Here is a 72,089-nt window from a genome sequence, read left to right on the forward strand (position 1 = left end):
AAAGCCTTTCTCAGTGCTTATAACTTTCAATTTTTTCTGTTTTTATTGCAAGTATTATTTTATAACTATTCTAAAACTGTTTCTAAAGTATAGTTCTGGAAAAATGGACTTCTTGTACCAATGTTTTGTTTATTTATTTATAAATCAAAGGAATATGCTTTGAATACTTGTAGAGCAAACATTATCTTCTTCTGTTATTGGAAATGATAGGAGTTCATGTATTTCAAAAGTAAATTTGCAACTTTTGAGATCCCTGTAATCTATGAACAGCAGAAGCTAGTTTAAATAATCTCTTCTTTTTTTTTTTTATAAGATTGGCACCTGAGATAACAACTGTTGCCAGTCTTCTTCTTTTCTGTTTTTCCTGCTTTTTTTCCTCCCCAAATCCCCCCAGTACATAGTTGTATATTTCAGTTGTGGGTCCTTCTAGTTGTGGCCTGTGGGACACCGCCTCAACATGGTCTAATGAGCAGTGCCATGTCCGCGCCCAGGATCCGAACCCTGGGCCGCCAAAGTGGAGAGTGAGAACTTAACCACTTGGCCACGGGGCCAGCCCGCATAGGTAATCTCTTTTTAACTACCTTGTTAACTGATAATTTAGCGACTCTGTAAAAAATGCTGACTCATGCTCATAGAATGCTCAGCACTTGTGACAAATGGCTAATTTCTAATCCCATGAATCAGTTGTTTATTTCCAAAAGACCTTATGCCAAAATTACTTATTGTTATAATAAAAAAAATTTAAATAGAGATTATGTAAAATGATGCAATATAAAAAGAGAATATATAACTTGCATTTTATGAAAAATAAAGTATTTGTAAAGATTTATTAAAAATAAGTCACTAAAAAATTGTTCTCTAAGTTTAAAGACTAAAATTTCAAAAACTGATAATATCTATGAGAATTTGACAAAAAGATCGTTTCTCTACTGCCTATATTTAAGTTCTCTCACTTTATTTTCAGGAAACCATAATTGGAAAACATGTAATCTGTGATTTTTGCCATAAATAAAGAGAACTCCATGCTTTAGATATTTATTTAAAGAAAAGATCTTAAATTATAACACCTGGATAGCTATTTGATAAAAGACAAATTGGATTCTTTTTTCATTCCAACTGCAAGATAAATTCCAAATTGATTAGAAAATAAAATGTAAAAAATCCTGATGGCCTAGCGGTTAATGTTTGGTGTTCTCACTGCTTCGGGGGCCCAGGTCCATTTCCTGGTGGTGGAACCACACCACCTATCTGTCAGTTGCCATGCTGTGGCAGTGACTCACATAGTGGAACTACAAGGACTTACAATTGAGATACACAGCCATGCACTGGGGCTCTGGGTGGGAAGGCAGAGAGAAAGATTGGCAACAGATGTTAACTTAGGGAGACTCTTTCCCTGCCAAAAAAAAATGAAACTATGTATGAACTAGAAGAAAATTGGTGTAAAGTTTTCAGTGGGTGAAAATTGGAGAGAAAAATACGGTAAGCTAAATCAAAACCCAATAGCAAACTGGGAAATAATATTTCAAATTTACATGACAAAGTGTTTATATCCCTATATACCAAAAGTTCTTAAATATCAAGGAATGAAGATCCACAACCTGTGGCATAATGGGTAAATGATGCAAACTAGGCATTCTCAGAAAAAAAAGTCCTTAAACACACAAATAGTGGCTCACCCTCACTTATAAAAGAAAGACAAGTGAATATTTTTCTCTCATCAGATTGGCAAAATTTCCAAAGCAGGGTGAACTATTGTGTTAATGAGGATGTGGAGAAACAGGTGGTCTCATATATTATTGGTGAGGTTGGAAAAAAATCGCATTACAGGTATGGAGAAGTAGTTGGCAATATCAGCAAAATCACACAGTGAATTAACCCTCTGATTCCACTTCTAAGAATCTATCACTGAGATAGAATGAAAAAAATATGACACGACATACTCATTTTGGTATTCTTTTTAATAGCAAATGATTGAAAACAACTTACTCCCCTTCAATAAGGAGCTGAAAGATTAAATCCTGTCTATAATGCAATGCAATATACTGTAGTCATAAGAAAGAATGAATATGATTTTTATACAGTGATATAATGTGATTTCTGACATACCTATATGTGAAAAAGGCACAGTATAGACTATTGCATATAATTTTTTCCAATTATGTATATGAGGAGAATCAAAATGGAGGAAACAGGAATGGATATAAGCCTCTATCTAAATATCTTGTTATATACTTTCTACTTTGCAACTCTTTGATAGTCTTACATAATCAACAAAATAAAATGAGTCAGAAAGTAAAAAGCTCTTAAAAGTCAAAACCAATGAAACTAACTATATATCAAGGTTGATTTAAAATATGTTATATTTTTCTGTCCAGGTTAATTTAGAACACAGTATATTTCCTGTCCAAACTTAGAGAAATGTGTTTGAAAAAAAAATTGAACTGTGAACAATTCTCGACATTCATTCAGCCTTCTTATTTTATTAGCAGTGCTGGTGTTATTACACTGAGACTAATTTATTTATAATTGGATAAAAGAAAGGAGTAATAAAATTGACTTCATTTTGGAACGAAAATTTTCAGAGTAAGACAAAACTAACATAGGTTTGAAATAGAACAGAATAGACGAAAATCCTGTGGTAGGAAATTTTAATTGGAAAGATAATATGAACACATGTACTTGTTTTCTTTCTAAAACACATTTTTACGACCTCTTGAAAAGGCCATGAAGCAATGGTAATCGAGTGGCATCCAGATTGTGACTTCCCTAAATATCTCTCGCCAATAAAAAGAGCAGCAATAGCTGCAGGTGGAAATATGCAAGATTAGCTGAAACATCATATTGTGCCAAGAACAAGGAGGCTATCAAAGAAAAAGTTTACATCAAAAGAAAACAGAAGCAATAAATGAGATCACTATGGCAAGAAAATATTTTCATGAAAAATGTTAACTATCTAAGCAATATTTTTTATAGAAACTTAAGTTCAACTTACCAAAACCAAGGAACTCAAGGCACTAGTCAGCTGGCCTTCAAGCCAGGCCTAACCATCACCACCACCACCAGCTCATTAGAGCCAGGCTGTGTCCTGATGACAGGGCCCCTTAGCAAAACAAAGGTCATATCCAAAACAAAGATTGTCTGGGAAACAGAGCTGGAGAAAGAAGCAATGATCTCTTTTCTTCCTGAAGTATTATTCTTTTTTTATTTCTTCTGATGGGTCTTCCTACATTTCTAGTACACGGTTTCCTTCCTCAATGTATTTGATTATTACGTCACTCATTTGTTACTTTCCATTACTTCTCTGTAGAAACTGAACAACAGTTATATGCATGGCTGGTAATTTAATATCAAGGAAGTAACTGCCAAGAATAATGGCTAAATGTATATAGCACTTATTGTGAGCACTGGTTTACAGCCTATAACTTTAATTCTCATAGAAATTCTATGAGGTAGATGCTATTATGACTCTCATTTTACACGTGAGAAAAATTAGTCAGAGGTTGGAAGACTTGACAAGTCAGAGTAAGTGGCTGAGCAGGAGATAAACCCAGATGGCGGGGAGCTGGAGTCCACGCTCAGGACCAGCCCTGAGAGCGTATTTATGTAGTTACCTGATTCCCCTCAGCTCTCTTCAGAAGATAACTATTTTAGTCATTCCCATATATGCTTCTATACAACTTAATGAATATTGAAAAAACTCCATTTCATATAATTATCTCATAAAAATAAAAAGTGTTCATAAAAAGCATCAATGCATGCTTTGTAATCTTAAATTGTAAGGATTTGTCACTTAAAATCCAGTGTTCTTTGTTAAGGGACCCTTCGATGTGCTTACACGTTCTTTCAAGTCAATTTAAGAATACATGCACTTAAAATGATGGTACTCTCCACATAAAGAAAAGTTTTCAGGTGATACTAATTGTGATGAATTCTTATTTTTTCCCCCAGTTCTCTATTTTAAAACAAATTAAAGCATTCTTTTAATAGATGCAGCTGGTAGATATTGTCTCCTTTTATGGAACAATTTAGCAAAATGTAACATTCACAAAATGTACAGAGCATAAAAATTGCCTTCTCTTGTTATCATTTGAAAGTTTTCTAATTTGTTCTTTTTATTAAATCTTCAAAAAAAGCTAAAACTTAAAAATATGAAATTTGCAAGTTAACTTGTACTAAAGACAACTTTAAATTCGTTGCATAGGAGTGTAGTGTATTGGCACGTACTTTGAAGAGTATTAAACAGTCTTAAGAAAAACCATTACACAAATATTTATAGAACCCTCGTAACAATTAGGTGAAGTTAAGAGCACACCGTAGACAATGCTGAATACGTTTTCCTCGTTGTAGTCCTATATGTTACTTTAAACAGACTATCAGTGCTAAAAAAGCTTTTGGAGAAATGGTCTTTCCTTTTTAAGCTCCAGTGGGAGAATGCACTTTTAAGTAATTTCTACTTTAAATGGCATCTTTGTGATAATTTATTTAAATAAAAATATATGTGGTAATAAATTTTAGAATGTGTCTTAAGGCAACATATTTCCTTTAAAAGATATTTCACAAGAGGCTTTATGTATATAATTTGATTTTCTAGTGGGAAGGAGGTGATACATTATTTCTCTTTATATTTCGGAATCTGTGTAATAATAATGAAATACACCTTAAATTTATATTATATTTTTATTGTATTTGGACAAATATAATTTATGTTAATAAATACTATTTTAATGTTTACAAATTGCAAGCAGGAAATAATATTACCTTGAAATGCTTATTTTCTGTATTCATGTGCGCACACTTACGTACACACACTCAGATGAAATTGGGCCACTTGAACACATAAATTTAATTATCCATCATTATTACTACAATCATCTAACACTAAATTCCCATATGCCATGCATACTTACCCCAGAAGGAAAATGTTGCTCTCTATAATTTGTGGCATTTTTAATTTGTCTGATTAACATTTGCCTCCTTTGAATTATAAACAAGTTTTAACAGTAACCTCATGATTAGTGAATGACTTTTCCCAACTCTTAATGGGGATGAAAAAGAATGTAGATGTCAAGTACATTAGAATATGACCTCTGGCTAATTAAATTAAATTAAATTAGCTAACATTTTTGAACAAATTTACAAAGAACTTTCATGTACTCTGTCTCCTAGGATAGTTGCAGAAACCCAGTGAGGCTGCTGTTACTATGCTCACCTCCGTTTTACAGATGGGAAAAGTGAATTTCAGAGAGTATGTGAGGTGTCCAAGGTCATACAGTAATAACTTGGATTCAGACTAAGTTCAGATTCACTGTCTAGTTTTTTTCTGTCGTCCTAATATGGCTATTCACTATAAGTAAATATTTTATTATTGGAAAAATATCAGCTTGATCATTTGTAAATAGCACCCTCAGCTTGACACCTCTCCTTCAAATACAGACATGGTCCTTGTTGATAAGAAATTTCACTATATAAAATGTATTATTGAATTTGAAACAGACCATCCAATCAGTTTTCCCTTACCATGGACATCACTTAGACTGTTTCTTCCAGTGTAATTCTGAATCTCTATAGCTGCTAATGTGTATGTTATGATATATAAAAATAAATTTATTTATTATATATAATTATATATGTAATTGTATATAACTTATTTTTGAAAACTTTAAATTAGGATTTAGGGGCTGGCCTAGTGGTGTAGTGGTTAAGTTTGCAGGCTCCGCTTCAGTGGCCTGGGGTTCGCAGGTTTGGATCCCAGGCACGGACCTACACACCATTCATCCAGCTATGCTGTGGCAGTGTCCCACATATAAAATGGAGGAAGATTGGCACAGATGTTAGCTCAGGGCCAATCTTCCTCACCAAAATAAATACATAAATAAATTAGGATTTATTTTATATAAGCAAGATGTTTCAGAGGACAAGTGATATCTGAGATTTAGTGCTTCCCACATTACTGTTTTTGAATTCTATCACAACTCAGAAGACCTTGCCATTCCTGTGAATAGATAAAGCAAAAGAGCTACCTAGAGTTAGTTATTAACTAATGCAGCTAAACTGGGGAACAACTAATATGTGAGTGCCAGGAGATACTTTCACTAGTAGTATCTCTCACACATCCAAATCCCACGTGAGCAACATGAAAAATACACTGCTGGAGTCACAATCCACAACTGCCATGCCCTATGCCCAGGAGAAGCTCGATACAGATTGAAACGACTGGGAACTGTAATAACTACATGCAAGCATCCTCTGGTACATCAGCACTTCTGTCATTTATACTTGTAATAAGATCTGGAGTAGCAAGCTTACATAAACAAGTTGCATTTTATACAGGCAAATCATAAAATAAATCAGAGTACCTTAAGTCCCTGGGTAAATTTGAAATCCAATATGAAAAAAATATACAGTCAAAACAAGGTTTTTTGTTATTTGAGATGATTTTCTGATAATATATTATTTGCTTTATAGAGCTATAGGGAACATTCTTGAGCAAAGTGGCAATGGTAAGTGATAACAATGGACCATACTCTGTGGAAGGCTGCACCTAACTTGTAAATTATTTCACTTCATATGAGTTTTAGAGATAGATGTCCTTGAAGTATATATTGTCACCTACCAAAAAATTCAAAACAAATCATAGCAAGAGAGTCGCTTTATATATTTCATGAAAATTATTAGAATAAAAAGAAAGGCATAGTATGTAGTGATAGTCAACACTGATTCTTTTTATTTATTCAATTCTACTTCATTATTTGTATCACTGATGTAACAATTAGAGATTGTGAAGGTCAAATAATTTAGAAAAATGAGAAGAAAGCATCATCCCATATATCCTTTTCTGTGTCACAGTTCCACTACCCCTCCTTGGAAACAGTGATCTTTAAATGTCTATATTTTGGGTTCTCTTGCTTTTCTCCACGATGCTAAGTAGTTGCTTGTACTAACATTTCTTGAAATATGAACATTAAGAATTTTTTTTACTTGTTTTTATGGTAGATGAAATCGAGAACATGTAGAATTTGCTTCATGTCACCTCTTTCTCTTTAATTTCAGGTAAATGTATGATAATTCTAGTTGCTTTTCTAAGCAAAATATTCTGAAAAATAAATTCCTATTTCATTAATTCATGCTTTTGTTTACTGTTTTTATAAAAATTTGAACCTTCCAAAAACCAAAGACCAGAGCATAATGACCATGCATATCAATACTTGTCATATAGGATTAACTAATGTATTTTTCTGTATATACTGTATCTATTTAAATATTTGGGGCTGAATTATTTTAAATTGTAGATATTATTATATATCACCTTGGTGTATTTCTGTGTGCCTTTCTTTCTGCTTTTTGTTTTTTAAAGATTTTATTTTTCCTTTTTTTCCCCAAAGCCCCCTGGTACATAGTTGTATATTTTTAGTTGTGGGTCCTTCTAGTTGTGGCATGTGGGACACTGCCTCAGCATAGCCTGATGAATGATGCCACGTCTGCGCCCAAGATCTGAACTGGCGGAAGCCCAGCCGCCAAAGTGGAACATGTGAACTTAACCACTGGGCCACGGGGCCGGCCCCTATGTGTGCCTTTCTTAAAACTAAGATATTTTCCTATATAACTGTAACACTATTTTCACATTTAAAAAAATAGTTTCCTCTATAATATCTAGTCCATATGTAAATATGTTCAATTGCCATCAATTTTAGATATCGTTTTATGCCCATTATCCAAGATAAGAATGTTAACACTCCTTCCTTCTTCTCCTTCATTCCCAACTTCCTCTCTCCCAACATCCATCCTTATACTTATGCTCACCACAATTAGGTTTTTTTCTGCTTTGTCTATAGCTTTCCCATAAAACTTAAAGCAGAATTATGGCAAAAGAACAGCAAACTTGGGCAAGTTGAAGGCCTGTAGCCAACTCTTAGGTCTGGTGGGAAACAGACTGCAAAGTGCCCTTTGAGTGCATGTCATCTATGAGGAAGTGTCCTGGGGTCACCTACGGAGGAGCGAAAGTTTAGGATTGGGCAGAGGGGGTAATTAACCAACCAAACACATAACATAGAATCAAAGGCCTCAGCTGGTCCCACAAGGAACTCGGGAGCTGGGCTGACTCTTCAGAGGTGCCCTTCAGTGTGGTAGAGGGCCGGATCCTTTTATTCCCACTCGTACAAGTTATTGTACACTTGCTACATATTGGATAGCATGTAGATTTGGGTCTTGGCAGGTTCCCTAGGCTTTGGGAAATTTCTGGGAAGCAACCCAACTGAGAACTCTTAAAAGCCAAGATTGTTGGAACCTCTCAGGGGATTGCCAAGGTCCTGAATGGGTGTCTGTGAGGCACATCACAGCACTCACTATGTCGAGAGCTGAGCTGAACTGCAGTGAGCTCAGCTGCTAGGTGCTGCCAGGTGTCAGAGTGGTCAGGCCAAGCTTTTAATTCCTTACTGCAATACCATAAACAAAAGGCTAAACAGGAGAAAGCATCAGTTCCCCCAATACTACGTTTTTTCCATTGGAGCAATAATGGATGAGAGTCAGGTGGATCAGTGTAGACATGGGGATTGTCTCGCTGCTGAAGGAAGCTGGAAAAAAGGCTCCTGTGGTTTTGGTGAGGGGAAGGATGAACGGAAAGGGCTAGGAGTGGAAAAGTGTTGAGTACCGAGTCTGAATGGAGAAATGTGTCTTCAAGTCCCCCGTCCCCCAGCCCATAAGGTGGTGTTGGCAGAGACACCTGGGGAAGGCCTCAGCTGAGCTCCTTCCTACTCCCTCCCCATAAGGAGGCCTCCAAATGGAGGAACCAGGGCTAAGAATGCAGAGAGGATCAAGAGCACGGGCGGCCAGGTGGTTCTGGGTCCTTGAGTGTAACTCGCTTCAGACACTGCAATGACCTGGCTGTGCTCCCGGTCAGGTGTCGGGAGGGAGGCTTTCCCCACGAGGCCTGCCAGGTAAGCCTTGGTAATTGCCTGTGGCTGGGGCTGAAAAATCACACATAGGTTTGTGTGCAAGAGCCAGACTCCTCATATTACAGCTCTTTCCCTGCTATTACCAACATTAATCTATCTGCCTCTCTAAACTTGAAATGTGTTGGAAAATGGAGGTGGCTGGGTCCAAGTTAATCCGTCAGCCTCTATGGGAGTTGGCCCAAGAAAACTGTTGAAGGTTTCTCTGCTACAGATGAGGCAAACCGTCTAGACCCTATTGATAGAGAATCTTCTGAAGATCACAAATGTGCAGCACCTGAGAGAAATGAGACCCTCAGAGCTCTATGGACTGTTGTGGGAAAGTTTAAAGTCAGCCCCATGGATGTGTCTGACCTTCTAAATATCTTAGCTAGGAGCTGGGATGGCTGACCTGCCAGATTCTGTATTACTGGTCCATTGCTGGAGAGAAGCTTTTCCTTTTCTCTTGAGGGGTTGTGCCCAGTATTCTCTAAGAGAGTAACTCAATGAGCCAACATAGCTGAGGAAGCCAGAGGGTGAATGGGGCTCAGCACTAATAGAAGGCATGGCCATCACAGTAAAGATGCTGAAGGACACTGCTAACTTGAACAGAAAAATTTAATTACAACAATTAAGGAAATTCTGATGTTTCAGCACCCATTCGTGAACTCACATATAGTTAACAAGAAAAAAAATTCTGAATGACAAAAAAATATTTCCCTAATTTAGTTAGAGGATGGTATTGTCTTTTGGAGCCTAAATTAGTGGCCTGGCAAATGAGTTAGGAGAAGTATCTTAAAGTGTATGCTAAAAGTATAAAAAGAGGGAAAAACATATAGCATGATACAGATTAATTTTAAACAAGAAATGAACATAGAACACAAGCAATGAATAAATAAATAAAAATAGGCCCGAATATTCAGACTGAAAGAGGAAAAATCCAGGAAGAAATGAGAGAGAGGCAACACAGCTGGTTCCAGGCATTTATTTGTATTTGTATATTGAAACACATGTCTTAATGTGCTGGCATATGTTTATAAGAGCATGGGGGAAAATGTATGATTATATACCGGGTTATGAACAGGGTACTAAGTTACTAATGTGGCAAGAGGTGGCGGTGGATGATATGGATGAGGATGAGAGGGGGAGGCAAAAGAGAAAGCCAACCACATAAGAGAGGAGAAATGGAGCCACCTCGAAATAATCATGATTAACATGCTTCATATATTAAAATTAGCATTAATCTTAACTGTTCATCTCAATTGTTGAAGTTAGCATTGGTTCATTTAAAAACAAGAATGCTTATGGAATTATACTTTTGCAGATGACATAGAAACATATTAATTAAAGGCTCAAGTTTTAGAGCCAATCTATCTATATTAAAATCTCAGATCCAGCCCTTACTAAGGACAAATTACGTAAACTCTCTGTTCTTTAATTTCTTTATTTGTAAAATATGAAATAGGACCTGCTTCACAAGACTGTATTGAGAATGAAATGACTCATTACAAGAAAAGGTAATAGAATAGTACCTGGTAAGTATTAGGATTTGGATGAATAAGGGCTGCTATTATTATTATCGCTGTTGTTGTTTTCACGCGTCCAGTGTCCTGACTCTCATGCCACTCACAGGAGAATGTCCACAGTATATTAGTCTTTTTGTTTTACTCATTTCAGTTTGCTTCAAAATAGTGTCTTGGCTTTATAACATAGTGTGTAAGTTATGTATTGTTTTGGGGTTTATAATTTCCTTACTTTTATATTTTTGAAAAAAGAAGAAAATGCTTTCTTTCTGTATCATGACAAATGCTATCTTCCTTATTCTGTTTATATATGAGATGAAAATTGTTTTGTTTTTTCTCTGAGCATGTTCTCAGATTCCACTGATAAAGGATTCTAGTCTGGAGTCTTTTATTACAAGGACTTCTGCAGACTCTCACAATTCCTCCCTCTCTTCTTTCCTGCCTGCCTTCATTCTCTCCCTCTCCCTTCCCCCACATTCTCCTTTCCTCTCTCTTTCTCTCTTTTCTCCTTCTTTCCTCTTTTCTTTTAATTTTGAGAGAAAAGTTCTTGAATTTCGTGTATTTATCTCTCATATTTTTCATCATTGTTTTTCTGAAATGTGTCTTGTTTTCAAGATTGATCTCTGAGTGATGGAATTTGATTTCTTCATGTCTGTATACCACATAATGTTTTTATTTTCAAACTAGCTGGGTGCTTGCCTGAATATTGAATTTAGATTGAGTATCATTTTTTCTGAAAACATTAAAATTATTGCTTCTCATTTCATAACATCAAGAAACATCAGTGAAAAGTCCTAGGCCAGTCTGAGTCTTTGCTTTTTAGGTGTCCTGTTATCAGAAATTTCCAAAAAATGGTACAGGTCCATTTATGCATCCTGCTTGACCCCTCACGAGCATTCTCAAAATGCTCTGTGAAATACTCCTTAGCTATGTCATAGCTGAGTAGCTCTGTCATCTGCTTATGATCTACTCCTGAGCTGGGACATTTACTAATTCTCTTCTTACTTGTTCTCTCTTCCCCTCAATACTGTTAGTCACATATTGGACTTGCACAACTAACATTTTTGTCACATATTTTATTACAATTTGTCTCCTTTTATTTTTATTATAACTTTAAATAAATTGAAATATAACACCTAACCCAAAGTGTACAGACATAAGTGTACAGTGAAGCGATTATCACACAGCAAACACACACATGTCAGTATGACACAGGGAAAGAAATAGGACAAACTCTCCTTGTACTTCTTCCCAATAACTATGATTCATACTCTCCAAAGGTAACCACTGTTACAACTTTAGATAATACAATTTATCTATGCCTGTGTTTGAAATATATGTCAGTTAAAATCAAACAGTATGTATCCTTTTGCCTGACTTATTTTCCTAAATATTATATTTGTGACATCGTTGTAGATTGTTGAGAGTAGATGCAGTTTTTTAAAATTTTCATTTCAGTATTATGTCCATCAAATGAATAAACCACAATTTATTTATCCATTCTACCATCAAGATGTTTTTTTCAGTTTTTGTGTGAATATTGTGAACGATAACGCTGCATTTTTTCTGGTGCCAATTTGCACATAGTTTATTGAAGGGTCTATACCAAGGAGTTGAATTGCTTTTTCATAGATTATGTATATTTTCAAATTTGGTATATAAGTGCCAAACAGTTTGTAAACAATGCCACACATTATTTCCAGACTTTTTGTACGAATGTTTGTTCCCTCCAGTAGTGCATTAGAATACCTGTTGCTCCATGTGTTATCAGCACTTGAAATTGCGATCTGTGTAGGCACTATTTCATTTTTACTTTAATTTTCATTTCTCTGTTTGCTAATGATATTGAGCAGTTTTCTGTACTTTTATTGGTCATTTGATGACGAACTCATTTGCACTTCAAAAAAATTGTGTTGCACAGTTTTCTTCTTTCAATTTTTCAGAGTTCTTTATGTATTGTGGATTCAACCCTTTGCTAGTTGTGTAAGTTGAAAACATCATCTCCTGTGCCACGGCTTCCCTATTCACACTCTTGATGGTATGTTCTGATGAAAAGGAATTATTAAGTTTAATGTAGTCAAATTTATCAAGCTTTTCCTTCCACGATTAATGCTTTTTTGTGCTGCAGAAACTTTTTTTCCCTTAATATCATGAAAATATTCCATATTATTTTTAGAAGAATTATTTATTTACCTTTTCACACGTAAATCTACAATTGTCTAAGTTATTGTGTATGACATAGAGTGTGTATTACTTTTATTTTACTCCTATATGGATATCCAATCGACACAACACATTCTGGAAGAGCTCTTACTTTCCATGCTGCATTATGGTGCCAGTTTCACGATAAATCCAACGTTTCCATAAGCATAGGTCTATTATTGGATCATCTATTCAATTTTTTGTTGTTAGCGTGGTTGAGTTGATTCTGACTCCCAGTGTCCCTGTGAACAGCAGAGTGGACCCTGCCCGCGCTTTTTGTGCTGTCCTCTCATGTTTCGGTGCTGTATCAGACAATGCTCCGCTGCTAGTCATAGGGTTTTCATGGCCAATTGTTCGGAAGTGGGTGATCAGGTCTTCTTTCCTATTGTCTGAGTCTGGAAGCTTTGCTGAAACTTGTCCACTGTGGGAGACCCTGCTGGTTTTGGAAATACTGGTAGCATAGCCTTTAGCACCACAGCAACACGCAACCACCACCGTATCACAACCAAGTGATGAGTGGTGTTCCCTGACCGGGAAAGGAACCCAGGCATGGCACTAACCACTAGACAACCAGGGCTGGCTCATCTATTCAGTACTAGTTGTTTCTTTTATTATCCTTACTTCAATAGCAAGCTATTTTAATCATTATAGCTTTATAATATGTCCTCATAATGTTACTGTAAGTCCTTCTGCCTTACAAGAGTGCTTTTGGTTTTTTGGCCCTCTGCATTGCATACATATTCTCACCAAAAAATGAAAGATTTTGCTTTGTTAAGGTTTTTTTTTCTAGGAATCTGTCCATCTCATCTAGGTTTTCTTTTCTTCTTGGCATAAAGTTTGTTTTTGTTTGTTTGTTTTTTCATTTTATGACTTTTTAGTGTTGATAGTCCATAAAATGTCCCCTATTCTATTCCTAACATTTGTAAACGTTTCTGTACCAATCTTCTCAAGAATTAATACATTATATTGGTTTTAGTTATCATAGTTATTTGTTAAGAACCTACTCTGACTATTGGTTTCTATTTTACTTTAATTTTCTATTTAAATACTTTATGTTCTTAATTGAAAAAATTTACTTTCTTCCACTTTTGGGGTATAGTTTACTGCTCCTTTTCAAACTTCTTGAGATGGATGTTTAGATCCTTGATTTTCAGCCTTTCTTCTTGTCTAATATTTACATTCAAATCTATAAATTCCCTGTTTGCATGGTTTACCTGCATCACACAAGTTTTGATATATTGTATTTTCATTTCATTCAGTTCAAAATATTTTCTATTTGTAATTGTAATGTTTTCTTTAATCTACTGGTTTTTAAAAAATATGTTGCTTAATTTCCAAATAAATGGGAGCTTCCTTATCTTTATTGTTATTTTATATTTACATTACATTATGAGACTGTGCTCTGGTAAGTTTAACCCTTTATCACTTGTTGAGACTGACTTGATGTTCCAGCATATATTGAAACTTAGCAAATATCCTGTGAATATTTGAAAAGAGTGTGCGTTCTGTGGTTGTCTGTTGCAGTTCTATATATGCCAATAAAGTCATATTTGTTTATTATATTGATCAAATCTTCTAATCCTTATAACTTTTTGTTTGCTTGTCCCATCAGTTACTGAGGGAAATAAAAAAATAAATTCTTCCATAATGATGATGATTTTTTCTAATTTTTTCTTCTTGCACTTAATTTTTGCTTCATGTATTTTGTTGCTGCTAGGTGCATATTATACTAGATTACACAGTTAGGTGCATATAAGTTTAGAATTATCATATGCTCCCAGTGATTTTAACCTTCATCTTCATAGAGAATTCTTCTTTTTGCCTTAGAATTTATTGTGTATGTTATTAACACAGCTCTAGCAGTTTCCTATTGGAAAAAGTTTTTATGTATTTATTTTTCCATCCTTTTACTTTCAACTTTTCTGTATCCTTATATTTGTGAAATTCATTCAGTTTTGTTTTTTTAACCTGTTTGACAATCATCTTCTAAAGGAAACATTAACTCATTTACATTGTGATGTAATTACAGAATTATTTGAGTTTAAATCTATCATGTTATTGGCTTTTTTTTTTTGTTCTACCATTCTGCTTTTCCTTTTAATGCAGCTTATTTTGAAATATAAAAATTTTTCACTCATTTTTCTCTATTAATTAGCTTATTAAACATTAACTTTTTTTCTCTTTAGCAGTTATCCTGGAATTTACAAATTCATATTGTATCTTTCAGCCTTAATATAAATTACCACTTTACCTCTTCCCAGAAAAAGCAAGAATTTTTAAAACACATTACCTCCTTTTAAAATTTACATTTTTCTTTATGTTAATTGTATATCTTTAAAACCCTGTTAAATTTTTGTTATGGAGTTATATGGTATAGATTTATTTACATTTATCCATATATTTATTCTTTTCATTATTCCTAAATCTCAGTTGCCAAACTGGACAATTATTTTTGCTTGAAGAATAGTGTTTAGTAAGTCCTTTATTGTGAGTTTACTGGTGACATGTTTCTTTCTTAGTTTTGGTTGTCTGAAAATGATTTTATTTTACTTCTCCTTTTGAAAGTTATTTTCTCTAGTTATTGAATTCTAGATCGGCAGCTTTTTTTTCTTCTGACATTTTGAGAATGTAATTCCATTGTCTTCTGCTTTTTTCAATTTTGTTGAGAATCAGCTCCCAGCCTTAGTATTGCTCCTTTGAAGATAATATGACTTCTTTTTTTTATTGCTGCTTTTATCATTTACTCTTTGTCTTTATTTTCAACAGTTTTACTCCCATGTGCCTAGGCATGGTTTCCTTGGATTTACTGAGCTTCTTTTTCCACTTAAAAAAAACATAAAGCAAATGTCACTTTACATGTTATTACTTCCTGACTCTCTCTTTTTTCCTGGGACTCAAATTAAATGTATTTATGATCGTCTCACATTTGTGCCTCTTTTATCTTTATTGCTTATTTTACATCTCCTTGATTTTCATTTTGAATATTTTCTTTTTACTTTTCTCCCAGTTTACACCCCCTTTCAATTTATTTATATATAATCAGCCATTAGTCGTCTATTGAGTTTTTAACTTTGTTTATCTTTTTAAAGTTTTCACATTTAAAATTTCATTGGCTTTTAAAAAAATAATTTCAATTTCTCTGTCAAAGTTATGAATGTAGTATTTTGAATTATTGAAGAGTCTATGTCTAATCAGTGCATTATATGGATTTCTTGTTAATTCCATATTTTCCATTGTTTCTTTTCCTTTTTAGACACATCATTTTTCATTTATTTTGATCTGGCTATTTTTGGCTGAATCCTGTATACTCCACATGAAAGAATGTAGAAATAATTTGAGGCCTATAATGATGTTACTTTAACTCAGAGAGGATTTATATTTGCTCTGGTAAGCAAATAAGGGCCCGAGGAATCCTGGATTATTTTAATTAGTTTTCAAGATTAAGATGATTTGAAATTGGGTTCTAGACCCTGGAAGACTTGGTGTATTTTGTGTGCACTTTTTATTCTAAGGTGTCCTTCAGAGTCTTAATACAAGGCATGGTATGTTAAACAGGGTTTTTAGGATTTTCCGGGAAGGCTCTGTGCATCCCATCCTAATTCCTAGACCCCAATGAGTCTCTCAGAGGCTGACCTTCTCAGCCTTCCAGCTGACTCTTCAGGCATTCTTGGTTTTCCTCTGTGGTAACTTTGACTCAAAGGTCTGGTTTGCATTTCTTGTATTTTTCCCTGAATATCAGCCCCAAAATTCTTCCCAGACATTTGAACTTCTTTACCTTTTGTTTTAGAGTTTGAATTTTTACTTGATTTTCTGTTTACTTAACTCTTCCTTGATTTTTGACTCTTTCCCTTTTTTGCTCTATATTCTGTGCTTTCCTTCAATTACACCTCCTAGGCTGTCAATCAATTATCTGTATATATTTTTTTGCAATAATTTTAGTAGCTAAGAACACTCTTTTGGTTTGTGGGTTGTTTCCATTTTATAGCACCCAATTATATTTTCATACAGATGCGAGAAACTTTTAAAACTTTCTGAGAAGACTCATAGGAGAACTTTTAAAATTTCTCTTTCTTTCCCCTTGAGTTATTTCAGTGTTTTAGGGGCATGTATGCTCTGTTTTAATTTTAGCCTTTCTCTTTCTTTCTTCCCTCAGCAGAAATTAAGAGCTCCTGGCAACATTCCCACTTCTCACTTTCCACAACATTCACAGGTTGCCACCAATATTTGCCTTGGGGTCATTAGGATAATTGTGTCATGGCTTTTATTTCTGTTTGTCTGATAGCACAAGAAGCTTAGAACCCTCTATGTCTATCATCCCCTGGTTCTGATCCATTTACAGCTCTAAGGATCATTCTCGTGATCACCTGATCACCATGTGATTACATCTCATCAATCTCCATTTCCTAAAACAAACAAACAAAAAAACCTTTTAAATTGACCCTAAGAACTCCTTGTCTGTCATCAGCAAATCTCTTATATCATTCAGCACTTCTGAGAACATGCCCTTTGCCTCCTGCGTAACCTGAAATCTGAGTTTCCTTGGGCCAGTCATGGTCAGATCACATTGTAGGCATGCTGTCTTATTTCTCATTTCAACTTCTAAATAATTTTCCCTTTCTTCTATAAAAACAACCAACTTTGATTCTCTCATCATAAGACTCTACCAAATCATTCTTTTTCAGTTACTGAAATTCGGGAGCTTTATTACCTAGCTCACTGTCACTGTCTCCACCACTAATCTTACAACTATTCCTGGTTACTTTAGTATTCTAGCTATTAGAATCTAGTAGATTATTTTTCAAGTAACCTGATCTATTAGTTTCTTGTCCTCCTCTCCTTCATTTTTTGACCTCTATCCCACTTAATCCCATGGTCACATTGTAGATCTCATCTTTACCAATAACTGCAATTCCTGAAAAATCCTAGTTTGAAATATTCCACTCTCTACTCAAGACCTCACACTTTTCCAGCTCACCCCCTCTAGGAATCTAATTCCATCAATTCTTCCACCTCAGTAACCGACAGTATTTAGTTTCTTTCAGTTTTTCAATGTGTTTTACCCTGTCAAGTTCTCATTTGCAGTTTAATTTCATAGTCAGTCATGAGCATCCGTTTCTCATCATTTCCATCTACTTCCTCTCCCCCATGTTTTGTTTCACTTGCTTGTCTAAATAAATCACAACCTTGATGTAGGTTATACGTCTTCCTATTCTCCACCAATACCTGCAGAGCTAAATGTGGCTATTGAAAACTACAACCAGATGATCATCTCACTTAAGGTTAATATTTACCAACTTTAACGTTGCCTACTGTGCAGAAATTATACCAGTTCATTTACTTATGCTCCCAGGTGAATATTCTTTCCTCCGTCTCAAATCTCCAATATTTCCGACCTAATTCTTCCCCTTAGTCAGTAACTCTACTTCCTATTTTGAAGAAAATAATAGCAATCTCAAAGTAATTTATCAAGTTTCCATGACTACATTATGCCACCTATGTAGCATTTGTGCTCAAATACTCCACTTTTTCTCCTGTTACCACAAAAGAACTGTCTGTATTCTTGACTTTGATTAAGCACCCACTTGTACACTGGATGGCATATGCTCATATAAAGATACTACTCAGACAATTTTCCCTTTTCTTTTTTGCATCATTTAGTTTCACTTTTCTACTGTATTATTTCCATGAGCTTGCAAATATGCTATTATTTTCCCCATTAAATAAAAGAAAAACTTTTCTTGACCCTAATTTATGGTCTAGCTAACTTCACATTTCTTTGTCTTTATGACATAAGTCTAAGAGCAGTCTGTATTGGCTAACTACAATTCCTGTCTTACCATTTCATGAAAACTGATTCTTATCAAGCTTTGCATAACTACTCCAATTGAATGGCCCTAGCCAAAGATTTCTCCCATCTTGACATGTATCCCCACGACTTTAGTGTTGCAACATCAGTTTATTTCCCAACCCCTTGAGTCTGGAGTGCTTCCATATCAAGGACCTAAGGCACTTGCTATTGGCTTTGGGACTATGCAGCGGGGGAAGGCTGGAAAGACAATAAATAGATGATCAATAGAGAATGAAAGAGCTGCAAAGAAACTTACATGTACAAAATATAAACAACATATTTATAAATGTATAAATTATTAGCTTTTACTGATCTTGCTGCTTTTTTTAACTTCAGTTCATCTTAGACTGTGCCCCTGCCCCAGAAACTAGACTATAGCTGTATCTGTTCTAGTACTTTCTTCCAGTGTTCAGATCCCTTGAGTGGAGAGTTCAGGATTTTGCTTTTGGGCACCTCCTCATCTCTGGCCAGTTGTACTTTCTTTTTAGATAGACTAGATGAGGTGATAGTGTCCACATTCATATCTATTCAACTCCTTCTCCAGAAGAGAAACTGAGCTTCAGAAAACTACATACTAGTCATCTTTTCTCAGTGTTTTCTTTGGAAGAGTAATGGTATCACGGGTTGTAGAGTAAAAAGATAAAAGAGGACTTAGGTGCAGGTGTCAGAAATGGGCATGGGACAGTTGAGCCACTGGAGAAAGAATCAAAGAAAAGCAAATGAAGCTATGGAGTGATGTCTGAAATAACCATATCACATCAAAATTACCAGTAGTTTTATACCTTAAAATGACAGGCAATATTAGTAGATTGAAATCTTTAGAACCAATGACTGACCTTGAAAGATGGCCAGAGATTTTTGATTACATATGTAGAGGACAAGCAGAATCCTGGATACCTTGATGGTAAGCTCCATGAAGACAGACACTGTCTTATTTATCTCTGTGTTCTGAACAGCAAACCAAACTTCTTGTCTATAATAGTGACTCAATAAATATTTGTCGAATATGGATAAATGCATGTTAAAAGTTGTCAATATTTTTGTAAAAATAGGCAAGGAAACAGAAAATTTCATATATATTTGAGAAACAGTAAGTAACGTATCTTGGCTGGAGTCTAGAGTGGTGATAATGAAGGTCAAGGGACCAAGCTTGAATGGGAGTAAAACACTGGCTATCATATTAGTATCTTATTGTATAACTGAATCAATAGAAGATAAGCATTATGTAAGAGCCTTAAGGAGATGATCATTTTTTCAAGATAAGGGGGTGTCAGCTTATAATAGAGAGTGTGCATATTTAGGAAATTGATAATTTTTAATCATGTCTCAGATCACACCACACCACATAGGCAATTTTATCTTGAGACTCTGAATAAGACCATATTTTCCCTGTGTAAATAATATCAGGCTATTTTATTTGAGGAACATTTTACTTTAATTATTTTGTATTCTTAAATACATTTATGGAAAGAAAATGGGAAATTATTTTCTGGGATCCTTGTTAATAAATATTCCAAACTATTTTGAATATATCTGAACAGGTGACTTGATTTAACTAACCTATCTACCAACATGTAATATAGTTTCTCGTTCTGGTCAGGAACAGATTATTTAGTAAACTCAGATGTTGCCTTCAGAAATAGCCATCGTCTATTGATCAAAAGACAGCTTCCTTTTTCATTGTAGGATGCCGACACACTGAGGAAGAGGGAATTGGGGAACTATGGGGACCAGCTGCACAAGGCATTAACAGCAGCAGCAAGAGACGGGGGTGCCAGGTGCAACTGGCTAGAAACTGGGAAAAGCACGCCGTGCTATTTGCAGAAGAGGTTCAGTCCATACCCTTACCCATTGTGAAGATAAACTAGATTTGTTGCAGATTAATAGATGAAGCCTAGAAATTGGATGTAGTTCAGAAAAGGTTGGAGAGACAGTGAATTCAGAAATCAAAGCAAGGAACAGGAAGTAACTAGGAAGCTGAGCTGAGTTTCTGTGGGCTTCAAGTGAAGAATTAGGTGTTGGCCTCTTGCTATGTTAGATCTCCTGGAAGAAAATTGCAGCTGTCTAAAGATTATTAAATGGAAATTAAGAAGGATATATTTGCTTTTTTTATGTGCTTAAAATCTGTCTATAAATCTGCCTTGAGGATATAGTTAAAAAGATGTGTGTTTAATCTCTGAAACATTTTAAATAGAATATTATAGCTCTTGGTAAGGATGGAAGGAAGGGAGGGAGGGACGGTGGGAGGAAGGAAGAAAGGAGGGGAGGAAGGAAAGGAAAATTTTTCTTTGGGAGCTTAGGCCAGCATATTCTTCTCTACTGATGGCAGGGAATAATAACGTTGCTTTGACTCCTCAGTTCCCCAATTTTTATTCTCTTCAAGTACAACAATTATTTTTATGTAAATATCTGTTTGTGTATGAGAGTGAAAAGGAAAATGACTATTTTTGAAACAGCATGTATTATTGAGAATAAAAATTGATAACTGAAAGGAACTTTAACTTGTTAATATTTTATTTCAGTATTTGAAATCAATACTATTATACAGGATTGATTTACAGATTTTTATTTTGTTATATTTCACTGTTTTATTTGCATTAGTGATAACTTTTTAAATTTATTAAAAACTCTTTCATGCACTGGAATATTTTGACATATATTGATTACCTATTCCTGGAAGTTAAATATCTATAAAAGATCTTGACTATAGAATCATCTGAAATTAACACACCGTGTGGTATATTATTGGAAAGCTTTTAATAGATTATACATTTTTATGTGCAATATTTATTGGTCTTCTCTTTTTCTTCTACTAGTTATTTTTTCCCTATCCCCATGCCTTCTTAGAAAATTTCACCATATTGCCTTTCAGAGCCTATACTCTGTTGGTCAAGCTACATACCTTGGAATTCTTGAGAATAAAAGAATTAGTTTCAATTACTTTGAAGACTATTCTGGAAGCACATTAAATCAAGAGTGTATCAGTAAATGTTTAGATTTATTTTAAAATAATATAATTTGGGGCTGGCCCAGTGGCATAGTGGTTAAGGTCGTGTGCTTTGATTTGGTGGCACAGAGTTCACAGGTTTGGATCCCTGGCACAGACCTACACACTGCTTGTCAAGCTACACTGTGGTGGCATTCCACATACAAAATAGAGGAAGATAGGCACAGATTTTTAGCTCAGGGACAATCTTCCTCAAGCAAAAAGAGGAAGATTGGCAACAGATGTTAGCTCAGGGCCAATCTTCCTCACCAAAAAAAAAAAAAAAAAAAAAAGTGTAACTTAAAGGTAAACCTCAGTCACCGGATTTACATCCCTTTAAAATAAAAACTAAAAAACATCTTCATGTGTAAACAACGTCAATTCTTTTTCCTTTTCATGTAAAAATAGAAATCACTGGTGAGAGCTACAACTGACTCCCAGATTTATTTATTTTCTGTATTCTGTTGGTTGGTTGGTTGGTTGCTATTTTAACATCCATTTTAAAATGATGGTGTAGTTTTATCTCTTTGGATAACTTTCTTTATTAAGGAAAGCCTAAATTTAACTACTCAGCTAAAGAAAAAATTTGAGGAAATCCACATTACTCTTCAAAATGATAAGCTTTATTTCTTCACCCTAAACCTTCTGTTAGAGGAAGCAGTTGAGGACTAGCTCCTCAAAGCCTTTAGATGCCAAGCTGGATTGCACCTGATGGGTGCCTAGATGGAAATAAGGCAGCATGTTTGGTAAGGTGTGCTTCGTGCCTGCTTTAGTGGCAACATTCCTTCTCTGCCTCTAGCAGACTATGTCTCTTGTGCCCTTCTCCAATCTCTGTGAAGATACCCAAGGAACTGGAACACATTTTTACAGCAGATGGAAGTGGACAACTCCAGGTGATTAGACTGGAAGAATCCTTAAGGATTCCTTGAGGCACAACTTCACACCGTGCTGCATAGCCAGTGATTACTGGGAAGCCATAAGAAGAGAAAACCAGATGAGGAGCAAACACACGGTGAGCAGGGAATTTAGACTTTGGGCAAGGAATTCTAGTCGATGATGAATTCCTTTCATTCAAAACTGTTTGAATTTGTTTAAATTTGTATCTGACATCTCCTCTATCACTACTGCAAGATTGCAATTGTATTTTACACAGTGAACGCCAAAGAAATTTTTATCTGAAATGAGTATGTTGAGTAAATTTCCCAGGGAATGGATCTGTGGTGCTAATGATCGCTTAAGATTAGTCCTTTCTACCTACCATTACCTGAGAATAATAGAGCACCAATAGTAAAGTCAATCCCTTTAAAATTTGTCACCTGGTGTTGTCAAAGCCAACAACGTTGACATAATTCTTATTACTTACCCTAATCACCGTTTACCTTAAACTGTCAAACAAGATTAACTCCATTTCAACATCACTTTCTAGTATATTGTATTGTTTAAAGTTCATATTTAAGTATTTTGTTTACTTTCTATGCTCAGTGTCTCAGCTCTTTACCTCAGAACTTAAATCAGAAACTTGACTTTGAGTTTCATTCTTCTTTCTCACCCTCAGTTCCCAATTACTACTCTTAAATCTGTCTGTTCCACTCTACCTTTTTAGTACAACTGGAGATAATTCTAGAATAAATTCTCATCAAGGCTAATCTTCATTAATACCAGTCTTCTAATTCTTTTTTTTGTGGTTTTAGTTGTATATTCTTCAAATCCAGCTATCACGCGTACACTAGAGCAATGGATTAAAAAAAAAACTGTTCAAGTGCCATTTTTAAGTAATTTTGTAACTCAAGACATAATTATTGACCTTTCATTTTGTATTTTCTGGAAATAAAGTTCATTTATCAGGAGGAGGGGGAGATAGGTAATGCAACCAACAAATTTTATCAGGGCTGTTTGCAGTATAAAATCTCATTGCTTCCAATTGGTTCATATATTTCTCTTTTTGATTTGATCTTTGAAATCTCTCTAACTGTTTTCACCACCTCTGCTCCCAACACACACATAATTGCTACCCCATGCCAGGAAACACATGCACCAGAAATACTGATTTGCTTTATTTCTCTGAGCACGTCTTGTTTTTATCTACCATACTCCGGATCTCGCTGTTCCCTCAGTCTGTAATCCTTTCACTGTCCCCAGTGCTTGTCCTTCTTGACTTTTAAGAGCCAGGTAGATATCCTCTAATTTGGAAAACTTTCCTTAACCACGTGAAGGCATTTATTGTTAAGAATGAAATTAAAAATAAAAAATCTTTCTTCAATGTTCAAATAATCACTCATTCTATATCACTGCATTTAACGTAAGGTGTTATAATTACAGTCGTCATGTCCCATTCTCTCTAACTGCAGGTTATTTGAAGATGAAGACCATCATTCATTTTGATTTTCCTGGCCCTGGCACTGTGTTTGGCGTATGGGAAGGACTGAATAAATTTTCCCAATTAGCATATGGAGAGAGAAATAAAATTTGACAAAGTGTATGCCTGCATTTTCAAGGTCACTTTTAATTGATTAATTTGGAGTAATGCTACTTGATAAAAGAATAAGGCGGGGCCGGCTCCATGGCCTAGTGGTTAAGTTCACTAGCTCTGCTGCAGCTGCCCAGGGTTCGGATCCTGGGCGTGGACATGGCACCGCTCGTCAGGCCACATTGAGATGGAGTCCCACATCCCACAACTAGAAGGACATGCAACGAAGATGTACAACTGTGTACCAGGGGGTTTTGGGGAGATAAAGCAGAAAAAAAAAAAAAGGAAAAGAATAAGCCCACATCGTTGACTCTCTCTTTCTCTCTCTCTCTATACATATATATACATCTACATGTATTTGATATTCTATGTATTATATAGTATGATATATATATACTATATATTATGATATATATGGTATACATAATGAACCATAAAAGTGTTAATTTCTGCAATATTACCTTAGTCCTAATACTAGGTGATGGGAAGATATTTCATACAATTTGAAGGCAATTTATGACAGATGTATTTCCTTTTCAAAAAATGTTGGTTGATTAATCATGACTTATTAAACAATTAAAATACAACATAGGATATTTTAAAGAAGTAAGGATGAGGAGGATGATTTCCCAAGTAAATTAATCTTGCAACTGGAATTCTTTCAGACTTCAATGAGTCCCATTTGCCCCACCTCCTATCACTAATAGCTCAACTGCCCTCTTTCTCATCTGGGAAATTCTCTTTAGCAGACTTCACTTCCATCCATCTTGCTCACACTTTTTTTTTTTTTTTTGAGGAAGATCAGCCCTGAGCTAACCACCGCCAATCCTCCTCTTTTTGCTGTGGAAGAGTGGCCCTGAGCTAACATCCACGCCCATCTTCCTCTACTTTATACGTGGGACACACAGCATGGCTTTTTGCCAAGTGGTGCCATGTCCGCACCAGGGATCCAAACCGGCAAACCCTGGGCCGCCAAGAAGTGAAACATGTGAACACAACCGCTGTGCCACCAGGCCGGCCCCACTCACACTTTTTGTCTGCTCTCAGAAATTAACGTGTCTTGCAGCTCACCATAAAGAGTTCCACTTTGAGGAAATTGAGGGATTTTTGTCTCTACCACTCTTTGGTACTTCTATAGATAATCGCGATTTTTATATTATAATGACTTTTTTTCCACTGTTCCGTGGAAGTAAAGCTTATAGAAATCTTTTCATATCCGAACTCTATCAAATTCAAGTTTACTTACACTTACGGATGTAATTTGTATTTGTTTTTCACTTCTTCCAAACTAATTTATATTTTATTTCTGGTTTGCACTGTCCTTCCAAAGCAGGGATCATTTTGTTGAATTTTTACTTCAAAAAATTAGATTATTATATATTCTCCTGCTTTGTTGTTACATTTTAATGGTGTGTCCTTATTTTCTCTTGAACCCTTATTTATTTCAGTTTTATCACTTTTTGTCTCATATTTTTTATGTATTAAATAAAATCCTTTTTTGTTCTCCATGTTTAAACAAGGTGCATATCTCTAATCTATTAGGAGGAGCAAGGGGCAATATCCTGCCTTGATGCTCAAGGGCACTCTCCTCTGTTTTACATGTGGGGAACGTCCTTACTGCGCAGTCACTTTCCTCTCTGATTCAGGAGAATCCTCTGCCTCCAGCCCTGCGCTCCAGTTTTACGGCTCCAGAGGATCTGCCTTCCAAGGCGGCACTCTTAACGTTACATACTTTTCTGATAAAATACTTTCTGAAACCGTCTTCCTGGGGGCTCTCCTCCTCTGTTATTGGAGTCTTTTCATTTGTTGATTCCCAGTGTTCCTGCCCTGTTTATTTTATTTGTCTGTTTATGTGAATTTCCTTCAGAGTTGGCCATTACACTCTGCAGGAATTTACGTGCTGCGTTTTCCTGAAGTTCTCCGGAGCTTACCTTGTCAAAATTATGATTTATTGTCCAACAAAACATGCTGTTTTCTTCTTTTTCCTGTATAGACACCACTTGAAACTTGTCAGGACTTTACTTAGTCTCTACTCAGAATTTGGTTTGCTTTTTATATTTTCATGTTTTGTTTTGTTCTGATTGTTTTGTTTTGGGTTCCCTAAACTTGTAGAAAGTGTTGGTAATTTCCTTTTTCTCCTAGTATTGGATTGGTCAAGAATGTGTATTTTATAATGCCAAGGTGTGTGCTTACCACCACATGTGGTTCAAAGGAACTCAAGGATGACGTATTTGATTAGAACCATGGTCCTTACAAACTTCACTTTATGCCTTTAAAGTTGCAACATAGGCAGCTTACATCGTGGTCTTGAGATCAGAACAGGTTTGAAATGCGTTTGATAAATCATTTTGTACCTTAAGTGAAAAGTGATCCTATACAATCTTCACTAACATCATCAGTAGCTACAGACTATGTATTTTCCCCCTGGTAAAAAAAAAAAACAAAAGAAAAGAAAAAAATCCCTGCCTTATATTTGTTAAAATTTGTGAGTTTCAAAGTGTGTTTTGTGAAATATCAGTTCATTGGATACCAGGGAAAATTTAAAGTATTCCCTCAAATTCAGAGATTAGACAAGGTGTCTTCTACCACCGTTTGTATTCAATATTGAATACCGGAGGTACTAAATAGCACGAAAAGAAGAATTAAGAGTTATGAAGAATAGAAAGAAAGAAAAAACATTGTGATTTGCAGAGGACATTAATACATATTTAGAAAATTCAAGAAAATCTACAGACAGACAATGTGAACTAGCAAATGAATTAAACAAGCTTGTTGGACCTAAAACTAATGTATGTGTATTGATAGTTTTTCTTTATATGAGTTATAAAAATTAGACATGAAATAATATTAATAAGAATATTCCACTTTTAAGAGTAATAAAAACTATAATGTACCTAAGAATATATTTAAGATATGTACCACATTCAAAGAGAGAAAAATTAAAAGTCATAAAAATCACAAAAAAATTGAAAAATGTTTGTTAACCTATAAATATAATGCAATTCTAGTTTTGTAAATGAATTTTTATATTGATTATCAAGTTATTCTTGAATTGGCAAAAGGGTCAATAATACCTAGGACAATCTTGAAAACTTGTTAAGGAAGACTAACCTGTTCTACCAGATATTAGGGTTTACAGAGCTATAGAACATAAACCTGTGATACTCATGCAAATTGATCACAATGCTGAAATTTACAGTAGTCCTGTAGTCCCGGGAAACAGCCTTGGTTAAAGAAATCTCCCCATCATTTTGTGTTCCAGGAAACAGCGTACTGCAAAGAAACAGCCTTCCCCATATGACTTAGATCAGACTCCTGAGATACTCCTTGTTCACCTATGGACAGGCCAAACATAGAACCTCCAGAGTTTCATTCCTGGCCACACATATTGGCTGAAATATTTTGCCTCCATTAACCAGTTGGAACAAAATATTTGGTCATGAAACTTTGGTTGCTCTGCTTCCCCCAGGCCCCTGAACTTTGACCCACCTCAGCCTGAGCTTCTCATACAACCTCTCATTAACAGCCCCTTCTGGGAATAGGCTGGCTCAGGGTTGAACATTCTCTGATTTATATCTGATCACATCACCTTTGCTCATCCCTCTTCCCCAGGTTACTGGACCAGGTTTGTTTTTCCCATTGTATAAAAAACCAATCAGTGAAAGGATGAGTTTGCAGCAGAGAAAGGGTTTAATCACAAGGAAGCCAAGGGAGGAGATGGGAGAACAAATCTTGAATCCACCTCCCTGAAAATGGGGACTAGAGATATTTATGAGGGAGAGGGGCAAGATGGTCTGAAGTATGGGAATAGATGACTGGAGGCAAGGAAGAGCGAAGTAATTGATGATATGTGCAAGCATAGTTAAACTCCATGCCACTTCATAGGATTCCTGTTCACAAAATGGTGGCATGATGTGAGGGTGGAGTTTTCAGCTCCCTGACCTCAAGAGGTCAACTATTGGTCACCTGCACAGGCCCACTTGGGGGGCTGGTGGTCTTGACAGGCCTGAACCAGACAGGGGTTGACTCATTTCCTGAAAAACAGCTCAAGTATCCATTACTATGGTGAACCAGTTGCTAGGGAGGTGTTATCTATAGGAACCTAGTGGAAGTTGGATAACATATTGCCTAAGCAGCACAGCTGGTAATGGGTGGGTAAACAACTAAAAGCTACAATTAACAATTGTCAAAAAAACTTTAGTTACTAGCTACCTAATCATTAACAGCTAACTGTTCACCAATTTCACCCACATCTGGCTCTTTCTAGTGTTGTTTATGCCTCTTACACAAGAAAAGCCCTTGTCTGCCTAATCTTTGACATGCTTGCAGATCTTACACTCAGAGTGTTCTCTCTGTTACGATAGTCCTCTCTCTATTGCGATATCTCCTTTCTCCCCTCTTTCAATAATCTTTTCAAGAAAAGTCTCTCCTTACCTATGTCTGGAACTGTTTGTTAATTGGCATTGGCAAATGGAACAGAATGGCCAACCCACAGACAGACCCAAGAATTTATGGATGTTTTTATTATAAGGAAGAAGGAATTAGAAGTCAAAGGAGAAAATATTAACTAGTTAATAAATTATGATGGGAAAACTGGTTAGCCACATGGAAAAAGTAAAGTAGAAGCCTAGCTCATTACATATACAAATAAATTTCAGATATGTTAAAAGACCCAAACATAAAATAGAAAATTGTTAAGTCATAAGAAGAAAACACTGGATATATTTATGACATAGTTAAAGAAAAATTTCTTTAGACAAGTTCCAAACAGTACAAATCATGTGAGTAATGTGTAATTTGACTTCATTAGATTGTATATTTTCTGGGAGGAGGGGAAGATATATTAAATAAATTTTAAAACTAAGTGTTAGTCTATGACAAAACATCTGTAATGCATAGAGTGAGAAGAGATTGAATACTCAGAATATATAAAGAAATCCTACCTTTTCTATTCCTCTTCTCTTCTCCGAAATTTTCTAAGCAATTCAGTCCAAAAGGCATTCACTGCCTCACTAGGGAGGACAAGACCCTTGGTTATACTGGGAGATTGTTGGAACCTGAGCTGTATGTGGAGGGATGGTGACGGATAGGGGATCAGGAGAGCGTATGGCAGAGGGGAGAAGCTGACTTAAAGTGGGAAAGGTCTAGCTTGGAAGGTGTAGCCCAGAAGTCAGCTTGGGCATATTGAAGTAAGACTCTCAAGAACATAAAATCTAGGATAATGAAGATGACCATTGGACAGAATTGACAACACTTTCCATCGTGGTAGGAGGATATCTTTGTACCCCAATGTTACAGACTTTCTAGAATGATGTAATAATTTAATAATCATATGTAACAAACTGTTTGTAATCATATGTAATAAACATATGTAACAAACTATGGCAGCTTACAATAGTATCCATTTATTTCTCACTCCCAGGTCAGTGCGGGGGGGGGTGGGGTGGGGTGGGGTGGGGTTCTGTCTATGCCCAGCTCTTCCAGGATTGGCCAGGCTTTACTCTAGGTTGCTGGTTGGGTTCAGGTCTGCTCCAATTGTCTCCTATTGGATATTTAGGAAAATTAATCTCATGATGAATGGAATGTCTGAAGTACAAGAGGCAAATCAAAACTATGTAAAATAGTTAAAAACTCTGCTTATGCAGCTTTACCCAAAGCAAGTCACATACCTGAGCCCAAAGTAATGGTTTAGGGAATATTACTCCTTGTATGCTACAGGGAGGCACAACAAACTCATACATGTATCAGAAGCTGTGGATTTATTCTACTACAATAGGGTCAGAGGAAAGAATAGAATCCATAATACAATTTATTGGAATTAGGTACACACTATTTTGACTTTAGGTAAGGGACAAGAAGTTGAGAGTATTTCCCCTTTATTTTCTATGCAAGGTATGATACAAAATTGTCTATATTCAGTAGGATCAGTGAGGTATAAATTACTTGAGGAAAATGGCGAAGGTTTTTTTTGAGGAAGGTTAGCCCTGAGCTAACGTCTGCGGCCAATCCTCCTCTTTTTGCTGAGAAAGACTGGCCCTGAGCTAAAATCCGTGCCCATCTTCCTCTACTTTATATGTGGGATGCCTACCACAGCATGGCTTGCCAAGTGGTGCCATGTTTGCACCAGGATCCGAACCAGTGAACCCCGGGCCGCTGAAGCGGAACATGCGAGTTAACCACTGCGCCACCAAGTCGGCCCCAATGAAGGTTTTAAATACATGCTGAGAGGAATGAAGATATGGGCACAAAGGATGTTTTCCAAGCAATTTTGAGGACCCAGCAGAGGTTGAAGACCATGCATATGGTAGTGCCACCAAGTCAACAAGGTTTAGGTCATGGCTGTAAGAATGGTTGCTGAAGGAGAGTAGGGGTGATGATGAATAGATTTGAGAATACAAGACTGTGGAATTCGAATGCTGATAGCAATGTCTACATAGTACAATTATTGTTGTTTAATGGTAATATTTTAGTGAGTAAATAGGTTATGAGGCAAGTATCAACATTGTTAATGTTGTCAAATGTTAATATCAGTGCATACAAGAAAGTCCCGAGAGAGTCAAATAATGGGTGAATCTTATGAAATTGCCTTCTGTATATGAGGAAAATGGTTGAATATCTTCTTCTTTATGGAGGTCAATCTTCTGGTTAGTTTTTACCAGACAGTGGGAAATAATGGTTTGGGGCTAGGAGAATGTGTAACACCTCCACCTCCCTTTGTGCTTTTGAGAATTTTGTGGGGAGTAGGGGAGAGTGAGAGATTTTCACTGAAGACAATTGCAAAGAAATGACCCTTGGGAGAATACAGACTTCAAATAAGGAGGCTGCCAGATTCATCCCTTGGCAGGAACAATCAGTTCCATAAGCGGTTTTCTATTTCCCATGTAATAAAATCTAAAGTTCTTGGTCTGGTGATGTAACTATATTCAAAAGATGATATATTTCTGATTTGCATGTCAATTCTCATCATGTTGCTCCAGGTGAACTGAAAACTGTGCTGTAGAGCCTTGGGAGTGGGAATTCTGTATTGATGATCTCTCTGTCTACTTCGGGATTCACCGTAGTATGCATTTGTTACCTGTTTATTGAACAAATCAATTAACGCATGAATATTTTATAACAAAAATTAGTGAGCATGACCTTGAGAGAATTATTCCAGTAAAGGTATTATTTACTGAAGTACTTTTAAGGGATAAGTTTGACAATTGTTTGAAATAAACACACCAATATGGCCTATAAAATGGGAGAATAGACCTTGAGAAGAAACCCTTGGTTTCTGTTGTTTTATTTTTTACTTGAAATGGTATAAGAGACAGGTTTTATCTGGTACAACTCTGAAAATTGTATCTCACACTAATTACTATTTAGAATGCACATTCGTAACACTTCTTACTAAATATTTGTAGGGGAGAAAACATAATTTCTCTCTACCCTTCTAAATTCTCTCTGGGGTTCCTATAACAAAAGACAGACCAACAGAGGAAAACACACAGAAGTTCATTAACATGTACACTTCATGTATAAATGGGAGACACCAAAGGAAAAATTAGTAACTCAACGCAATGGCTTAGAACTTTGATATATATAGCATCTTCAACAAAAAACAATACATTTGTGGAGAAATGACATGACAAAGGGAAGCAATTTTTGGCACCCAGGGAGAAAAGTGTGGGAAGATACATATGTAGGGGGAAACTAATGGTAGATAAAAGCTAGTTAGTAAAATTTGTTAAGTAGATTCCTCCCATGTCTTCTCCAGGCTGATAGGTCTAAAGCCGTCTCCAGTGATTAATTTTTGTCTTTCCTGGTAGAGACGGGGGGAGGGACATCTTTGTATATTTATGCTGTGATTTTAGGCAAATAGTAGGACAGGGAGTTTTTCTTGTATCTGCCTCTTCTCTATTGTCTTTGGCTCAAAATAATCCTCAAAATAATCCCAAAGTGGCATATTTTGGGGTGACACATTCTGTTACCCTTCGTACTGGAACATGAATTTCAAAGAAAGGATAAAAAATAAAGCACTAAAAATATAACGTTGTTTTAAACATCTCAGAGTGCCTTACCTCCTACGATTTAAAAGCATTCCACTGTGATGTATTCTTCTTTTTTCCTACTTGAAAATTAACTATAATTTTAATGTAATAATTAGAAAGATATCATTTAAAAAACTTATACATGATTCTGAGTTTGTTAATATAAAATGAAATAATGAGTTCAAACCAGATTATGAGCTAAAAAGGACATCAAATTGAAACTGTTCTTAATATTTTGTGATTTTTAATATATACCAATTCATTTAAAGATATCATATAAGTATAGTTAATAAATCAAAGGCTATTTGAGTTTTTTAATTGAACATTTATAAAGTAGAATGTGAATGCTTCATGAAATATAATTCCAAATGCAAAGCAATTGCATGGTTTATACATATATTTGAATGTTAATTTCTTATTTCTAATGCCTTTAGCTGGTTTCCAGTTTTGCAATATCTTTTATCCTGTTAATATGTTTGATGTCTTTAAAACTTCAAAGATGATATTTTGTCGATATTTGTAGAGCATCTCAAATTGTAGTGTGATATTTAATGATGGATTTAGACTGATTCTTGACACATTTATGGCTGCAATCAGCTTAAATTTTATCTGCCTTTCTGGAATAAAGCCATTTAGCTACAAAAGATTCAAGCAGTTTGAAGATTATCAAACAGTATGTGTTCTTTTAGTAATATAGCTTCAAGTGTTCCTATTGTGGGGGAACAAAATTCTTGAATGCAGTAAGCCATGAAACAAAATATCATAAAGTGCCACACAAGGCCTTATGATTCATTTCTTGGGTGGCATTTGTTTGTGTTCCTCTTTATATTTTTATGATACTCTTTAGGTAAATAAGGTTAATTTTAGGAGGGATGAGATTAAAAATTGTTTTGAATTATGATCTTATCAGTCTTGTGATTTCTGGACATCCTTTAAAATTGATACGTCATGTTATTCTCAAGATGTTCATGTTGAATAAGGCATTCAGTGAATAGAATAGAAGTAAGAGATCCAGGTATCTGAGGGGACCTTTTCATACAAATCATTCTTTGTGAAAACAGCCTAAATTAACATGGCAAATCATATTCTTAAAAAAAGTTGTAATAAAAATTAAGAAAATAGTGTCTTTTTTTGCATTGAAAGTCTTAGTTTCTGAAAATTAGAATTTTATATTACGAAAGAGAGAGAAAAAGGAAGATCAAAAGTGAGATTGTGCATACATAGGTGTTGTCTGGTGGCACTTTATCCACATTATTTGAGGTCTTCGAACTTATTTTAGAGAGTGGATGTCAGAAACAGAGCAGCATGAAAAGAGTGTCAGCGTTGGTGATTCAGATTTGGGAAAAGAAAATATTTGCAAAATTGGATTGTACAAAATTAACTCTCTCTTTCAATCCATACACTTTTGTTGTTGTTGTTGTTGTTGAGAAAGATTGTCCCTGAGCTAACATCTGTGCCAATCTTCCTCTATTTTATATGTGGGACGTTGCCACAGCATGGCTTGATGAGTGGTGTATAGGGCTGCGCCTGGGATCCGAACCTGTGAACCCTGGGCCACCAAAGTGGAGTATGCAAACTTAACCACTATGCCACTGGGCCAGCCCCTCCATACACTTTTTATGGCTTTTTTTTCATCAATCAGGACTCTCTACTCTAGTGGCAGTGATACAACAAAGGCTTGCTTTTCAATTGGGCCACATGTCCATTGAAGGCAGGCAGGAGACACTGTTCCACGTCATCCTCAAACTAGGGAAGAGAGTGTGGTGAAGGACATGCTATCTTTTCAAAATGTCAACCTAGAAGTGACACAAGCCCTTCTTGCTGCCATTTAATTGCCCGAGATGAGTCACATGGACACATTCAACTTCAAATGCAATGATAGTGCAATGACATGGCAGGACAAATGTGAAACACTTGTGAGGGAACATGCATCTTCTATTCAATATGAAAACGTAAAAAAATGTGACAGCATAAATGTCGGTGAGATAAGTGATCAATGAAGAATGTTGAAAAAAGGTAAACACAGGACAGAATCTCAATCCAATATTTCACAACCATAAGGAGAGCTTCAGAATATGGAAAACCTTAACCTTAAAATTTTGTTCAATTTTATCTTGAGTATATGGTTTGGATTGAGCTTCTGGTTTTTGATCATTATACTATATTAACAGAATTGTCATACGAAAATAGTTGCAGCAGAGTTAAACATAAATAATCTCTGTGTATCGATACACAACTAAGTATTCATTTGGACATATGCTCTTCTTTGCTCAGAAGTAGAAGGGGGATTTGGGTTTCTAAGGTTAATAATAAAGGGTATAGTTACATGGAATCTATTATTCTTAAAATGCAGGTTGTTGGAACCAGCAGAATAGTATTGTCCCTCTAGTGAGAGCTGATGACACATGCTTGCTACCTCTTGCATCTCACTCTCTGATTCAGGCACTTTAAAACACATTACTGCCTGTGGCCTCAGAGGGCAGCATCTTGCAATCAGGACACAATGAGCCAGATGTGTTTTGACTTCTGAATAGACTGTGATTACGTCTGGCAGGAATTATTGCAAAAACTGCCTTCTCCCACATTGATGAAGAAAATAATCCCAATATTTTAGTGAAACTTTTTCTTACTCTTCCAATATTTTTAGCATTAATAGAAAATGTAACATCTGTCGCCAATATTCCTTTTTTTTTTCTTTCTTTTTCTTCTCCCCAAAGCCCCCCAGTACATAGTCGTAGATTCTAGTTGTGAGTGGCTCTGGTTGTGCTATGTGGGATGCCACCTCAGCATGGCCTGACAAGCTATGCCATGTCCCCATGCCATGCCCGTGCCCAGGATCCAAACCAGAGAAACCCTGGGTGGCTGAAGCAGAGTGCAAGAACCTAACCACTAGGCAACAGGGCCAGCCTCCGTTCAAAGAAACTTCTCCAATTGAATGCATAAAAATAATTTTTAAATACTTTTAAACCAGAGGCTTATAAAGATTTTATTTGTATCTTAATCTTGATAAAAACACAAATGCATAAACAGTTCAACAGAAAGGTGTTTTCTTAACTTAGAGTTCTTGAATAAGAGCGTAAACAAGAATGCAGAGCTGAAATATATTTGAGTGTTTGAAATTAATTTTTAAATAAAGCCCTGAATATATTTAGAGATCTCAAAATATTTTATTGTGAATATTAATTTTGTCTGAAAACACCAAATAAATAGGCTTCTCTCTTTTAGAAGTATATTTGGTTTCAAAATATTCTCATAGGCTTGGCAGGGGTAAATTATGTTATTTTCCCAAAAAGTAAACTTTTCTTGGATGTCATTGTGTAGAATTTTCAGCACAGTTGTTCATGCTGGGTTTTCTTAGCTGAAAGATGTCACCGCCGGGCCTTAAACACATGGGGCAGAGTGCCAGTGAGCACAACTTGCCCAGTATCTGTCAAGCCCGGCAGAGCATGGGGCAGGGCCCAGAATCCATGAAGAATAGTCTGAAGGTCAGGACATCAGCTGACTGCAAAGAGCTCAAAATAAACCTTTAAAAAGTATAAAGGGCCCCTATCACTTTTAACATGCAGAAAAGGAATCAGGATTTCTTAGCCATCAGATATTAAAATGAGAATTGATGGCTTGGTTAGAAGTTACACACTTTAGTTAGTATTATGGCTCAATAATAATGGTACCTATAATTAAAGAGATGATATGATCAATTTTTGCTTCAGAATAACTAAAACTTCTTCAGGAACTTAAAACGTAGAAAAATATTTTTAGTTAAAAATGCATAGTAAATGAATCTTAGCATATTGAATACATGAGAGATTAATTATTTATCTAGCATTAAAATCAATACAGAACAGTTATGCTATGATTCAAAATTAGATTTGGTGTCTGTATAGAAAAAGAGAATTTAATTTCCAGTCTCTAAAAGGGGCAATGATTTAGTCATTCATTTTTTTTTCTGCAACAAGAACAAGGACTAAATGGCAGATATATTTAAGCTACTCATTTAAAGCGAAAGTCGTAGACATGATGAAAGTGTTTCTTTTTGTGTAGGTGTTTCTCAACTGGGTACTAGCAAACAAGACAAGAAAACAACTAACATAGGAAAAATATGCAGGTTAAAGTGAGGGAAAAGTAGGTAAGAGAATCTCAAATATATCAGCTGAAACCAATGGAAAAAGATGCCTTCATATAGCACACGTTGGGATTTTCTTCTGTTTCTTAATTTTCAATGGTTTTGGAAAACATCTCATTCATAATAGATTGAGGACTTGGAACCACTTTTTATATTTATTTTACATGTCTTCCAACTGTTATTCTATTCTTAACGCCTATCCATCATTCGATCTATTCTCATTTCCCATGGGGACCAAGTTGCAATAAAATGTTGTCCATTGGGTTTGCTAGCACATTCCTAAACTTAACCTAGAGCATAGACCATTCATATTACCTATTTGAAGAAATACACTGGGTAGGCACAAAATCAAAATGACAAAATTGAAAGAGTCTGTCCCTTAATTTAAAAAGGGCTTTATGTGTTTTCTATTTTTCTTATTTGACTTTGTGGCAGTTATTAAAATTAAAAACCAACTTCATCACGAGTCAAATGGGAATCATTAAAAGTCGATAGCAGAAAGACGTGTTAAGTGATGATTTTAGTTAATGTTTAAATACACTAAAACTGTTAGCAGACGCACAACAGCTTAATTTTTTTCACTAAGAAGAGGCATTCTCTTACATACAGCAAGTACGAAACTATAAGTCTGTTCTTGCATAAGTCTTTAGGTAATTTCTCTATAAGCTTCCTGTTAATTAATAATGGTTTCTAATAAATAAATCAGATTTTGTCATATCATTCAGTTAGCAAGATATATCCATTAAGTAACTAAATGACTTACATCTTGTAAATGTGGAGAGGAATTGGTTTCAAATTTTAGACTAAATTTGATACTGAAAATTTTAAAGAAAATTTTAAACAGTGCGACATTAAAGATTTGCGCTAATAAAAGATTTCTATGGCAGAGAACTGTACCTGAATCATAGATAAACATTGCTGAAAGACACTTTTTTTCTGTAAATATTCTTGAATGGCATTAAAAGCACATGTTTTTCAGGTCACAAGAGTATTATTTTCAATTTAAAAAGAACAATTTCTGTATTTAGAAGATCACTGGAACAAGATTCGTAAGTTAGTATCATTTAGCTTTCCACTAAATGTTTAAACAAATTTTCAAAGCAGTGAATAGGTATTCTAACATTGGGGAGCAAATTGAACTGACTGGAAATATTGAGAAGACAACGCCACTTTTGTAAGTCTTGAAGTAATCAAGCAGAAGTAATATAATTGTACTAACTTCTAGATTAAATTACTTACGTTTAAAAATTACTTACATTAACTAACCTAATTAGTTTGACTACGTTCTCTTTCAGTAAATTTGTAAAATTTTAAAACTCCAAGTAGCCCTAAAGTCCTTTTTAATATAGCTCTTAATTCTTCTCAATTCTACTTCCAACTATGTTAACAAATAAAGCTGAACTTCATAAACACAGCTAAAGAGAATTTTCAGTGATGCATTGATAAATCCTCAGTAAGTAGTTCATTTTAAATGAAAAGAAATATATTAATTGAAGATGATAGATTGAACTTTGAAGATGTAATGCATATACATATATATGTTAAAAAGATTCACATAGAACTTTTGTTTTATTTATTCTCTTGGTGAGGAAGATTGGCCCTGAGCTAACATCTGTGCCAATCTTCCTCTATCTTGTATGTGGGATGCTGCCACAGCATGGCTTGATGAGCAGTGTGTAGGGATCCGAACCCGAAAACCCCAGGCCACCAAAGCAGAGCATGCGAACTTAACCACTACACCACTGGGCCAGCCCCAAGAACTGTTATTTTTTGTTCTATGTTTACATGCCAGTATCAAACTGTTATTCTGCCTTTTTCTAACTATTTTTATCAGAAGTATCAGAATATTTTTCAAAGTATGTCATCACCCAAAACTAATTAAACTTTCAGTATAAAATATCAAACTTGCAAAACATTGAAAAGAAGAACGTCGCAAACGTTAAAACGTTCAAGTTTTACCCATCAAACAGCTCATCATGTGTGTATACGTTTCATGTGTTTTCAAGGTATTTAAAATGTTTTTATATATAATTTTTAAACAAAACGGACATTTATGAACATTTTCAGAATAGACCAAATTGATCAGCTTCCCCATCTTGTGCATAGTTGGGTGATAACTACATACTTCTGAGTATGGAGACTGTGTGCAGTATATCACTTACTACAATTTCTCCCGTTTGAAAAATATCCTCTTTGCAGCTCTCTGGTGAAGGACAACATCTGACTTTACATCAGTGGAGGGTAACAGGTCCCAGACCTACAGAAAGAGAGTTTGCCCAGCTCTGATTTTGCCGTTGACTGACGGGTGACCATTCTCAATTGACTTGCTTTCTCTAATCTTCAGATTTCTGTGTTAGTAAAATAAGAAAGTTTGACTAAACGATCTTCAAGATCTCTTCAGGAAATAGTATTATCTATTATATCCATCCTGTGGGCATATTCCAGTTTTCTCATGCTCTTAGTGTCTCACCATCCTTACCATCCTTCCTCTCCATTTACCTTTCTTTCAGTTAGCATCAATGTCTGAGTCCCTGGTGAGATATTGTGTACGTGGAAGCACATTCTTTGGGGTTTTGTTAACACATATAAGACAATAACGAACATCTTCTTGTAGCTCTATTCTTACCTGACTTGTCTAAGATATCTTTTGTTTTAATATTTGTTGTACTAAAATAGTACAAATATGTGGTTTGAAAAATCAGAATACTATAAATTTATAATAAGCGATCCAAGCCTCTTGTTCTATCCTCCTTTTCCTTCCCGGACTGCACTTTCAAATCCTTTGGTTGTTCCTTTTAGAATTTAACTCCGGAATATATGGACAGATAAATACATGACTATTCAGATAACTGAATAATAGTCATGTATTTATCTTTCCATCTTAGACAATACCTACCAAATTTCTATTATCAACTGTAAGAGTTTCCCTTTCTTACTATTGAGCCTTTTTTCCTATTATAACATGTAGTTCATGCTAAACTTTAAGTGAGAGGAAGTAATCATTATAAAAAAAATCTATCTAATTAAACCAACTACAAGACAACATAAGGCTCAGTATGTCAGTTTCCTGCATGCTCTAATACTGTAAAATGGTGGTGTGCTAACCAGTTAATTGTCGTCTAAAGAAAGGTTAAAGAAAAAAAGTATTAAAAACCGCTATAGCTTCAACATGAATATACAACTGCTGATATTCTGATGTTGTAGCAGCTGTCATCTGGCAAGACAAAGTCTGATCACCAAACAAGAATAGTAAACGCCTACTTTAAGGGTATAGAGACGTGAGTAGTAGTCTATGTAGAAGAATGCAAATGTTAAAGAACATGGATTTAAGGATTGGGACACCATAAGCATTATCACAAGCCTATTCTGAACAATAGATATGAATTACAGGGGTAGATCAGAGGCATCTGTGTTTTTTTTGTTTTGTTTTGTTTTGTTTGAGGAAGATTAGCCCTAAGCCAACTTCTGCTACCAATCCTCCTCTTTTTGCTGAGGAAGACTGGCCCTGAGCTAACATCTGTTTCCATCTTCCTCTACTTTATATGTGGGACGCCTGTCACAGCAAGGCTTGACCTGGGATCCAAACTGGTGAACCCCAGGCTGCCGAAGCAGAACGTGCAAACTTAACTGCTGCTCCACCTGGCCGACCCCAGCATCTGCGTATTTTTAAGAGATGAGTTCACTGCTAAAAAGAAGCAGCTGGGTGCTGACTTCAACCTAATGATCGTTCTATTAGGAAAAAAATAGGTTATTTATACTTTTACAAGATCTAAAATCTGTTTTCTATGCTATGATCACTATATAAAGTAAGCATGATTTTATTTTCCTCTTTAATAACATCCTATTGGCAACATCTTTGGTTTCTCAGAACGTATTTAAATGAAAAAAATCACTCCATGTTTGGGGGACTAATGCTTTAGATAAAGTGACATGTTCGAATCAACGAACGCCTTACTCCACTTAATTTAGTATTTGTGTGTTTACTTTCATTAGGCAATTGAGATTTCAAAAATATCTCTATTTTATATATTTTTTCTTTTTTATTAGTATAAAGAAATGATACTATTGACTGAAATGAAATTTTTGTGTGAACAGGTGTCTCAAACTCTCTACCTATGACTAACAGTCCTTCCCAAAGTGAGTGCACGTGTAGATAATGCTTCTATCTGGGGCTGTGGCAGAGGGTGTTACTGAGAATTTGCCCCTTGAATTCATGTTAGCCCCAGAAGTCATTCTCAGAAGAGTTACTCTGGCTTTACCTTGCTGGATGCCCTGTTGTATTCTTCCTGTTTTCCATCTTGGAGTTTTCCAACTATAGGATAATATTGGAAAATTCGCCTCAGTGTGTACCTACAGAACGATCTGCTCCTTCCCTGAGTTTCTGCTTAGCTTACCTGGCTTGTTGAGCTAGGCGGTGATGCCGCTGCTCATGTATTAACACCTCATTAGTTCTCATACATTTACTGTTTTGAAGAACTTGTAACTGTTCTAAAAGCAAAATGGCAACTCCATTTCTCTGGGTGTAATTCTGGGTTGGTGGTACAGTAGCACCATAATCTGACCAACTTCCATGGATTCAAATTGTTATGTGCACATTTTCTGTGCTAGTAAAATTAAATTTTGTATAGAGAAACTACTAGTGGGTTTAAAAAATAACCTGTTACTGAATCAATATATTGAAACCATAACTAAATTTTCTGAATAAAGGTAGGACTTACCAATGATGTCTGCTGCCAGGAAAGAAAGATAAATTTCTAAGGGTCTATTTTCATAGTTTCCCCTCAAAAAAAATTGAGGTTATACACAAAGATAAAGGGGGGAGTTTATCCCTCCCATGGTATAAATGAATATGCATTGTACACAGAGACTTTCCACTTTCTGGGGAGTTGGTGTGTGAAGTTTTTAATATTTGAGTAGCCGTGAAGAAAATGTACTAGAGGATGGGTTGTAATTGCATTTTAACCTAAGATCACCTTTTGGTTGACAGATTTAATCAGGTACCATCTCCAGAAAACATATACCTGGCATACATTCTGTGAACTAGCTACCACTACAGAGAATAGAATATATATTGGAAAAGGACCTTGAGAGGAATGAGACATTTTTTACATGTATTTTAGTTACTGTTTATGTTTTATAGTCTAAAGGAAATCCATATAATTGTATCCTCCTTATTTATACAGAATAACAGCAAAGCAAGAATTTTCTTTATTATTATGACATAAAGATAATGTCACAGACACAGGCTGTTCTGGGTATATTCCACTTGCCCCTCCGGACCCTCCCTCCACTCTTCTCCACTCTGCTGTGCCCTGTAATACAGATCTTCGATCTTCAAGGGGCTACCCCATCTGGGCTGAGCCTAGCCTAGAAGATGTAAGAATATTCAAAACTATACCATTGAAGACATCAATTATTCCTTATATTTTTGTATATAACCTTGATTTTTCTCTTTGAGGCTATGAGAACTGATCCTTAGAATTTTATCTTCCTTTCCCAGCAGCAGACATCATTGTGAAGTCCGATCTTTATTCGGAAAATGTAGATGTCCAGCAGATCCTTTCCCAGAAAGCTGGAGGAGAGTGAAGTCAGAGTCTTTATTCCCTGGTTACTCTCTCCTCAGGCCCAGCATGGTAACAAACACCACACCCATCTCCTCACCCATGGTCACAGGACCTGAGACGTACACCATCTTCTTTTTTGTTTTCCCTTAGCCTTTTGCAATACTTGCCCTCATTAAGCTCTGCCAAATTATCCATAGCCATAGCTATCCTGCATGAAGTCTGAATATTGAGCTAAACCTTTATATTTGTACAATGAAATCATACATAAAATTGAAAACAGAATTGCCAAGTGAGAAAAAGTTTCCCTTGGAAATTAGTTTATAAATAAAGCTATAAAATATGTGAAAATTTGATTTCCTTTTTAAATAATGAGTAAACATATAAATGTAATAGTAATAGCTAATTTTCAGCATATGATAAGTTGATATGAAATCAATCAAATATATTTAAATATGATAAACCTTTGTTCTGTAGCAATTGTTGCCTGAAAGAGCCCCATGTCAGAAATAATATTCATTTGTTTCAAAGTGTCTATTTTCTAATAGTGTGCTATTAATAAAATGTATAGTTTGTATGTGAAGTATCCACAAAAATGCAATAATTCACAGAGTATGCACATATGACTAATGCCTTTTATTTTCACCCTTCATTGTATTTATTAATTATAACACTCCCTTATAAACACGTAGTATACACAGTTTTCTTTGGTTAAGGCATTTTGTGTGTGTATTGAGGATACACAGAGGAGCCAATCTCAAACCTCAGAGGCAAGTCCACTAATGAGGGAACATGTAGGAAACAGCACTTCAACACAGGGCTGGAGGTGCTGATTAGAAACGGACCGACATGTGTTGTGAAACCACAACAAAGGAGCAGCAACTCCATCAGCACCGTCTGTTGCTGCTTCTGTCTCTGGTTCTTAGATCTTAGTCCTCAGATCTGGTTGTTAGATCTCCGGTTCTTAGATGGAAGAGTTGGATGGTCTACTCACTCCTAAGCACTCTTCACTGGTCCGCTTGTTTCTGTTGCTTTATAGTGGTTCATAGTTACATCGTCTTAACGAATAAAATATCAGTTTGGAATCAAAAGCTCAAGGTATATATGTACAGGAAACACCAAATCTATCCCACTTTTGCCTGATAATTTCAACATAGCAGGCATAAGTACATTCTAAAATTTTTAAAGAGAATAAATAAAAATAAAAACAAATGACCAAAGAGAACAACCAGCAGGATTCTTGAGGAGCCAGTTATCTTTCTATTAAAATGCAAGAAATGTTTCCAAAAGCTATTCTTGATAGTGACATATATTCAATAATACTTTTGTTGTCAAATTTAAAATTAGATTGTTTTCTGCAATTACCACTAATTTTAAATGTAAAGCTTTCTAGTGTAAAAGTTTTATAGGCAGTTTATATTAACATTCTAAAATTGTGGCATATAGATCTATGTTTTGAATAAAATGTTTGAATACTTTTTTTAGTTAAAAGTACTTTAAATGTCCATAATTTAGGAATAAACTTGGATTTATATTTGTAAAATAGTAAAAATGCCAGAAATCATCATATCACTTAATTTAATTAAATTTAATTAACTTTCTGAAACCAAAATTAATTATTATAAACATGTTGAAGAAAGTGGATTAGAAGGGGATTAAGAACAGGGCTTTTGATAATTGACATTTCCCTTTCATCTTTATTTCTAAAGTCACAAGGATGACACCTTCACCTCCAGTTTACATGGCTGGACGGGGAATGCTGCGTTTTACGTAGATGCTCAAGTTTGGGACTATGGGCTTATGGGTTCAGTTTGGTTATGCAGAGCACAAAGTCTTTGAGGCTTTCAAGAAAGATGTCAAACAGGCAGTTGAAGGCAGTGTTCTGAATATGAGACAAAACATTTCCTGACTATCTTTGTGCTGGTGAATTTTGTCTGTCAATTTGGCACCCATATACATCTCCATGAGCTACACTTAATCCCAAAACAAACGCTGTAACAAAGTCGTACTGCTGTCTCACATGATACAATTATCCTGAGTACAACCAAAAACATACTAAACCTTCACCAGAAGAGGTTGCTAAGTCCTTGGGTGATGTTTACTCTTCTTAATATCCTGTAACCTAAATATCATGATGTAAAGTTAACAATACTTAAGTACTATCATATAAACTCAACACATCTATTGTGTCATGATAGGCAGAATTATTTATTATTGTCTTTATTTGAAGGTTAAGGATGGAAGGAGGTGTATAGTGTGCCAAGTTGACAAGGGTTGGACTTGTGACGATGAATTTTATGTGTTAACTTGGCTAAGCCATAGCACCCAGACATTTGAACAAACATTATTCTAGCTGTTTTATGAAGGTATTTTCTAGGTGAGATTAACATTTAAATCAGTAGACTTTGAGTAAAGTAAATTATCCTCCATAATGTAGGTGGGTCTCATCTAATCATTTGAAGGCTTCAAGAGAGAGAGAAAAAATTGACTTCCTTCCAGGAAGAGGGAATTCTGACAGCAAACTGACTTTGGACTTGAGCTGCATTATAAACTCTTCCCTGGGTCTCCAGCTTGTAGACATACTCAGAAAACCATGGACTTGCCAGGCTCCACAATCATGTGAGCCAACTCATTAAAATAAATATCTCCCCCTCCCCTTTCTTTTTATATATTTATTATATATACACACACATATATACACACATATAAATATATGTACTTATGTGTATATATACATACATATGAATATATGTATATATTTGTATATACAAATACACATTTTACATCCTATTGGTTCTTCTTCTCTGGAGAACCCTAATGCAATCCTTTTCCCATTGATGTGCAATGTCGTTTTTATCATATATCGTCTATCATATGTGCACAGAGGGGTATGAACTTTGAATTCCATTCCATCTATCCAATTTTAACTACTATGGCTTGATAATAAACCTCTTTTTTTTCCAAAAGTACCATGACTATTTCTGACTGTTACAATTCCATTAGGATTCTAGTCTCAGCTTGTTATGTTATGCTAAAATTCCTGGCGTGATTTTGATTAGAATGCCGATGAATTTTTTTACTTGAAGAGGAAACTCTCTCATTTCTTCCATCTGTTAACTTTCCCTCATCGCGGGGCTCCTCATACGGTTTGTAAACATTGACTGTGTGCTCATCCTCAGGGTAGATTTCATGAAAGCCCAATGTGTCTTGGGCTTAAGAAACATCTATAAAGGAAGGTTTCATGTTTTTCCCAGGATGGGACCCACAGTGCTCTCAGTTTTCAAACTCACAGGTTTTCAGACTAATTTCTCGACTTATTATTCATAAAATATTAGAGTGGTGTGAATTTGATGCCCACATCTGCCTGAGGTTCCTGACTTCCCAAGTGTGTTTCTTATTTTAGCCTAGACCCTGAAGGGCTACAAGATACCTTGGTGGCTCCCTGAACTAGTGACCAGAAATATTTCAGATTCCTTTTTACACACGCTCCGTGACCTCTGATTTTCAGGAGGTAGCTCAGCTCCAGGTTCCATTTCATTTGGCTCCGATTCCTAAAAGTCTTGGTCTACGTGGATATCAAAGCCATAGCTTCCTGCCTTTACCCGGTTCAGATAGCCCCCCAATATGTTTACACCTCAGCTCCTGCAATCTAGATTTCATTTTCTTTGATTTCATTGATCATAATTGCTAAAGACATACATTTTTTAGTTTTGATTTTCCAAAAAAAAAAAGTTCTCAGATTAATTATCAATTCCAAGACATTTGGCATAGAAATTGAGAAGATAACTGTGAAATGATCATTTTGGCTACATAAAATGTCTACATTCTAGTAACAGAATAGTATGTTGTCTCCTTGACCTCTATTTTTCTCATCTACAAAATAGAAATACTGAAATAAAAGTTATGAGGATTGTTTTAGATATCACTACCTTACAACTATTTTAGAACATATTATATACTTCATAAACAGGAAGATTATAGTATTTTACTTACTTAATACAACTATCTGGGCATGAAGGAGGGGAGAGAGCAAACAAGAGTTTTATTTATTTATTTATTTTTGCTAGGAAGATTTTCCCTGAGATAACATCTGTTGCTAATCTTCCTCTTTTTGCATGTGAGCCACTGCGACAGCATGTCCACTGACAGAGGAATACTAGGTCTGTCCCCAGGAACCAAACTCAGACCTCCAAAGCAGAGTGTGCGGAACTTAACTACTCGTCCACTGGGGCTGCCGCTAAAAGTTTTAAAAAGATTGAGAGTACAGGTAATTTTGCTGATGTTTTAATCATGTTGCTCATTCCCAAGAGTGTAATTGAGATGGGAGACATGAATCAATTAAACCTTTATAAAGTAAACACACAGAGTCACACAAACACAGAGAGAGAGAGACAGGGAGAGAGAGAGAGGGAGAGAAATTACTTCTAAAAGCAATTCACGTACTTGCTTTTTCTTATCCTCAACTGAGAAAACTGATTTGCTACAATGCAAAAACAACAGTTGAAAAATTGTAGTGTCAGCACATCTCTGAGAAGTTCAGGTGTAATTTTGAACACATCTGATAGTCTCTTTATATCTTAACCACCATGGAAAATGGTATTCCATTTTTCAAAAACCCAGAACTGAGTTCCTATAGTTTTACCTGCAAGCTTTGGTTCCTTCTGAAAAATGAAAAATTGATAGTCCTCATTACACATAATTACTGAATGATTAGATATGTCCAAAATTTGGACTATTTTGAGAGTGAATTATGCTTTATTTTCTTGTTTCTGTTATTTAACTCACTTTTTCTCATCTTCATAAATTACTAAGATAAGGATTCTATGAATACAAGAATTTCTTTCCTCCCCCCTTTCCTCCCCTTCTCTCTCGCTCTCCCTCTCTCTCTCTTTCTGTATATCAAGTAGTGTCATATGCATGTATATCTGTATATCTCTCTATCTTCTTACATTGACACACCTTATTCAATTTATAAAGATTTTTTTACTTTAATTTTCTAACTTGCTGAGTTTGAATCTTACATGATTTTTTTCCTTTAAAAACATAACAGTGTAACATCACTGAATACAACTTTGGCTGCATCATACAATTTGGAAATTTTATAATTTTATGATTTTTACTTTATTAATAGGCAATAAAATTGATTTCTGATATTAATCACAAATTGTGTTTTAAAAAATAATTCCACTTTATTTCATTGTTGTTGTTGTTACTTTCTGTTATTTATTCCTGATCCTGATAATTTGATTTTATGTTTTTGTCAGGGACTTTGTTTCTTTTACCATTTGATCTTGCGAAGTAACTGTATTTTGTGTCTGTGTGCTACCTTTTTAAAAACTAGTTTTTGAAGTGTTCCATAACTCATAAAATAATGATAGATTCTCCCTTGCAACATTCAATTTTCAATATATATTAATAAAATCAATCTTATGAACAATATTGTATTATCGACCGTTCTATGCTCCTAAAAGTACGGTTCATAGATCTAAGGTGGTTCTTAGAAATGGACATTACTGGTACCTCTTCTGTTCCCAGTGAATCAAAATCCATGGGCGTGAATATCATAAATCAGCATCATTATCCACATTCTTAAGTAATTTTCATACAAACTAAAGTTGGACTAATTGTCATTCTTTATATCCCTTTTATATTTAACAATCTGTTATATAAACCCTAACACTTAAACAAGGCAAAGGCAGTAGTTGTAGGCACATTAGGTGTATTTTATTTAATCTCTACAATAATCTTATTGTGGGATTATTATTTAGAATTAGGATACTGAAGCAATTTATACACCATCATACCTTTAGTAATTGAAGGTTCCATGCAATCTCAGGTCATCTGGCTCCAGGGCCCTAGATTTTAAGCATCATATATACAGCTCCCATTTGATTAGAGGATAAAATCATAACTCTCATAAAATCACACAGCGAACTGTGACTCTGTCAAAGTGTTCCTGATTTTAAAACAGATAAAGGGGCCAGCCCAGTGGTGCAGTGGTTAAGTTCACACATTCTGCTTCAGCGGCCCAAGGTTTGCCAGTTCAGATCCTCAGTGTGGACCTATGTACCACTTGTCAAGCCATACTGTAGCAGGCATCCCATGTATAAAGTAAAGAAAGATGGGCATGGATGTTAGCTCAGGGCCAGTCTTCCTCAGCAAAAAGAGGAGTATTGGCAGTAGATGTTAGCTCAGGGCTAATCTTCCTCAAAAAACAAACAAAAAAACAGATAAAGATGTTTGTGACTATAAAATCTTCATTGTTAAATGTGTGCTTAATGAAAATATTATCATCTTTGCTGGATTTCATGCATTTCACACTATAGCAAGCATTTTTTATCACAATGTCTGCTATTTTGCTTTGTTTTTGATTGATCTGTATTTGCTCAAGCTTTATTTGGTCATTTTGATTTCATTTTTTCTTACAAAGAGCATATTGGCTTCCTTACCTCAGGTTTGCCAAAAAAATGCATACTTTTGGCTATTTACATCTAGGTATTGGATTGGCTGAGAAAAAGGAGGTATCTTAGTTTGTTTTCTATGGAATTTTCCACAGTTTGTCAGGCATAATTTGAACGTGTCCTCTTGCCTCCAAGACATGGTTGCCCAGTAAACTTTGACAGTACCATTGAAATTTTGCCTCTTTTTATTTTTTGGACTTTCATGAATATTTTAACAGGAAAATGAGAGAGAATAAATCAGAAATCACAGGGGCTGGCCCCGTGGCTGAGTGGTTAAGTTCACACACTCTGCTTTGGCAGCCCAGGGTTTCACCAGTTCGCATCCTGGGTGTGGACATGGCACCACTCGTCAAGCCATGCTGAGGTGGCATCCCACAGGTCACAACTAGAAGGACCTACAACTAAAATATACGGCTATGTACTGGGGGGATTTCGGGAGAAAAAGCAGAAAAAAATTAAAAGATTGGCAGCAGTTGTTAGCTCAGGTGCCAATCTTAAAAAAAAAAGAAATCACAAATAGTATCACTTTAAACTATCAGTAAACTAGTAGAGAATTAATAATTTAATTTTGTTAACTTTGAGAATAGAAAACAAAATAGAAATTTAGTGTTTCAGGGGGAAATATTTTACTAAATAATAAGTTCCTATCTCAAAAGAGGTTTACTTTTGAATTTAAGAGGGGAGAGAGTGGTTACTTCCAAATCTTGGATAACGTAGAGACAATCTATGAATGGGAGAGTGAAGCAATCACAGGTTTAATCTTTATGGTACAAGGGGAAGCAGATTCCACTTCCGGGATCAACATTATCTTCCCCATTCTAGAAAAGGTAATCAATTGACTGCTGAGGCTCCCTGTTTATATGCAGACTCCCCTGGCTGGTGAAGAATGACCCAGTGTCTTGTTAAAGCTTTTTCAAGTACAGATGTTTGCTTACTGGGATTAGTTTCTTTGCCATGGGGATTAGATAATAAAAATAAGAAGAAATACTACATGGATTAGTTTTTGTCTACATCACATAAGGTCATATATGCATTTTCTGTTGCCTACCAGATATAAATGACCTGCTTCCATTTTGGATTGCAGCTTTCAAGTTAATCAATGCATCAACGCACAGCTGGATTTCAGGGTTGTAAACAGTTGACTCAAATCAACTGAAAACCAAGAGCCAATTGTTCCACCTGTAGCTGACTCTGATGATTGGGCAGAATTCTTCCTTTTCAGTGTTTAAAACCACATCCTTCAGCCTCACCCATCTGATATCAGGGAGACCAGCATAAATACCACCCTATAACTTAGCTTTTAGAAAAGCTACGAAAATAATGCCCCTGTTAGTTCATTAGAAATACATTTCTATCATCTCACTTCATTTCAGTCAAGAGGTAAGAATCTAGTTTTGTTATGTGATGGGCACACAAAAAGTGATTTTATTGCCTAACAACATCTCACCATTTCTTCAATTTTAACTATCTTCTGCACTTCTGTGAATTCTCAGACCACTAAATGAGACAAAGAAAACCGTGCGAACTTTCTAGATGGTGTTATTTATAAATCAAAGAACATACTATCTTCGGTGCAGCTGCAAACTAATATTAATCTGCCATTTGGAAGCATGGTGAGCTCTCCCAGTAACAACAAATGTAACAAGTTAGATTGGGTCCTAATCTTTTCACTCAGATGAAGTGAAGATCTATTAAAAATAATGACACTATGATAACACTAATTTGGCTGGTACTGCTGTCCCAAATCAGAGCCGTAGCTGGAGGCAGCTGTAGGTATTTTATTGAAAGCCTAAGTAAATTGGGGCAGTTCCCCCAGCAATATAAATTAGTCAGAACCTTGGAGACACAGGTATATTTTAGGAGTGAAGTACTGAACTCTTTTTCTGAGAATTATGTCACCTTAATTCAGTAATTTGGTATGCCTCAGGGTCTGCATGTATTTTAGAGATACTGTAATGAAGCGTGTGAGTATTCATTTAAACACAGAAGTCCCCCAAGAATAAAAGGCATGCCTAATTCACTGGAAATGCTATCATTCTCAGAATGTTTCCAGGAGTAATGCAAACATGTACTAGCTAGGTTAGATAAGTTATTAGGAACATATGGGGATGAAACGGGTAAAACGTGCTAAAGAGATCATTGAAAATTAGGTCATCCTCAAATTAATTAATAAAAACTCATAGAGTTTACACACCCGGTGGTCTGCCTCCCTGTTCTTTTTCTTCTGGCCTCTGACCTGGATGGACCTAATGTCTTCAAACTCTGTGTTTTTAGTGATACAATTTACATGCTGTGTATAAATATAAGGATTGTACACATTGGGGTAATTTTCTTTGTCTCACACGGTGGTCCACAGAAGTTCTGTATGTTGTTACAATTAAAATTGAAGTAACAGAGAGACATTGGTATGGAATACAATTATTTTGTGCGTGTGACTGCAGTTTAGTGAACAACAATGCAAATAGGTTTAAAAACTCTACACACTGTTTGCCTGAGCTGCCTTTGTCCATTATTACCTGCTTCAATCTGGGAAATGCTTCCTTCTATCCTGCACATGACCCTTACACCACTCCAGGTTTTACCATAATTGCATGAAATTTTGTACTTGTCTCCCTCTTATTAAAATTTAAAGTAACAGAAAGAAGTATGGTGTAATCGAGGAGCATAGGTTTTGGGGTTAGATATCTCTATATTGAAACCTTAGTGTGCCTTTTCTTGTGGTGTAAACAAGGATATTTTTCTTAAATTTTCTCCTTTCAGATATGGACATTCCATATATGTGTTGAGAGAACTAGAATATAATACTTTTATTATTATACACTTCTTTTTATTAAGCCTGAAAAACAAATTTCCCTCTCTAATTGTGAGCAACAGCATATTTAATGAGAAGAAAAGATATTTTTGTCTCATTCTCATTATAAGTATTTATATTAAATGCACGTATGTTCCTACTACATAAACAAAGCATACATTTTTCTCATCACTCTACTAAATATGTTTTGATTAGAATTTTAAGCTGAATGTTATTGAATTGTACTTCTGAGGCCCTGTTAAAGATGATTCACCTTCTATGGTTTTAGAAAATAAGATGATGAAAAATATCATACTGGGAACAAAATCAATCAGCAGGTGTCACATTACACAAAGATGACTGGACATCAAGGACCACGTCAATGCCAAAGTGGTCCCTGATGGTTTGATTTTCATGCTGGAAAGGAATGTATAGTGCTGCTGGTAGAAAATCCCCAAGCTATGTCCACATGATACAAACATTTAAGCAGTTAAAATGTGAAAATATAAGCCTGGTATTTTGATTTCCACTTAGGGAACAAGACAGTTGACTAATATATTTTCACTAATGTCGCTGTGGTTTGTGTCACGTAGACATGGCCCATGTTAGGTAAGGAGAGAAACAATCAGAGGGTCATCCTGGAAGTCTTCTCCATCCATTTCAATATGTTAGTTGGTTGTAGAATATCTTTTCCTGTGAGGACATTTTTTTTTTTTTGAGGAAGATTAGCCCTGAGCTAACTGCTGCCAATCTTCCTCTTTTTGCTGAGGAAGACTGGCCCTGAGCTAACATCCATGCCCATCTTCCTCTATTTTATACGCGGGACACCTACCACAGCATGGCTTTTGCCAAGCGGTGCCATGTCCGCACCCGGGATCCGAAGCTGTGAACCCTGGGCCACCGAGAAGCAGAATGTGTGAACTTAACCACTGCACCACCAGGTTGGCCCAGGACATATTATTAAAGCTACTAGAGACGAGGTCAGGGAATGTTTACTTTACATTTCATAAGATCATCTCCAAATAATATGGTGGCCCATGAGTAAATTAATTAAGGTAGAAAAATGTTACTATGTTGACCTCAGGTGATAAACCAAGGTCATGGCTTTATCATGAGAGAGCAAATATTAATCGGTGTTCTTTGGGATACAATGATCCATCACGATCTTAATAGATCAGTGTGAGGAGGAATATCTCAAATGTTTGAGTGCAGGTCTATTTATCTAAATTGTTTAGCATGCATTTCTATAACCTAAAATTACATTTCAGAAACAAAAGTTTAGCCAAATAGTTATTCTTAGAAACCAAATGTTATACAATGATACTTACTAGACTATAAAGATACATGCATATGTAACTACGTTAAAATATATTTCTTTAGCATGATATATTTTGATCATTACTATTATAATTTCTTAATCTACCAAGTTCTTCTCTTGCTCTGTGTTAGACAGACAACATTCATAATATACTGAGGTTACAGCCCTTCAATTATGGGAACAAAACAATGAAAATAAAAATACACCTCTCAAAAGAAAATTGCTTTCAAAATAAATGAATCACACAAAATATTAATATGCCTTTAAAAACATGTCATTGATATAAATCATGTATACATGTATTTAAAGGCAAATAAGGATTAAGTTTATAAATATAATGCCATGTTTCCTGAGTATGAAAATAATTAGTCACAATGAGTTCATGCACTTGAGAATGGAATTTAACCAACTTATTTAGGAAATGATCTTTGGGCAAATGAAAAGTATTTTAGTTACTTTGAACTACATATTTAATTACATGAAAACTATGTTTCTTTAGAAAAGACTCCAATTTGGATATTCTTTGTTGCTGTGAATAAATAGTTATAAACACTAAACTATTAAGAAATTGATATTACTAAATGCAAAAATTTCAAAGGCGCCACATTAAAACAGGCTCACTGTATTTTATTGGCATGCATTTAAACATGAATTTAATTCTGGTTGATTCAAAGATTCTGAATCATATCCTGCCAGTGTGTGTTGGGAGTAACATTCTTACACAAAAAGTAGCAGAAAATAAAACTCTACCAGTGCATGTGATTGTTCATTTTAGCACAAATTTTTTATTTTGACTATAATATGTTGATAAACATTACAACCAAGACGCCTTCCATTTGGTGAACAGATAAAGAAACTGTGGCACATTCAAAAATGGAATATTCTTCAATTATAAAAACAAATGCACAGCCAAGCCACAAAAAGACATGGAGGAATCTTAAATGCATATTGCTAAGTGAAAGAAGCCAATCTAAACAGACTATATAATACATGATTCCAATTATATGGCATTCTAGAAAAGGCAAAACTATAGTGATGCTCAAATGATCAGTGGTTTCCATGGGTTGGGGGCAGGAAGTGTCGAATAGGTGAAGCACAGATTTGTTTAGGGGAGTGAAACTACTCGGTGTGATACTGTGATGGTGGATACAAAACATTATGCATTTGTCAAAACTCATGGAACTTTAAAGCACAAAGTATGAATCTCAGTATTTGCAAATTTTAAGAAATTTCTTTTAGGAGGTCAGGGGATCCCAGGATGGAATGCAGAATGTGATGACACAATCTGACTTTATGAGACAATCTCACTGAGGGCGTGGAGGATAACGTGTTGACCTATGTAACTTTGGAAATAGAGTCTGTATGAATAAAGGTTAAAGGTACTGTACATATGCACTATACTCTAGTTGACAAAGTTATTTCCTGTGAGTATTAGTTAACAATTCTGACTACTTTACACATATAGTAGGATTGAACAATTAAATAAATGGAAGGTGCATGGGATAAGCCAGGTTTCTCACTGTTGGAGAGGGAGTTTACAAATAAGCAAGGAGAGGAAGCTAGCCTGATCCATGTGCTAGAGGCCTAGGGTTGGAGATATAAATAAGAACTCATGTTTAGCTTAATATAGATACAGATGGTTAGATATACAAATATTTATACATATGTGTACATACAGAGTTAGTAAGTACACATTCCTTACCCTGTCAGCTGAGAGGACCTAAAAACATTCTAGCACCCAACTCTTGAGTTCTAACACCATTTCTTAATATCAGGAACCAGGGCTCCTCAGAGAAATGGCTGATTCTAGGACTGGACCAGATAGGATGCTAAAAGAACGAGGATCATATTGTAGTGCTCAAAAATAGGAAAAGAAAAATACACAGACAGTGATGGGTGTATGTCAAAGGAACATAGGAGTCAACAGAAAGGACTCCCCATAGCCAAAGCTGGGAAAAAATTGAGCAACAAATTAAATAAAGTAGTATTGAATTATAATTCAAGGTATGATAAAAATATCCATGAGTTCATACTGACATAATGATTTGTATAAATAAATAGGGGAGAATAGACAAGTCTTCCATGTAAAATAACTCTAAATCATTTATGCAGTTTCTCCGATATGAAGGAGGTAGAGCATAAATCCCTTCCCTTAATTATGGGCTACACATATTAATTTTCCTCCAAAGAGTGTAGTATGCAAGGGGCAAAAGAGAGTAACTTTATCGTGGAGTAACCTGACAAACACTACCCCAGCAAGGTGATCATGGCCAACACCAACAGTGCAATTCATGCTGATAATATGTACTGTTGATATGAGATAATGATGTTTCCCATGAAACAGCACTTTACCTCTGTGGTCTACTTCCAAAAAACTCATATTTAATCGCAAGAAAAAGAAAAAGATCAGATAAGTCCCAATTAGGGACAGTCTACAAAATGCTTGACCAGTACTCTTCAAAACTGACAAGGACATCTCCAACAAGGAAAATCTGAGAAAATGGCACAGCCAAAAGGAGCCTAAGGAGACATGATGAGTAATGTCAAGTGCTAACCTGGATAGAATTCTAGAACAGCAAAAGGACGTAGACAAAATCTAAGAAAATCTGAATAAATGGTGGACTTCAGCTAAGGATAATGTATTGATATTGGTTCATCAATTGTAACAAATGTGCCATATAATGTAAAATGTTAATAGGGAAACTGGGTTTGGGCTATATGGGAACTCTGTAATACCTTTGAAATTTTTCTGTAAACCTGAAACTTTCTAAAATAAAAGAGTTTATTTAAAAAATCTAGTCTATCTTTTTTGCTCAATGCATATTAACAATGAAATAGTCTGAGCAAGTAAATATCTGGGTACTTTTCTTAATAATAGGATTTAATTAAAATTTAAAATAGTATGCAACCTTTTCTTTAATTTCCTCACTTTTTTTCTTTCTTCCTTTTTTTGTAGAGACCTAATGTGTTGTCAGTTGATCTAGTTACTATTAGAATTTGAGCCAGCTCTTCCTCAGTGTAAGTTCATTTCCCTTCAAGGAAGGAAGCTTTTAAGAGAAGCTCATTAATGATTTCATTTCACTAAGTTTGTAGCTCTTATGTAAGTTTCTCTTTCTTACATATGCAATCCATTAGAAAATTTAAAAAGAAGAAAATATTGGGCTTATCATCTGCTTATCACCTGTGATATGACAACAGCCCATCCACCTAAGGAGAGGCAACGATGAAAGGACAAACAGACAGTTCTGGGACAATGGGATTAGGTCATCACTTTAATAAATTTTATTAAACACCTCTAAGATCCCTTCTAGATATTCTGCTTTTTTACAAGAGTATTCCAACTACAAATATGTGCTTCAAATATTTCTCATAAGAGAAGTACGTATGCTATCAATTCATTCAACACATAACAGTTGAATGCCTAACGTGTGCCAGGCAATGCTAGTGCGATGGATGCATCAGCGAGCCAAAGAGATGCAGATCAGTGCTTCTGTGACTCTTACATCACTGTGTAGTCTTCATTATGGGCTATTTTATATATAACTGTTAAAATTAAGTTAGGGAAAACAAAGCATTTTAAGTTTTTACATACTTCCAATTCTAGATTTCTTTGAGTCCTACAGGTAACAGAAATGAGTCATCAAAACTTCTTCCCCTAGAATGTAATGTGCCAAAAATCTTTAAGCCAGTAAGAATTCAAAAACAAGAAAAAGGTAGCCAAATGTTTGTCCCATGGTTACTTAAAAAAGAAGAAAAAGAATAGTTTTGCTCCCCCTCTCCTTTTTTTCTCTCTCTCTCCAAATTTGGCAACATTATTTATTTTTTTAAAGTTCTTTCAGCAAGTATTTACTGAATACAGTATCAGGTAAGTTTTTGCACAGGACCATGGAATAAAAGACTAATATAAAATTTAACATGCTATTTCTACATCAGAAATTTTGGGAACTAAATCACAACTATTTTATTCCATTGTAGATATTAAAATGTGATCAATTTTATTAGCTGTAAAGTTCATCCTAAATATTTTGGGGGCCAGGGAAAAGAGGACAAATGAAGTCCCATATATCACACGTCTAAAATTCAGAAGTTACAATTAACTAATATAATGAATTTAAATGGTAAAATTTTATTCTTTTACCTCAACAAGTATAACTTCCTAACAAGAAGCTGAAAAATATGTTGCTATGGGTTGAATTGCGTTTCTGCTGCCCAGATGGATGTGGTAAAGTCTTAACCTCCAGTACCTGTGAACCTTATTTGGAAAAAGGGTCTTTGCAGATTTAGTCAAAAAAACTTGAGGTCATTAAGGTGGTCCTTACTCCAAATGACTGATGTCCTTATAAGAAGACAGAAATTTGGATGGATACACAAGGAAAACACCATATGAAGACATGGAGACACACAAAGGTGAAAGATGGCCATGTGAAAATGGAGGCCATGTGGAGATTGGAGTTATGCTGTCAGAAGCCAAGGAACCCTTGGGGCTGCCAGAAGTTAGAAGTGGCCAGGAAGGCTCTCCCTCTAGAGGCTTTGGAGGGAGTATGGCCTGCCAATCCCTTGATTTTGGACTTCCAGCTTCCAGAACTGTGAGAATAAATTTCTGTTTTAAGTCATGTAGTTTGTGGTACTTTGTAAGAGCAGCCCTAGGAAATTAACGAATATGTGTGCAACTGTCATTGTTAAATTACAAAAATTTAACAGCATATCAAAGACAACTGAATATAAGGAATATTGTACAAGTTCAGGTGTTCTGTTGAGGGGTAGGCACTGCTTGGATAAGAGAGAAAACAGACTTTTATAATTCTAAAATTATATATTTTTCAAGTTATATGTTATTACAAGTTATTTTGTGTTTTTCATACAACTTATTTTTCTTGCTTTCATTTTGACAAAATCACCCACTATATTTTCTTAATGAAGAGTTTACTTATTTTGTGCTTTATTGGCAATAACTATTGGTATATACTTTTTTGTTTTTAAAGATTTTATTTTTTCCTTTTTCTCCCCAAAGCCCCCCAGTACATAGTTGTATATTCTTCGTTGTGGGTCCCTCTAGTTGTGGCATGTGGGACGCTGCCTCAGCGTGGTTTGATGAGCAGTGCCATGTCCGCACCCAGGATTCGAACCAACGAAACACTGGGCCGCTTGCAGCAGAGCGCGCGAACTTAACCACTCGGCCACGGGGCCAGCCCCAATTGGTATATACTTTTAAAGTGATAAAAATATTTTCAAAATGTTCAGATTTAAAAGATTATAAATAATAAGTAAACATATCTTCAGATTATAAAATTTGAATATAGTTTCATAAAACAGGTAAATTAAAGATAGATATTAAAAATATAATTACCAATATTTTCCCAAAATGTTAGTTCTTTCACATATTCAAAAATTGTATATTATAATTTAAAGGAAAATGGATATAATTAATTACTTTCAAAATTTGAATCAAAATTACTTAGATAAATGTGAAATTTATACTTAGTTTCTAGAAGAAATAATTAAATATGATGAAATATTTTCATAAAATTAGCTCATTTTTAATTCTAGAATTCAAGGTGAATCTAGTGTCTTAATGTAAAGAATCAGTTTCCAGGTAGTAGTATTGTTCTGCACCAATCTGAAAACAGGCTGTTAGCATATTTGAATGGAAACATGTGTTTGGACCAGTATTTGAAGTTTGTGAAGCATTCACATGGAACCATCCAATAGAAGCTCAATGTATGACTGTACATCATGAAAATGGTTGGATAGTGTGTCAGGTGACCTGGCAAGTGGATTCACAGAGGGAGTCAAGGATTATGCACAAGTTTCTCTGTCTGTATCCTTCTATACAATCTTCTAAAATAATGATTATCTGGTTTTAAATCTTATAATTTTCAATATTTGCATGATCCAGATAAGTTGCAAATTATTAAAACTTTATCAATTTTGATCTAACATTTTAACATTAAATAATTCTAAACATTTTAAAGGTGTTTCCTAGAATTTTAAAATTTTGTTTTCTTCATGTTTATCTTGGGTGGAACTAAAAAATTTCCATAAGAACATACCTCAAATCTTATAAAAGAAAATCATTGTGGAATAGAAAAATAGAAAGAAATCTGCTTTATGTGAAATTTCCAATATTTCTTTCCTTTAAGTAAGGATTTCTAAATAAATATCTATGATAATTCAAATAACAGGGATACTTTTTAAAGCAAGTTTTTAACCTATTATAACAAACTAATTGAAAGCAAGCTAAATTTTATACATTTGGGTATTCTGCAAGGTACACAACTTTACAATGCAGCATTGTTCTAAATCTGTATCACACGTAAAAGGAAAGAACCACATCATTATTTGGAGAAAAAGGGAATGACTAAGAATAAAACAAAAATGTTGTCTATTCAACTTTGTCGCTTTCAGAGCAACAAATAGCAAACAATGATGTTAAAATCTTTAATTCATGAGTCTTTATTGGCTCAGTTTACACATTTCAAGACATACACCAAGTTCCTATAATACAGGGATAACAATGGAAATTGTTCACAGTGGAATTTGTGATAAGTGTCTTGAAACTACTTATTCTAATTCAACTGTCTTTATTTTGCTTTCAAACACATTCTGCAAGTCTCAGATATTAGAAAACAACAACAGTAACTACTCTGTAGCCTAAAATGTGTTTACCTAAATCTACATAGATAGGTAGGTGGGTAGGTAGAGAGATAGATAAAAATATAAACATATCTTTATAGATAAACACATTTTGAAGTGGTCGTGAATATTTTTCTGAAATATTTTGGCAGTTGTTGATTTCATTTAAGAAAACAATTGAAACCCTATCCATTTTAATTGACACTATTAGAGATTCCTCTATGTATATAATGGCAGTTCATTCTTGTCTTAGGAGAATATATTTAGATAATGGTAGAAGATAATGGATAAGCCAACCTGCCATGGTATTTGTTTAAAATTGTGAACAGGCACCTTGAGAAATAATGTGGTTCATAATGAAATGAGTACAAGTGTTTCCATTATATTTACTGCAGCTACATATCACAACTGCCACATAGTTTTTTAATTTCTATTCTTAAAGTTATAATGATTTCAAGAATTGATTTTGTCGAACAGTTTGTTTATGGAAGTAGTGGTGTCTGCCAAATTAAGCCATTTCTAAGAAGAGTGCTCATTTATCTTCCTTGGATTTCAACCAAATACACTTCAGAGATAATGACATAATGTATCTACAAAAGTTTAACTTGACTGGCATAAGGTTTAAGTAGAAATATTCCGTCTATATCTATATTCATTTCTATATCCATATCTATTAGGCATGCTGCCCAGTTTTAAAGACTCTCATGCCTTAGGATAGTGGATCTTAACTTTGTCTATATGTTGGAATCACTTGGGAAGTGTAAAAAGATACTGGTATCACGTTCAATCATGAGAAATTCAGATTTTTAATTGCTCATAGGCATTTGTTTATGGACGATGAAATTTTTAAAAGCTTTTCAGGTTATTCTAATGTCCAGTGAAATAGTAGAACCACTGTCTTAGAGTTTTAAGGAGGCTTGTATGAGAAAGGTAACATCTTGACTTTGTAAATTTTCCTTTGAAATGGCTATGTCTAAACACAGAGTTCTGACTTCTTTGAACACAGTAGTAAAATATTAGATTTGATGACAAAAGTATATTATAACTTAGTTATTACAAATCCACAATTAAATAAAATATGATTTAAAACTGTTCTCTATATTATTTTGGTTTCTAACTCATGAAGCTGTGACTTTTAAATTTTCTACTTCTTCTTAATGTACACTTTGTAATATTGGTAATAAAGAGGATATTTATGAATGTAATTGGAATTCTATGACATGCTGGTAAATATTTAACAATCCAGATCTCTCAGTATAAAATGGTCCTGATTTGTAGTATTTTCTGATTTCCATGATGTATTAACTTCTACCATGGTCACTCTCAAGCTACAACATGATTTAAGCCAGCTCACAAAATTTCTGAAAATTTCATAACTGTTGCAAGCTTAGAACTGGGTCCAGCATATCATGGCAACATAGCCCTTGCATATATCTAGCCTTTTGTAGAACACTAAACGTTCTCACCTAAATATGTCAATTAATCCTCAAATCTACACAATGATAGTGTAACAGTGCAATTTGCTCCAATTCAAAGAAAAGAAATAAGAGGCTTAAAGATCGAAGCTGCTCATGTCAGGTCAGATCACAGCCATCAACGTGTAATTTTGAACACCTATTGTCAATCAGATGCCATTCTTCCAGCTTCATGACTAAATCTGTATCCTCAAAGAGCCTATATTCTACTGCGAGAAGACAGAAAAATCAATAAATCAATATACACGAAAAGTTTACTGGTCGATATGAGCTATGTGGAAAATGAAATTGATGGTATGGTAGAGAGTAACTTGTATAGGAAGCTATTTTAGGTTGGACTATAGGAAAGTTTTCTAAGGAAACGTCACTTGAATTAAGTTGTATATAAAATATACAAGGTAGTGAAGCTCTGGGGGGACTGTTCTAATGAAAAGGAGCAGCTGAAAATTTACCAAAAGAAGATAAGCAAGGGACTTCTAAGGTACAACTAAGAATGTAGCAGGTGCATGGTAAAAGCAAGTAGCGGTAAGAAGTTGGGGAGGGTTGGCAGAAGACAGGCCTTATAATGGGTCTTATAGTTGGGATTTAACTCTACTTGTAATGGAAAAGCAACTTGAAGGTTTTAGGCCTGGGAATGATGAGATTTTAAGTATGATTCAAATGATAACCCCAGCTGCTCTGACCAAGGAATGAGTCGGGGTCGAAAGACTGGACTAAAGGCTCTTGCCGTACTTCCAGCATTGATAATGGTGGCTTGATTCGAGCTGAGTTTTCCAAGTTATGTGGAGTCATTTCAGTCTTCTCAGGCCTCAAGGGCAGTTTGGTGATCTAAATATACTTGTCCCCAGTGGCCCTTCACTTCAGCTGTGAGCCGCCTTGTCCTTTCATCCCAGTGTTGATAAAATTAGTCTCAATCTCCCTATGTCATGGCAAAGAAGGGGAAGTACTAGAAAGTGGTTAGCAGTGAATATGGTAAGATAAATTTGGATCACGGATGTAACTTAACGTAGGGATATCTGCATTTGCTGATCATTTCACTGTGGGTCTTAAAGAAAAAGAGAAATCAAAGACTCTGAATTGGAAATACATACAACCAAAAAATGCTTTGGATCTGATAGAGAGACAGAGGAAAAAAAGCAATCTTATTACTAGTAAAACTGTTTTCCTCTTTTCCTCTTCCTCTTCATAGTGGGGATGGGATAGGTTAGCACAGTAATACATCAATGTCATTACAGGAAAAGTAATCCTTATTAGCAAGAGAAAATTCTTATCTTAAAAAAGATTTTAAAAATTTTAAAAGATTTAAAAAAAATCTTATCTTAATTCTATCTTAAAGCCCCAAGTATACTTCTAGAGAGTACCATAAGTATCATAAGTACCATAAGTATCTACTCTTCCCCTTCCTGACAGAAGCTTAAGGTTTCAACATCCTGAAAATCCTCAGTCCACTTCTTCTGAATGCAGTCTTTAGACTTTGCTTGTTACTAACCCAAGCCAAGGCCTTGCCAAATCATGATCCTTTAATCTACATCTGGCCTTGGTAGTCTGCTCATCTCCCAGCTCGTTAGTGTAACTACTTGCTTCCCCGAATCTCTCTCTTAAAAAGAGGTTTGGGTAAAGAGACTGAGCTAATCTGAAATCATAGTCTGGTTGGAGATCAGTGGATTCCTCCTGATAATAAAGGTTATCATGACGTTTTTCAGTCCAGGAGTTACACTAGGAAGACTTTGAGAATCTTTCTTTTTCTGATTCTCTTGTTCCTACAGGTTTGTATGTGTTTCCCATCTTTCAATTTTTAATTGAACTAATTTTCATTAAATTCAATTTAGCTGTGAGCTTATCAATATAGCATTTCAAATATCTTAAACATAAAATAGTGACAGAGATTCCCTTTTGTGATTTTTGTTATTTAAGAAGATAGATCAATAGACATATCAATATAATACCTAATGTATATATAAGTAAATAAATATATATATTACTAACTAAAAGGAATGTACATTATATTAGGCATTAAGAAAAATCCAAATGTTGGAATCACATATTTATAAGTGTAAGCATTGAATTAGACAGATTTCACAGGTAGGTGTAAGAAAGAGCTAGAGCTAGATAGGGATAGACAGATGATAGAGATGGGGGGAGTGGGGAGAGCAGGGGAAGGGGGAAGGGGAAGAGGGAGAGAATGATAAGTAGTAATAAGAAAGATAAGTAGTAATATTATCTTCGGAATGGAAATGTCAATAATAATGCAAATTTGCATTGGTATGACATATGCGAATCTCCGAGGTTCATAATATGATCAGAATACCTAAAATCTTCCTTTTGCTTGAGTACCAAGGGTCATTGACTGTGAAGTGAAGTAGTTTGATTGTCATGTGTATGTTATACAGATAGTTCTAATGAATTTAGGATATTTACATTGTCATACCCGAGATTGACATCCATATATGATAGCCTTAGGCCTTTGCTATAAATGTACATTCAAAATGAATTGTTGATAGGCCAATTATAAAATAATTAGAAAATGTATTCAGTTTTTCTGTTAAAATGGTAATTTTGAAATTGCTGCCTTAATCAATTTAATTCCCTCTTCTTAGGCCCTTTTATGTTACCTCTGATTATATTCATCTGTTATATCTGCTTTTCTTAGTTATCTGACAAAGATGTGAACACAACAGACATAAAAGCTGGACATTTAAATTGCTTAGAAATTAAAATATTGCTTTTAAAGTTCATTATTAATTATTTGTAAGATAACCCATTGCAAAAAGCCTCAGGGTACGTGACAATTAAATATTTTTAAGCCATAAAAAATAAAAATGGCTGCAACATGAGAATTTTAATGATCAACTGGTGCCACTTGGCCTGAAAAGTTAAGTTTTGTACTATGCCCTCAAGGTCATAAGCCTAGAGTCTCTGGAGAGTAAGGAGACAGATAGTCAACAGTCCTTATTGATTTCTCCTTCTGGGTAGAAGCTGAAGCCGTGAACCTGGTAAGCTTTTGATTCCTGGAATTGTGATTTTTTGCTTCCTAAACCTTATGTGGAATGGATGTGTGAGAGTCATATAGGAGCAATGCCACACGTCGCTGAGAAATGTGGCATGGTCTTGTATAGACAAAATTTTCCTTCCTACTGAATCCTACAATATTTTATTTATTTTTTTTTGCCTACTTGGATGATACCTGGTCCCACTAAAACATACATCCCCACGATTCTACTTAGTAATTCATTTAGTAATTATTTGCAAAAAAAAGACTAGTTGATCACAGTGGCTAAAAACGTATACCTCTTAACTAAAAATGTGGGTCCAATGTCACATTTTCCCTGGACGGCTCTAGCTGGATGGATTTCAGATGGTGTTTGAGTTAGTTTACTCAGATAGGAGCAAAAGATCCTGAATCTAACTAATTTAAGCAAAATGTCAATTAAAAAATTGAAATATATAATTGGAAAATATTGCTAGCTAAATCAAAGGAAAAGCCTAATAACTAGGCTTACCATAGGAGAAAAACCAAGTGAACTCCTCAATCTCAGCGGCAGAACTCAATGCCCCTTATATAGGACATGAGCATCATCATTAACCAGAATTCATTGTTCACGACATTCTTTCCTTGTGTTATTCCAAGTAAGATTTTAACGCTTAGGGATATAGTTTGATTAGTGTGTTTGGTGTGCATGCCAGATATTTAATTGGGGCATGGCATTGGAGAGGTCTGCTGATGCTGTTCCCCCAAGAACCATGTGCAGCGGCAAAGCTGCAATGCAAATCTCACCAAGCAAAGTCAAAGAGAAGTTCTGCTACTAAAGAATAAAATAGAAAAAAGTTTAGATATCTCCAAAATATATCACTTTTTTCCCTAATCTTATTTTCTTTCCACCAAAAGCTGGAGTGACCTGAAGCATTGCTCTCAAGAGGAAAGACATGCCATTTGCTAACAGCAGGCTGCCCATGCTGAGCATTTGGAAAGTGTGGTTTATAGGAGTAGAAAAAGTAAAAGTACTGAACAATTTCATCATTGCTTCTATCTGAATATGGATCATCCTTACTGTTAAACCATATTTATATTATTGTAAACTGGTATTTGTGTATGTACAGTTAACTTTGGTTTAACCTCATGAAGCAGAGACTTTATTTCTCTTCTCCCTAGGCCTAGAGCTAGATTTCCCAGCTTCCCTTGCAGTTAGAGGGGCCATATAATTGCATTTCAGTCAATGGAACTCAAGTAGAAGTGGTGGGGCCACTTCCAGACTAGTTTGCTTAAACATCCCATATCTGTTCATCTATAATGGTCCCTCTTCTGATTGACAGGAATGAAGACAGCCCACAGAGCAACTTTGGAAACCATACATTGAAGATGGCAGAGCTGCCAACCACTAGGATTCTTTAATCATTATGTTGAGCAACAAACAAATGATCCTCCCACCACCTCCTCCTTGGGTTAGTATATGAACAAGAAACTCCTAATATTTGGGGGCCTTTATATATTTTTAGGTATGTTTATTTCAGCAGCAATATTGACCTACTTAATACATTTTATAGGATTTATTTTATGCTGTGAATTTAGCTTTCTTCTAAACACTTATTTTATTGTCATTATAGACTTCTGAGAGTCAGAACCTTGTGAGTTAAGGACTAAGCCTGGGGAAACCAACTGATGCCCACACAGTAGTGCTCAGCCAGTGCTTCTTGCAGAGGGCTTCCTGAATGATGACCATACTCATGAGAATGATGTATTCACATGAATGAATGGGTCAATTTGTCATGAGTAGCTTTCACTGGACAAAATGTCAGAACCCATTCTATAGTCAGCAGCATCTCTTCACTAATCTTAGATTTAATTATGTCTCATAAGTAGGCTTCATTCATAAGGAAGAACAAGAGAGTGATGGGGAGAAATATTCACACTGTGTCTTGCAAACAAGTAATTGGTTCTCTTACCTTCCTTCCTCTTCCCACACTGCATCATTTCCCCTGCGGAAATAAGAAAATGCCCCTTCAGAATTACTACTTAGCTACATTGCAGCACAATGTTATGAAGGCTAAATACACTTTCTCATATTCCTTCTTCCTTCCTATCCCCACCTCTACACCAATTGGTGTTGATAACAAAATGTGCAGGCCACACAAAAACTAGGAGAATGAGAAAGGGAGTTTGCATATGGATTTTATAAAAATCTGTCTAAAATATTATTTTTTTAGTATCTGAGAATATATTGTATTTATTAGTAATCATATTTAATTATTTTATTTGATTAGCTAATTTTACTGGAAGAGAGATTCTGGAAAAAACCCGAACATTTAAAACCATATCCCCTTCCTTCTATCTCTTGGCTTCTTCTCTGAGATAAGACAATAGCATTCTTAAAGTCAAAACTAGAGAGAGCATTTGAGGCAGAGGGCTCTTTCCAGATCCTTTGAAGCACAGGACTCCTTGCTGCTGGGTTGAGGACCAGAACAGGATTCCCTGATAACCAATGATGGCTCAGCTTTGAGATGTTCAAGGAAGATCTACATCTGCCTGCTCACATAGACTTTTGAGCAGGGCTGCTTGGTCTTTCTGGATCTGGAAAGCAGCTAACAAAGCAAAATGAGTGCCTTTCAGGTTCTGAGCCTGGGAGAGGTGTGACAAATGCAGCAGATGAGACCTGGGAGCAAAGATCATTCTTCTCTAGTCTCAGGAGACAGCTGGCAATTGAGGGGTGGTCTCCTACCTGGTCAGAGGCATAGAAAGAGCTGTGCCTCCTGGTGACTATTGTTTGGTCCTACCTGATCACTAAGCATATGAAAGGAAAGAAAAATCATACTATCCTTGAGAACAGAAGGAACCATAGGAAAGAATAAACAGAACCCAGAGATTAAGTTGCTCATGTTGAAATAGAGTCATTGGAGTCGGCAGACAACAACCTTAACAAAATGATAATATGAGCCCTCGAGGAGCACCAATTAAGTCATTAAAATCATGATATTAACACTGTGAAAACTCATTTAAGCATTTGGAATACTAGGTCATCAGTATTCAGCACCAAGTTAGTGGCTTGGCAGATCATGTGAAATTAATAGCTCAGAACCCAAAGAAAAAAATAGAGATGGCATGTAATGGAAACAATAAGAAGTTTTTAGGATAGTTGCCAGAGCTATAATATGAAAATAATATGTGTTATAGAAATGGGAAAGGAATAGATGATAGAGAAGAAATGATTGCATAAATCAGAAGGGACAATTTATCTGATCCAAAGAAAGATTTAAAAATCTCATCCAGTCTCAGGCAGAATTAATCAAAAAATGCCTTTACTGTCATGGCAAATACTTTGAATTCCAAGGATCAAGACAGAAATCCACAGCCTCCAGTAAATTACAGCAAATTACTTATGGAAGAAAAAGAAACATACTAGCATCAGCCTCTCATTGTAAGTTCGACCTGGTAGAAGTTAGCTGGACAGAGAAAAATACTCAATCCAAGAAGAGTATATTCACACAAGATACAATTTTTCTTTTAGAGCAAAAGAAAAATATTTAAGGAAAGGAAATTCTTTTACAGAGTATATTAGTGGCATATACCACCAGAGGAAAGTAATTGAAAAACTAATTTGATCAACTGGTGGCTGAGCAAAACCAGAAATAAGGTAGGGAAAAGAGGGAGAGAAAATAATTGTGACCAATAGATTTTGACACACACATGTATCTTAATAGATGTTAGCAAAAGCATGGTTAGGCATTTAAATACACATGAAGTGCTATGAGGAGATACTATATGAGAAACCTAATAGTGACCTATACTAGGATTATTCAACAAGAGAACACCAAGGAGCTGGGGGCGGGGGGAGTTGTTGATGGGGAGACAAAGACTTTCTAAAAGTCCACGGTGGAAAGTGGGCTGAAGAGTGAGTCAGACACCAGGCAAGTAGAGTGGTTAGTGGAGATAAGTAATAAGTACAAGTAACATAAAGTTGCCACTTTTTACCATTAAGAGTAATAAATATTCAATGGAAAATAACATTAGTGTTAAAGGGATCCTGGAGAAGGGGATTCTCATTACCGTTGGAAGTCTAAAGTGTTTGATAATGTTGGCAAGCAGGCGAGCCATAGCAATTACCCTTAAAAATACCAATATTGATTCCACTCATATGTGGAATTTAAACACGTAAACAGAGAGAACAGATTAGTGGTTACCAGGGCAAAGGGGGGTGGGGGGTGGGCACAAAGGGTGAAGTGGTGCACCTACAATATGACTGACAAACAATAATGTACAACTGAAATTTCACAAGATTGTAAACTATCATAATATCAATAAAAAGTTAAAAAAATGCCAATATTTTTAGACTCAGGACTCTCATTTCTCAGCTACTTATTTTATAAAAGTAGAAGTCCAAGAAGAAATATACAAAAGTGAGGATATTTATTTCAGCTGTGTTAGTAGAAACAAGTAAAACCTGGAAATAATCTGGATGTCCATGGAGAGGGAATTAGTTAAAATTGTTGTGAAATCACTGTATTTTGGATTCACATGAAGCTCCTAAAAGGATTAAATGTATACACTTTTATCCACTTGAAGATAGTACCAGATGTACATTTTTTTTTTTTTTTTAAAGATTTTATTTTTTCCTTTTTCTCCCCAAAGCCCCCCGGTACATAGTTGTGTATTCTTCGTTGTGGGTTCCTCTAGTTGTGGCATGTGGGACGCTGCCTCAGCGTGGTCTGACGAGCAGTGCCATGTCCGCGCCCAGGATTCGAACCGACGAAACACTGGGCCGCCTGCAGCGGAGCGCGCGAACTTAACCACTCGGCCACGGGGCCAGCCCCCCAGATGTACATTTTTATGTGTGTAAATCAAGTGTCATAGAAAGGCATGTGTGTGATATCCTGTTTTTAAGACTAAACAGGACCCAAAAATGTGTAAAACAAGTTTGTGTATACTATGTGTTTTGTTATAAGGACATCTGAGTTCTAGAAGAAAAATGATTTCTGGAATGGTTTTCTGGCTTGTATATTTCTGGAATTTTCTAAAACATCCTTCTACAGTATCCCTGCACAGATTTAGCATGATAATCTGAAAAAACAAAGGATTTTTAGGTGGTTTTATGTGATCAGATTTTCAACTAAATTCTTACAGATTTGTTGTTGGTTTGTTAAATGTGTATTTTTTTTATCCACACTCAACCGCATTTTACAGCTGTTTTAGAATGAGCTAATTTATTCGTCAGTAAATACCAGAACTGAAGGGTGCATGTGTGTGTGTGTGTGTACACACAAGTATGTATATATAAAATAACAAAAACAACTAAATTACTGTTGTACTGGTAGTACTACAAAACTAAACTCAAAATCTCAGATAATCAGTTAAAATGACCCAGAAGTCTTGAAGTAAGCAGGTAATTAGCTGTTGTGATTATTTTTTTTCCTTCACATTCACATTTTTCAGCTGCTAAATATTTTCAATAGGATAAATCACAATAATATTTTTTGAGGTTAACCAAGTCATCTGGAGCTATTCATAAATTTCCAGGTGAGTGATTAATTAAAGTCTGTTTCAGTGAATGAACTGTAATCTATCTAATTCCAGTTTCTATGTATAACTGTAGCCCAAGGTAACTAGTTCTAAATTTTAGTAACAACAAAACATGGTTTAACGTATTCAGTCAGATTGATTGGGCACGCAATTCAATTTTATGAAATAACATGCCCTGAATCAGTAGAATTGGTTGTTATAAAGTTTTCGTACAGAAAGTATCAGCTTCCTTAAACTCTTTATTTTGTTTCAAAATTAATTCAGATTTTCCTGCAAATCTTTTACAGCCTCTCTGTCTTGCTCCCTTCCATTCCAGAAGCATTTCATTAGATTTCACAAATGAGTGAGTCTGTGAACAAGTGAAGTGAAGTAAATGTGGCTTGATTTCCTACTTCTCTTTCATTAGGCTAACATGCATTAGATTACTTCTGTTAAACCAAGTGCATAGAATTAAAGAAAGAAAAGACTTCTCTTTAAAAAGCTTGTAAAACTAAATGTAGATTTGAGCCAAACATCCATTATTATTCAAAACATTGATGCAAGTATGAAAGCGATCTTTTCCAAAAAATGTTTAGTAACATATATTACAAAATCCAGTATTTAAACTCCATTTGCTGGTTTAGTGTTTGGATGCATATTAATAAAAGACTTCTAAATCAAATTCTCTTATTAGCAGAAACAATTTTTGCATGTTCACTTAATTGTTGCAATAAGTGGCTTTTTAAAGGCAAATGTGAACATGTTTAGATATAATTAGGAATAAGTAATCCTTTGAAAGGGCAAAAAAGATAACACCTTTCGCAATTTTTGAAAAGATTGAGTTATTGTATTTAGAGATAGGGAAAGACTAGTAATCTCAAAATTAATTGAAGACAGTTGATTTAATCAATTTAGTAAAATTTTCTGCTTATCTTGTCTTTTCCTCAATACTCTAATGTTCAGGAATCATATCAGAAGTGTAGATAATGGGTTTCTGGAACTCTCTGGTTTGAAATAAATTAAGATATTCATTGGTTGTTTAGTTTACTTTGAAAGCCCTTTATGAATGTCAACACAGAATTTTACATATATTTATAATTAAATAGATATTTTTAAGTATTTTCTTTTTTATATCATTATATCTCCCAAGGTAGTCCATATTGACAATCCAGTATCTAGAATAACGTAATTTTATTTAAGCTCATGCAATTATATACAGATATTTACATTACAGTTGATATTTATACTATTATGCTATGTTCACTTCTCTGAATATAGGGCTTAATTGTTTTCTTTTTGCTTTACAAAAGTAATATCTCACTACATATATTTGTACAACTTAACTTTCTTTTACAAAATGGAAATTTATTAGAGTGAACTAGTATATCTGGCAATCATCCCTTACAATGACTACACAGTATTCCACGGCATGGATGTTCTTTGATCTATTCAACCATGGAAAACATGGTTATACATTTATCTTTGTTCCCCGCTAAGAAGAAACAGCCTCATATACCTGTTCTCCCACACTACATTTTTTTCTGAGTCAAGGGTTTTTAATTTCTTAATGAAAAGTATCAATTCTTGGTATTCTTAATTTCCTATTGCCACATTGCATTCAAGATGGCTGTGACATTTGCATTACCCACAGCACTCAGAGAGAGTATTCCCTTCTTCAAACCCTACAGCAATAGATATTATAACTCATTTTAACTTTTGCTTTTCTGATGGATTTTGCGTGATATGTGTTTCCTGTAAATAATATGTCATTATCAAATAGTCATTCTCTAACTACTTGTGAATCTGACTGCTTTATTCATTCATTGGCTTTTGATACCTGCTCCATGTGAGTTTTCAGTAAATAGATTTTTTTCTGTATTTGTAATATTTTCCATTTATCAATTTTTTTAGTTCTGGGAATATTATACATATTAAATCTTTTTCCTACCATATGCGTGGCACTTATTTATTTAAGTAATTTTTTGACTGATTAGTAATGGCACAAATTTCTATGCAAAAGTTTTTTAGAAAGCATTTTATATAGTCAAATATGTATTTTCTTACGTGGATTCCACTTGGCTAAAAAATTTCTCTCTCTAGATTTTGCATGATACAATCTCACAGATTCTGACTAAAGATTTTTTAAAATTAAAGTATATAATATACTTGCAATTCAGTTTTTTGCAGCCATATAAGGAAGTTTTCAGATTTGTTTTTTTCCCCGTTGGATAGCCAGTTTTGCAAATATTAAAAAGTCTGGCCATACCAAGTGTTGGTGAGGATGAAAAGGAATAGCACCTCCTGTACACTGATGGTAAAAATGTAAATAATCCACCCTTTTCCTCTGAATCGAGTTACCCTTTGATCATTAAATTCTACATATACTGGATTTTTCATTCTACTGTATATTTATTTGAGTGGCTGTCTTTTAATTTTGTCTGATATCTGGTATAGAAAATCTCCCATCATTTTTCCACTTTTAAAATAATTCTTTAGCTATTCTTGGACATGTATTATTTCACATATGAATATTAAGACTATTTATTACATTTCTCTCAAAATCAGAATCTGTTTAAGAATTCTAATTGACACTGTAGTACTTTAACATAGAAATAAAGGGGAATCGACATTTTTATTTTCTGCAGCACACACAAAAATTGTTTCTTTTTCCATTTTTTTATTTCATTTAACTTTGCTTGTATTTATTTTCAATAAATAGTACATTTTTATGATTCAAAAACCAACAATAGTGAAAAAGTACAGTTAAAAATGCTACTCTCTGCCTAGTTCCTGTTTTTCTTTTATCAAAAATAAAAATTTTCATTAATTTCTTGTATATGCTTATAAATATTTTATTGTGTCTTTTTAAAATACAAATTTATATTTAGTTTTTCATCCTCTGTCTCCAAATGATAGTATACTCTCAAAACTGTTTGGCACCTGGTACAGTTCCCCAGTGATGAAATTTGGGCAAGCTTTTATGGCTGTGGCAGCTGGAAGAAGTGTCCTGGCCCCTATATATCACAGTCTTAAGGACAAGAGCCAAAGACCCTGTTTAGCTCCTCCTGGACCTCAGGGCTCGAGGGATATCCCAGCCCATTAACACAAGGTTAGTGTCAACGACTTCTCAGGGATGCTTAAATCTCTGAGGGCCAAGAGCTTTCCAGGTTATACAGAGGGCAAAGAAGCTCAAGAAAAATGCTCAACCTTATTGCTCATTAAAGAAATGAAAATAACCACAATGATATACCACTGT

Source organism: Equus przewalskii, chromosome 2 (genome assembly GCF_037783145.1).
Source record: "Equus przewalskii isolate Varuska chromosome 2, EquPr2, whole genome shotgun sequence".
Lineage (NCBI taxonomy): Eukaryota > Metazoa > Chordata > Mammalia > Perissodactyla > Equidae > Equus > Equus przewalskii.